Source organism: Azolla caroliniana, unplaced genomic scaffold (genome assembly GCF_043228905.1).
Source record: "Azolla caroliniana isolate FFs.n. ecotype wild unplaced genomic scaffold, voAzoCaro1.0.p SCAF_17, whole genome shotgun sequence".
NCBI classification, from domain to species: Eukaryota; Viridiplantae; Streptophyta; class Polypodiopsida; order Salviniales; family Salviniaceae; genus Azolla; species Azolla caroliniana.
Window position 1 is genome coordinate 7,996,037 of NW_028230452.1, and position 72,089 is coordinate 8,068,125.

Genomic DNA, 72,089 nt, shown 5'->3' on the forward strand with positions numbered 1-72,089 from the left:
GCGGAGGCCTTCGCCGGAAGGTCGATTTACTCAGTCGGTGATCTGTACTCGGGGTACGACCAGTTCCAGCTAGCCGTGGAGAGCAGAGACATTACGACGATGCGAACTCCCCTCGGCCTAGTGCGAATGTGTACCCTGCCACAAGGAGGGACCAACTTGGTGGCCCACATGGTGAATGCAATGAACAAGGTACTGAGGGATTGCATCCCGGACATCACCATGCCGTTTCTAGACGACATCCCTATCAAAGGGTGCCCGGTGGAAGAGAAGGACGAGACAGTCGGGCCAGACGGATGCCGGCGATTCGTGGCAACACACATCGGTGACTACGAGAAGGTGCTACAAAGGCTAGAGGATGCGAGGCTCACCTTCTCCGGGGAGAAATCGGCCTTCGGGCAATCGGAAATCCTGGTGGTCGGACACCTATGTGGACCATATGGTCGGAAGCCGTCTCCGGCAAAGGTAGAAGCCATTTCCGCGATGAAGACCGACTGTAGCTCGGTTACGGAAGTTCGGAGGTTCCTAGGGGCATGCTCATTCTACCACATATGGATCCCGCATTATGCCCACGTTGCGGAGCCGCTATACGGGTTGCTGAAGAAAGGGCGAAAATTCGAGTGGCGAGACGAGCACACGGAGTCGGTCCAGAAGCTGAAGGAAGCTCTTGCGGCAGCACCGGTGCTCCGGAAGGCTGTCTACGGGAAGGGTACCCCGGTATACATAACAGTGGATACGAGTCCGACCGGGATCGGATGGGTCGTCAACCAAGAGGACAAGAACGGCATTCGGTTCCCGATCCGATTCGGCGCGAAGGTTCTCAGTGAACGACAGCGAGGGTACGCCCAGGTTAAACGTGAACTCTAGGGTATCGTTTCGGCAGTAAAGGCCGACAAAGACTACTTGATCGGGACATAAGTGGTTATCAAGACGGATTGCCTGCCGATTCTCGGCATGGTTTCCGGATGCGCGACACCGGACCTGGCGATGCTCCGGTGGATAGCGTACATCAAGTCCCTGGACCCGGAAATACGGCACATTTCCGGAAAGGACAACGCCATGGCCGACATGCTTTCGAGGGCAAGGTTTGATGATGAGGGCGGCATGGTTTCGGAGGACGAAGAAGTCGGCGTGGACTTCTTCGAGGCAGCGTACGTAACGGCCGATGGGGTGAGCACTCCGGCACTTAACGACTTCGACGAGAGCAAGTACGACGGCGAGTGGCTCCAGATCGGTGGGTTTTTGAGGAAGATGACGCCGGATGCGTCATGGACGAGGGACGAGGCAAACCGGATCCGGAAGAAAGCATACCGATTCTTTCTCCGAGAGGGATACTTATGGAAGCACCCGAAGAAGAGGAACGGCGTCCCGCTCCGGGTGGTGGCGATGAAGGAAGAACAGGAGGAGCTGCTGACAGCCTACCACGACAGCCCTTGGGCTGGACACCGTGGAATGTGGGCCACGTTCGAGAAGATAAAGGGGAAGTACTGGTGGCCGGGACTGTACCGGGACGTGCATCAGTTCGTGACAACTTGCGAGAGCTGTCAGATGCACTCCATAGTCCGGCATCGGGACGAGCTTCACCCTACGTACCCTCTGACCATCCACTTCAAATGGATGGTAAATCTGGTGACGATGCCGATGGGCGTAGGACAGATGCGGTATCTGGTCCTGGCTCGGGAAGATCTGACGAACTAGGTGGAAGGCCGAGCCCTTCAGAACAAAACGACCGCGGCCGTATGTCGGTTCCTAATCGAGGACGTGATATGCCGGTACGGGTGCGTCAAGAAGATCATGGCTGATCGCGGGGAGTTGGACGCCGAAGAGGCCGAGGAACTGTTCGACCGGCTAGGAGTCAAGCTTTCGCTTACCACTGCGTATAATCCGGAGGCGAATGGGAAGGTGGAGCGCGGACACGGACCGATCGTCAAGGCGTTAGTTCGGGCATGCAGAGGTCAAGTCGGGAACTGGCCGCGGTTGTTGCTTTACGCGTTGTGGGCGGACCGAACTACGCACAGTTCGGTAACCGGATTCATGCCGGCAGAACTCATGTTTGGGCAGAAGCCGGTCATGCCGATGGAACGTACGATCTCCTCGTGGGCAACCGTGGACTCGAGAGACGAGATGAACTGGGAGGAGCTGCTGGCGGCCCGTATACGACAGCTCGAGCGAAGACCGGAGGACGTGGAGCAGGCTGCGAAAAAGCTTCGGGAAGCAAGGATGAGGAACAAAGCCCGGTTCGACCGAACGCACCGGCTCCGACTGAAGAAGATCGAGGAAGGCGACTAGGTGCTAGTCTATGACAGCAGCCTTGACAACCAGCACCGAGCGACACGGAAGTTCGCAAGAAGGTGGTTCGGGCCTTACGTGGTACAAAGCGCCAACGACAACGGGACGTACCATCTGGCGGAACTCGACGGTACGAGAATGGCGATACCGGTAGCGGGGAAGCGGATCAAAGCGTTCAAGAAGCGTCACGACGACGAGCCGGATCCGGTTGGCCTGGACCGCGACGACGAACGATCGGAAACCGAGGAAGAACCGACGGGCAGGGAATGAAGGCTGGACCGGTTTTCTCCGTCCCAACTCAATTTTGGCGCATGCTGGTGGATGCGCGGTTAGGTGGGGGCGGATGTCGTGAAGAAAACCGTCCACAAGCGGAATCGGTGCACAGGAGCGTAGGAACCGGCTCTTCTCGAATGTTGTCCATAGAAGATGCTAGGCGGGTAGATTTAGTGGGTAGGAAGTAAAGGGGAAACGGCTCCTTCCTTGCCTATAAAAAGGAGGGAGACGAGAAGGGAAAGGGATCGCGGAGAGTCGAGGACGAAGTGCTGTCGTTTTGCGTGCGAAGGCTTCTCTCTCTCTCTCTCTGGTTCGCAAACTCCATAGCTTCCTTCTATGCAGGTTTCGGGAGGCTCGCGCTGTCTAAGGAATGCCCGAGTGCTTCCGGCAGCACCTCCAACCTGCTCCTGTCTTTCTGTGCGTTTACGAACAGGCATCGGCATCTGTTCGCCGGCCTGTTCGGTTGTAACCGACTTCGTGGTTTTGTTGTCTTCGTGTTCTTGTTGTTTGTCTTTGTTAATACATACATACATTCGTGTCTTTCTGTGTCGCTGTCCCACTTGCGTCTTTGCGTCGAAGGGCCGTGTCCCTGTGGATCTACGCTCGCACGTAGAGGTTCTCTTCTCCTTCCTCTCTTGCTCTTTGGTACAGGACCCCCGAGGTTCCGCCTCATTCCACGCTTCCGCGAGGAATACCTCGACAACGCGAAGAGCGTAACGACTCGACATATTTAGTGAACCTGACATGACACAGGCAGCAAAGGAGTGAAGGATGAGGGGATCCAAGCTTGCTGAAGTTATGGCCGTAGTCGTCGACCGGCTAGTGAGCGCTCGCGAGGGAACGGGTGCCCTCGATAGGGCCATTGAGTCGATCGTCCGCACCATAGGTCGATTCGGTGGGAAGACCGCCACGAGCTACTTGGAGGCCTGACGGGCTGAAATGATCATGAGGGATATCTCGGTGGACAGGCCGTTGTCCGGATTCCCTCGGATGGTGATGCCGAGCATCCAGGCAGAGGTGGTCGAGGTGTTGGTCGGATGCCAGACATGGGAGGAGTTCGAGTTGTGCCTCCTCGAGATTGATGGGTTCAATGACTCGCTTCGAATGTTGAAGCGAGACTTCATGGCGTGGGTTGAGAGCCCTGGGAAGGGGAGGAACACGTCGGCGCTCCCTCCAGGAGTTCGAAAAACGGTTCGCACGGCTGTCAACGCTGGACCGGACCGTGCTCGACACAAGCCAGGTACTACTATTCATCAAGTCGGTGGACACCATGGACCGGGAGAAGGTGGGTCTCCTATTGGAAACGGATGAAGTGCTCATGGCAGACTGGGCCATGGTAAGGAGGGTCTGTTGTCGTTTTGACAAGCGGCGCGAGTGGAGCGACAAGGGCTCGTTGGCGGCAAGGCCGGTCCCAACGAGGGAGCTTGAGGAGCCAATGCCGGTACCGGCTAGGAAGGAAGAAACTCGGAGTTGGTTTGAGATGGGCTCAGCCCCGAGTGGAGTGGTCAAAGGTCCCTCCGCAGAGGCGGCCCTAAAAGAGTTGTCGCAGATAGTGCGAGATCTCCAAATGGCACAGGCCCGAAGGGACAACAACAAACAATCTCGTGACCGAAGACCGTCGGCGGGGCAGCGGTGCATGTGGTGCAACGCGGTCGGCCACATCCAGAAAGAATGCGCGGATTTCGCTGAGGCACTCAGGACCAACGTGGTGTACCTCTAGAACGGGCGGGTGCACGCGAGCGAGACCCAGAAATCCCTAGAGTTGATGGAAGAGGGCGCGGCAGAATGAAGCGGTTGATGGAAGAGGCCGCGGCACGACATGCAGAGGTCGTTAACTACTCGGCATCGGCGGTAATCCAGGTCGGGGATGATGAGGCCCGGAAAGCGAAGGACTCCGGATTTTCGCCACTGGTGCTAGAGGGTCTCTCCGGAGTACGACTGAAGAAGGAAGAGGCAGACCGCGCGGAACAGCAGAACCGGGAGGTCACCGGATGGGACGACCCGATGGAAGAAAAGACTGGCTTCGTGGCCCGTCCAAGAACTCGACAGGTGGTGGGGGTGTCGTAAGACGGCCCAGAATTGAACTTGTAGTATAAGGTTCCTAAAGGGATACATGAAACACCGGATGAAGATGCATGTGCGGAGGGAGGTCAAGACGAAATGCAACATCACTTATCTTACCAGTGATCATGTAAGGGCCAAAACGTTGGTAATCCAATTTACTGCAAGGTCGAGTGGTCTTGATGTTGTGTTGGAGAAGCCATACATGATCCCCAATGTGGAACTTTTTTGAGGAGTCTAGATGATGACGATCAGCAAGCCTCTTGTGTGTAAATTGAGCATCGTGCAAATTGTGGAGAATGTTAGCTTGAATTTCTTGGAGGGGACTAAGACGATCCTCGGCAGTAGGGTTGGTAGGAACTTCTGGATGCACATTCATCGTCCACCGAGGATGACAGCCCGTATTTGCGAAAAATGGGGAATATCCTATGGAAGAATGGGTTGAGTTGTTGTAAGCGAATTCCGCCAAGTGCAAAAAAGCAACCCAATCATCTTGTTGATAGTTGATGAAACAACGAAGATATTGTTCCAATGTCTGGTTGGTACGCTCTGTTTGGCCATTTGTTTCAGGATGATAGCCCGAAGAAAGCTTAACTGAAATGTGGAGAAGTTTGAACAGGTGCTTCCAAAACTTTGAGATGAATTGTGGACCACGATCACTAATAATATCATCCGGCAGACCATGATGCTTAAATACCTCCCGCATAACGAGATCAGCCGTCTCTTGACTAGTAATCGACTTTGTACATGGCAAGAAATGTGCCATTTTGGTAAATCGATCAACCACTGTGAGAATTGCATCAAAACCTTTTGAAACTGGGAGATCAGTAATGAAGTCCAAGGATATAGACTTCCAAGGTGTTTCCGGAATGGGAAGTGGTTGTAGTAAGCCATAGGGTCGGTGACGAGGATTCTTTGATCGACAACATATATCACAACTTCGAACATACTCCTCAACAAAATGACGAAGGCGAGGCCACCAATAGCGTCGAGAAATTAATTCTAGAGTCTTGTGAACTCCAAAATGACCAGCCATTGGTGAGTCATGGCAATGTTGCAAAACTTGTAGCCGTGGGGGACCATCAGGAACATACAATAAATTTTGTCGAAATAGAAAACCATCATGCCAATAGATGCCAATAGAACTTACAATAGTCATTATGAGGATTTTTCGACTATGAGCAAGAAGCACGATCCGGGACGATATGATCCAAAACATCCTTGGCGAAATCATCAGTGGCCATATGATCTCGAATGGAATCAAGAAGAGTGGAATTTTCAAGAGTTGTTATGGCGTTAACTACCATTAATCGTAATCGATTAGGATCCAAAAGGATTTGTTTTTGATGCTCAAATGCAGGTTCCCCTGGACGAAGTTCCATATAAGAGCGCTGAGAAAGAGCATCTGCTTTGCCTTGCTACATCCCAAGGTGATATATAATGATAAAGTCAAAGTGAGTCAAAAATTGCGCCCACCGGGCTTGTCGCCGACTCAAGACTCGAGCATTTTGGAAATAAGTCAGGTTCTTATGATCATTGTAGAAAATGATCTGCTGAGTAGAACCTTCTACGAAATGTCGCCATTGTTGAAACGAATCCACGATTGCAAGAAGCTCTTTGTCATGGATCTCGTAGTTGATCTCTGCAGCTTCAAACTTTCGTGAATGAAAGGCGACAGGGTGTAGTTGTCCATCATCTCCAGTCTACGAGAGGACACTCCCTAGTGCAAAATCGGATGCATCGGCTTCGAGGATGAAGCGTTTTGTTGGGTCGACATGTGCTAAGATAGGTGCCGTTGTAAATGCTCGTTTTAAGCTTTCGAATGCCTCGGCTGCATCTGAACTCCATATCAATGGTTGATCTTTATGTGTAAGCTGAGTAAGCGAAAGCACAACCTTGGAATAATCTTTAATAAATTTTCGATAAAAATTTGCAAACCCAAGAAAACATTGCACATCACGCACTGAAAGGGGCGTTTGCCACTCTAAAATTGCTTGTACCTTCATGGGGTCCATAGCAATACCATTTGACGATACAACATGCCCCAAAATTTCCACTTGATTCTGGCCGAAACTACACTTTTCTAATTTTGCGTAGAGACCATATTCTCGGAGTCGGCGTAGTACTTGACGAACATGTTCATCATGCTCCTCTTGGGTCTTTGAGTAGATTAAAATATCATCTAGGTAAACTATAGTGAAGATATCAAGAAAATCTCGAAAAATATCGTTCACCATATGTTGGAAAACAGCAGGTGCACTCCTGAGACCAAATGGCATCACTGTATACTCAAAATGTCCATAGCGAGTGCGGAAAGCTGTCTTCCATTCATCCCCCGGACGAATCCGAACTAGATTATATGCTCCGCGAAGGTCCAATTTCGTGAAATATTTTGCAACACTAAGACGTTCCAAAAGATTCGGGATTAATGGTAGAGCATATCTATTTCGGATAGTCACTTTGTTTAGCCCTCGATAATCCACGACCAACCGAAGAGTCCCATTCTTCTTCTTAACGAAGAAGATAGGTGCACCAGCAGGGGATCTATAATGCCGAATTAATCCGTTTGCCAGATTCTCATCAATATATTCCCGCAAAGTCTCTAGCTCTACAGGGGAGAGATTATAAATTGGGCCCCATGGAGGTTCTTTCCCTGGTTGTAAGTCAATAGGGCAGTCGTATGGCCGATGCTCCGGCAATGTATTGGCCTTCACCTTATCAAAGACATCTGAAAACTCCTTGTATTTCTCTGGTAGTTTAATATCCGCTTCACGTGAAGTGGATGATGGAGTTGCTATTATTGCAAAGACGAACATGGCCTCGTTCCCCCCTTCCTCCCGCAACTGTCGTAAAGAGATGGGCGATAACTCCGGAGATCTATTAGCACATGTAGGAGAGAGGGATGCGGGATTTGTGCTTTTTTCCCGGGTCTCCTCAATGTTCTTTTCATCCAATCAATCTTCGGGTTATGGAGTTCAAACCAGGGGAGACCTAGAACTATTGGGTGGTCCGGACTACGAATAATATTGAAAGAGATTATGCTTGCCAAATTGCCAAGAACTATCCTAATTGGCTCGGACTCCTCGACTATATCTCCTGATGTTATGGGACGTCCATCAATGACTCCTATGGCTACAAGGCTGGAAAGCTTATTCAAGAGGATGTTTTGTGACAAGGCAAATTCACGATCCATGAAACAAGAGTTGGCTCCAGAATCTAGAAGGGCAGAGGCTAGGACTCGATGACATGTAGATGTGGTAAGCTCGACTTGTGCTGAAAAAACTCGACTCACTTGATTTGATGAAATGGAACCACGACTAGGAACTAACTCTACATAGCTAGGATGGTCCAGCCAAATGGCTCCTATTTTGGCCGGACTTACTCGTTTAACACATCCTCTAATTGACTCAAGACATCGAATCTATTCTCATGACATGGACTATGAGGCTTATTTATGTTATTAGAAGTAATAATAGAACTCGAGGTAGGGTTTTCATGGGCACTTACTTGGTATACTTGACGCCTAGGTTTATGTGGACAATTTACAACTATATGTCCTGGACCGCCACAATACAGGCAGAGGCGATGCGCTCGACGTCGTTGCTTCTCAGCATCTGATAATGGCCCACGACGTTGTGTTGACTCTATTTCCATCGAAGTTGGGCCATCCCTTGTAATGGGTCTAGAAACGTGTGGAGGCGTTGCGACTACGGAAGCATAAATCTGCTCAGGTTGGCGGCGTAACATTTGTTGGCGCTCAGAACGTCGCTCAAATAGGCGATTATCACATCGCACAGCTCGACTAATGGCTTCTGTAAGTGACTTCGGATCTTCAGGGAAAGTAAGAAGAAGATCTTTGAACTCATTTCTCAAACCTTGACGGAATTGATCCATTAAAGCTGCCTCATCCCAAGGGATATCGCATGCCAAGCGACGGAACTCGGCTGCATAAGACAACGCGGGACGATCTCCTTGTCGGAGCCTTCGAATCTTGTTTATCGTTGTCCTAGTGTTGTCGGTGTCTCTGAAACTAGCTTGAAACTCTTTAACAAATGCCTTGAAATCCTCCAGCAATGGCGATTTCTTCTCGAGAAGTGGTGCGAACCATGCTAACGCTGTACCGCGTAACAAAGTTCCCACTAATCCCACACGAGCAGCATCAGTTGGATACCGATTGGGATGTAGCTGAATAACTAGACGAACTTGATTCAAAAAGCCTCGAAATAAAGACCTCGTACCATCAAACTTGGCAGGGAGGCTGATCTTTGGCTCTCTAGGGGAGTTCTGAGCCCCCGACGCTTGCTCTCGTAATGACAATATAGTCGCCTCAAGTTGATGAACCCGTTGTGATAACTCTTCATATTGTTGAGCTTTTTCGGCGCCCACGTGTTGTAGATCTCCAAGTAGCCTTTGATTCTCATGCTCTAATGCCACAAATTTATTCGTGAGCATGTCGAGCTCAGAAAGAACACGCATGTATTCTTGTTTGCTCACGGACTCCATAGCTTATGAGGGGAGAGGAGAAGGAAGAAGAGAACTTGTTAGGGTTTGTGGAAGACGAAGAGATGAAAGGAAAAAAATTGGTTCAAACTGTCAAGACTGAGAGAGAGAAAGAGAGAGAAAAAGAGATAGAGAGATAATTGAAAGAGAATTATTATATTGAAGCGTAAAATGGATTACAAAGAGTAGGCTACAAAATGGCGTTGAACCAATTTAGGTTTGGGATGGGTGGTAGATCCCTATTTATAAGTAATAGAGAACACTCTAGAATATTCTAGGTTATCCTAGAATGTAGAGTAATCTAGAAGATCTCTAGAGTATTCTAGAAGGTTCTAGTGGTATAGAACACTCTAGAATATTCTAGGTCATTCTAGAATGTAGAGTAATATAGAATATTCCTATGATATTAGATTTCATATTCTAGAGACTATACATATAAGAATATTAATACAATGGTTAAGGATTTGACATGTGTACAACAAGGTCGTGGGTTCAAATCCTTTCGAGTCATAATGTGAGTGTCATGATTCCTTTCGATGCATGATGTGACTGTTATCATGACAAAGGCCACTATGGAAACCCCTTTTCGGATCGGCGACGTCCAGGAGCCGGTGGTGGCATTGGTAGACCACGGTTCGAAGATCAACCTGATGTCCATGCACTTCTATAAAAAGGGGAAATGGCCGATCAACACAAAGCACTGGTTGAAGATATGTGCGGCGACGCGCGCTACAGAGGAGTTGCATGGTGCATGCCCGAATGTACGCGTGAAGATCGGCGACGTCGAGATAGATCAACATTTCTTCGTGCAGGAGACTTCCTCGCACCCGGTAATTCTCGGCAAACCGTACATTACGGCAGCACGCATGGAGACGAAAGTACTGGACAACGGTTCGGCGTATGCGCGCGTCAAGAGCCAATACGGTCGGCATTCCGTCCAATTCGTGACAATGCGACCCAATCACGAGCGAAACCGCGAGACCCTTGGCAGCGACAGCTGATGGGATTTTTAGAGAGGCCTATCAAGGCGTCGGGCCACGATAGTCCAAACACCCAAGAAGAACCCCACACATGTATTATAGGTAGGAATTTTTGGCTCTCCGAAAACGGAGGTTGTACGTTGACCGGCATCAGTAGCCAAGAGAGGAAGCGGGCGGAGAGACGTCTTAGGGTGTGTGGAGTCCTCTCCCCCGAAGAAGAAATTAGCGGCGCCATGGAGGTGGTCTCTTTTGACGACACCTTGGGCGAATTACGGAAGGTGGTCGGTGAAGGCCTTAGCGAAGACCGGACCGTTCTGGTTAGCTCGATGGGAATGTACGAAGTCATCGCGGACTTTGGGGAGAGGATCAGGTCGGATCGAACGGCCCGCGTGGATACGAAGTATAAGACTGTGGATAAAAGGGGTCGCGTCGGACCCAAGTTTACGGAATCCAGCCGGCATAGGGCACCGGTTCACCGACATAACGCTATGGGAGCTCAAGGTTGGTGGGGGTGGCTTTCTACTGCAGGAGGAGGACCGGTTTCGGAGGATGCTCAGAAGGCACGGGAAGGCCTTCGCATTCTCGCCGGAGGAGATCGGGTGTGTAGACCCGACAATCGTCGAGCCAATGGTGATCTTCACGGTACCACATGTGCCGTGGAATCTCAAACCGATTCTGGTACCCAGAGCTCACATCCCAAAGCTGATGGAGCTGCTGAAACAGAAGGTGGAGATGGGCATCCTCAAACCGTCGAGTGCCCCATATTCGAATCGGTGGTTTACAGTGCTGAAGAAGAACGGCACATTGCGCTTCATACAGGACCTGCAGCTAGTCAACAAGGTGACCATTCGAAACGCAGGTATCAGACTGACCATTGATGAGTTCGCGGAGGCCTTCGCGGGGAGGTCGATCTACTCGGTCGGGGATCTGTACTCAGGGTACGATCAGTTCCAACAAGTCGTAGAGAGCAGGGACATCACGACAATGCGGACTCCTCTTGGCTTCGTGCGGATGTGTACCCTACCGCAAGGAGGAACGAATTCGGTGGTGCACATGGTGAACGCAATGAACAAGGTGTTGAAGGACTGCATCTTGGACATCACTATGTTGTTCCGAAACGACCTACCGATAAAAGGGTGTCCGGTGGAGGATGCAGACGAAACGGTCGGGTCAGACAGATGTCGGAGGTTCGTCGTAAACCAGATCAACGACTGCGATAAGGTGTTGCAGAGACTCAAGGGCGCGCGGCTCACCTTCTCTGGAGAGAAATCATTGTTCGAGCAGACAGAGATCCTGGTAGTCGGACACCTGTGCAGGCCCTATGGCCGGAAACTGTCCCCGGCAAAGGTAGAAGCCATCTCCATGCTGAAGGAAGATTGTGGGTCGGTTACGGAAGTCCACTGATTCTTGGGTACGTGCACGTTCTACCACATCTGGATTCCGCACTACGCACATGTCGCGGAACCGCTCTACAGGCTATTGAAGAAAGGGCGTAGGTTCTAGTAGAGGATGGAGCACACGGAGTCGGTCCGAAGACTGAAGGAGGCGCTTGTTGCGGCACCTGCTCTCCGGAAAGCGATTTATGGCAAGGAAGTCCCCATCTACGTGACGGTGGACACGAGCCCGACCGGGATCGGGTGGGTGATCAGTCAGGAGGACAAGGACGGCATACAGTTCCCGATCTGGTTCAGGGCGAAGGTATTGAGCGAGCGGCAGCGAGGATACACCCAAGTTAAGTGCGAGCTATGGGGTATCATTTCGACAGTAAAGGCCGACAAAGACTATCTGATCGGGACGGAAGTAATCATTAAGACGGATTGCCTACCGATTCTCGGTATGGTTTCTGGATGCGCGATGCCAGACCTGGCAATGCTCCGGTGGATAGCGTACGTCAAGTCCCTGAATCCGGAAATGTGACGCATTTCCGGAAAGGACAACGCCATGGCCGACATGCTTTCGAGGGCGCGGTCCAGCGACGAGGACGACATGGTTTCGGAAGACGAAGAAGTCGGCGAGGACTTCTTCGGATTAGCTGGCGTGACAACTGGGACGGGGAGCACTCCGGCGCTTAACAAGTTCGACGAGAGTGAATACGACGGAGAGTGGCTCCAGATCAGGAGGTTCCTACGGACGATGACGCCGGACGCGGCGTGGACAAGAGAAGAGGCCTGCCAGGTGCGGAAGAAGGCATACCGGTTCTTCCTACGGGAAGGGCGCATATGGAAGCACCCGAAGAAGCGAAGTGGCACCCCACTCTGCGTAGTGACAAGGGAGGACGAGCAGAAAGCGCTGCTTATGGCGTACCATGAGAGTCCTTGGGCCGGACACCGCGGGACATGGGCCACATTCGAGAAGCTAAAGGGGAAGTACTGGTGGCCGGGACTATACCGGGATGCGCAACGGTTCGTAACGACTTGCGAAAGCTGTCAGATGCACTCCATAGTCCGACATCGAGACGAGCTTCACCCGACCTACCCTCCGATCGTCCACTTCAAGTGGATGGTGGATCTGGTGATGATGTTGATGGGGGTAGGGCAGATGCGATGTCTGGTGCTGGCTCGGGAGGACCTGACGAACCAGGTGGAAGGACAAGCATTGCAGAACAAAACGATCGCGGCCATGTGCCGGTTTCTAATCGAAGATGTGGTATGCCGGTACGGTGATAGGAATGCACCCTCCCTTTGCACAACACTCGGCCACAACCGAGTCTAAAATCAAACACAAAAAACGGGTAATGAACAGACGACACAGTGAAGAGAAGAGTACACAGAATGTTAACGTGGAAAAACCCAAACTAGGGAAAAAACCACGGCAGCCCACAGACTGCAAACTATCACTATATCAAAATGTACAATAGTAAAGGACCGAAGCAACGACCTCGAGCTTGCTATCTTCACCACAGGCGACGGTTACAACAGAGGCGAAAACCTCTTCCTCTCTCTCTCTCTCTCTCTCTCTCTCTCTCTCTCTCTCTCTCTCTCTCTCTCTCTCTCTATACACAGTTACGCGCTCTGCAGTCTTGCACCAACAAGAACAATCAACAATACATTAAGTTTGCCCTAAGTCATATTTATGACTTTTCGGCTATTTACAAATATAGCCCCGATGCACTCTCAGAAAACATATTTACGATTATGTCCCTTCATCCGGTGAGTACTTCTCACCGGGCCTTCACCATCCGGCTCTTGCCGGGTACTCGTCATCCGGTTCTCACCGGGTCTTCCGTTGCCGGGTACTCCAATCCCATCCGGAGGGACCGAGATCTTAACAAACTCCCCCTTCACTCCGGTATGGGATGTCTTACTAGTCCGATCCGCTTCTGACATGCATCCAGCTTGTCGGGTATCAGTACTTTGGTCAGTATATCTGACCCGTTCTCGGCCGTGCGGATCTTCGTTAGTGCGAACTCTCGATCTTCTACTCGCTCCCGGATCAAGTGATACCTACGCTGGATGTGCTTCATCCTAGAGTGGTACGTTGCGTTCTTAGCAAGGTGGATGGCACTTTGACTGTGCAATAGAGCCGGTATTCATCTTGCCAGATACCGAGCTCTCCGATGAAGTCTTTCATCCATAATATTTCCTTGCCAGCTTCCACAGCCGCCATGTACTCCGCCTCCGTGGTTGACAACGCAACTGTCTTCTACAGCCTCGACTGCCACAAAATAGCTCCCCCTGCATATGTCATTACATACCCGGATGTAGACCGGCTGGTATCCACATCAGCCGACATGTCTGAATCGGTAAAACCGTCAAGTTGAGGTTTACCGGAGCCAAATCAAAGACACATGTTCGAAGTGCCCTTCAAGTACCGGAGTATCCATTTGACCGCGTTCCAGTGCTCCTTTCCGGGATTGCTCATAAACCGGCTCACCACTCCGACTGCGTATCCTATATCTGGTCGGGTACACACCATTTCGTACATCAAGCTCCCGACGGTAGAGGCATATGGAACCTTCATCATATCAGCCTTCTCTACTTTTGTCTACAAGCTTTGCTTACCGGATAATCTGCAGTTTGTCGGGAGCGTCGATCCGACCGGTTTCGCTTCTAAGATGTTGAACCGCTGAAGCACCTTTGTCACGTATTTCTCCTATGACAGCCACAATTGCTTCGTTGGCCGGTTCCAGATGATATGCATCCCCAGCATCTGTCTTGCCGGACCCAAGTCTTTCATTATGAAAGTTCGGTTGAGAGCCTTCTTTAGCATCCATATTCTGGCTTGGTTCCATCCGACGATCAGCATGTCATCCACGTACAGAAGGAGTATCAGGAAGTCGCCTCCTTCGAATTTCTTCACAAACACGTAGTGATCGGCCTGCGTCTTGTGGTACCCTTGATCGGTCATGAAGGAGTCGAACTTCCGGTACCATTGTCGGGGAGCTTGCTTCAGTCCGTACAAGCTCTTCTTCAACCGGCAAACCAGGCACTCCTTTCCTTTCTCCACGAATCCTTTCGGTTGCTGCATGTAGATCTCCTCTTCAAGGTCACCGTGAAGGAATGTCTTCTTCATGTCCAGATGCTCTCTTTCGAGGTTCATGCTTGCTGCTATACTCCGCACCGTCCGGATGGAGGTCATCTTTACTACCGGGACAAATATCTCGTTGAAGTCCACGCCCTTCTTCTGTTGGAACCTCTTGACCACGATCTTGGCTTTGTATCTCGGGGGGTTGCCGGCATTTCCTGGTTTCAACTTGTACACCCACTTGTTTCGAAGTGCCCTCTTTCCTTTTGGCAACTCCACCAATTCATACATATGGTTCTCATGCAAGGAATCCATCTCATCCTGCATGGCACTTAACCATTTGCGGCTATGGGCGTCACTTTTAGCTTCCTCGAAGCTTTCTGGCTCCCCCTCATCGATCAGCAGCACATGCTCTGCATCCGGAAATCTCCGGGGGGGCCTTCTCTCTCTGAGAGGATATCTCCGTCTTTGGGCTTCGGTAACCGGCTCCTCCATTTGCTCTTCAACCGAAGAAGATCGAGGAAGGCGATTGGGTGCTAGTTTACGACAGCAGACTCGACAACTAGCACAAGGTGACCCGCAAATTCGCGAGGAGATGGTTCGGGCCCTTCACGGTGACGAGCACGAACGACAACGGCATGTACCATCTTGCGGAGCTCGACGGGACACGATTGGCGATGCCGATAGCCGGGAAGCGGATTAAAGCGTTCAAGAAGCGATACGAAGATGAGCCGGAACGGGGGAGCGATAACGACGACGATCAGTTCGGGGACGCCGATAGTTCGAAGAGCAACGAGTGAACGCGAGCCGGTTTTCTCCTGGTTCTGTCCCTCTCCGGCGCATACCAGTGTCGCGAAAATACGACGAGGATACGTGAACTTGAGGCAGGACCCCGGGGCCTCCGACCGGAAGATATCGAATTCGTATGATTATATTAAACAATTAATACAAGATGAGAAAGATTCACAAATTTCATTAACAAAGGAAAAGAAAGATTACAATCAATCTCAAGATTGAGATTACAAAAAGTTTAGCTAATGGAGATTTCTAGAGTAATAGATAAGAGGAAATTAAGATATGGATTCTATAGAAAATTAGGGTTTTTTAGCTTTAATAAGAGATTATGGTTTATGAGTTGAATAGCTTCCGTATGGAAAAATTTGGAATTATGAATGATAGATCTTCCGAAGAGAAAATTAGGGTTTTTGAGTCTTATGGCTTCCGTAGGGAAATTAGGGTTTATAAGCCTTATGGCTTCCTTAGGGAAATTAGGGTTTATGAGAGATATGGCTTCCCTAAGATAAGGGAGCTGAGAAGGAAAAGAAAATTAATGGAGAGAGAGTCTCAGAATAGTTTCTAGATTCAGGTTTTGCTTACCTGCCGGTTTCTGGATTCTAGTTTTGCATACCGTCCATATTCCGGTTTTGCTTACCGGCCGGTTTCCGGATTTGCATACCAGCTAGTTTCCGGATTTGCTTACCGGTTGGTTTCCGGTTTGCATACCGGCCGGTTTCCGGTTTTTGGGAACTTGGCCACCATCATCCATCAAGAGAAAGTGGCCAAAGTGCTCTTAGCACAAATGAAAAATGAGGGAGCTTAAGGTGCTTATATAGCTAGGTCCTCAAGTTTCCTATCTATGTGGAATAAATAATAGATCTATTTTCTCTATCTTCTCAAACATCCATCTTCTATAACATGCCATTAAGCTAATATAAAGTACTTTTTTTATTATTTTTTATTATTTTTTACATAGTGTGAGAAGATTCACACGACACTGGTGGATGCGCGGTTTGGTGGGGCTGGATGTCGTGAAGAAAACCAGCCAAAAGCGGAATCGGCGAAGCAGGGCGCATGAACCGACCCTACACTTTTCCACACCAATTAATACCTTGAGCATAACTAAGAGTAGGACGGTGGGTGCAAATAGACTAGATGTGACGCATTGAATGTCTTGGAAATCAAAGAGTATCTCTGTCCGAAAGGACAGAGAATAAATTGATGAAACGAGGGTGCAACGGCCTGCCTCGATGGCCTATAAAAGGGAAGGAAGAAGGCGGATGAAGGAATGGAGTTGAGGAGCGAGGACGAAGTGTTGTTGGACTGGGACCGAGCTCTCTCCTCCATCATTCGTCATTCTCTGCAGGATTTCAGACTGAGTTGCCTCTGCTTCGTGGACAACCCGTGTGCTTCCGGCAGAGGCTCCACAGTGCAGTCGGGGTTGTGTGCGTGCGTGAGCATTGTGTGTGTGGGTGTTCGCCTGAGTTGGGTCCGTTGCCGGCTTGCCGGTTGTAATCGTTATTGATTTTGTAATTAAAACTTTGTTCTCTCTCTCTTCCTCCCTCTGTGTTTCTGCAAGCTGCGCCCTCTCTCCCTTCGTTCTCACACTCCTTGGTTCAAGGCCCCTGCGGTTCCACCTCTTTCCACATGTGAAGAGCGTAACGACTCGACAACGTGACGAAGGTGCTTCAACAGTTCAACATGTCGGATGCGAAACCGGTCGGATCGACACTTCCGGCAAACTGCAAGCTATCCGGAAGACAAAGTCCGAGGACAAAGGCGGAGAAGAAGGATATGAAGAAAATATCATATGCCTCTACTGTCAGGAGCCTGATGTAAACGATGGTATGTACCCGGCCAGATATCGGATATCAGTCAGCGTGGTAAGCCGGTTCATGAGCAATCCTAGAAAAGAGCAATGCAACACGGTCAAGTGGATACTCTAGTACTTGAAAGGCACCTCAAGTATGTGCCTCTGATTCGGGTCCGGTAATCCCCAACTTGACGGATTCACGGATTTGGATATGTTGGTTGATGTGGATACCAACCGGTCTACATCCGGATATGTCATGACCTATGTAGGGGGACCTGTTTCATGGTTGTCGAGGCTACAGAAGACGGTTGCATTGTCAACCACGGAGGCAGAGTACATGGCAGTTGTAGAAGCCGGCAAGGAGATAATCTGGATGAAGGACTTCATCGGAGAGCTAGGAATCCAACAGGACGAATACCAGCTCTACTGCGATAGTCAAAGTACCATCCACCTTGCAAAGAACGCGGCATACCATTCCGAGACGAAACATATCCAACGAAGGTACCACTGGATCGCAGAGAGAGTTGAAGATCAAGAGTTCGTGCTGACGAAGATCCACACAGAGGAGAACGGGTCGGACATGCTGACCAAGGTCCTAACAATAGGCAAGTTGGACGTGTGCCGAAAGCGGATCGGGCTGACAAGATATCCCATGCCAGAGTGAAGGGGGAGATTGTTGGGAAATCGGTCTCTCCGGATGGGATCCGGTGCGAACTGGAAGAGATCCGGAAACCGGAGGAGACTCGGTGAGAACCGGAAGAGATCTGAAAACTAGAGGAGACCCGGTGAGAACCGGAAGAGAGAGCCGGTGAGAACCGGAAGAGAAGACATATCTGTAAATACGTTTTGAGTAAAAGCCTATTGAGGCTATATTTGTAAATAGCCCTAAGTTCATATAAGTATAAATATGACTTAGGGCAATCACTTTGTAAGTGATAAGGTTGTAGTCGTCATACTGTTGTAACTGTTGTACAGAAGAGAGCGACAGAGAGGGGGAGAGAGATACAGAGCGATACTCTGTTGTAATGGCCGGTTGGCGAAGAAACCGAGCTCAAGGTCGATGCCTACGAGTTTCTGATTGTACCCCTTGTCTTCATAATGATAGTTCAGAATCTGTGGGCTCCCGTGGTTTTTCCCTATTAGGGTTTTCCACGTAAACATCTTGTGTTCACTCTTTAGTTCTCATTTCTATGTTCTCCATTCTCATCGAAGTGTTCAAGACTCGGTTGTGGCCAAGCAATATTCCGTGTTTTTCTCATCACGTTGACCAACTCGATTGTCTCCGATTCGTCTTCAATACTGCCTTTGGCTATTTCAGCCCATGTCTTCCCGGCTTTCTTCTCACGGATTGCCCCCCTACGTTTGGTTGGCTTTGGCTTCGATTGGCTCCTTATCCGTTAGGCCTTCATATGATTCAGCTCATCCAAATCATTCCATTTGATCAAACAAGTTGTTTCCGATTTGTCTACACCGCTAATCGAATCGGTTATCTCCAATTTGTCTACAATACGGCCTTTGGCTATTTCAACCCATGTCTTCCCAGCTCTCTTCTCACTAGTTCTCCCCCTATGTTTGGCTCACTCATTGCACTCCCCCAACAGTCGGCTAGTCTTGCCTTAGCCGATTTTCTTCCAGGCGTTCTCTTGTCTAATTCAACTTCCTCAGTTGATTTGATTGTCTCATCGAGTTTCCCCTCGAGTCTCCTTTTAACTCCGAGTTCTTCAACTTCAACTTTGACTCTCCCCCTCAAGTTCGGCAAGTTGAGGTGTTATAGCTCAAGCATACCCGAGAATTGGTGCAACTTGTCAAGACCAAGAACGCGCTCACACGTGAAGTGGTAATGCATTTCGATGTGTTTCGTCCGAGTGTGGAAGATGGGTTTCTTCACAAGTTGGATACTACTGAGGTTGTCGCAATGAATCATCGTCAGATCAAACAACTCCACCCACAAATCCTTCAATAGCCTTTTAAGCCATATGGCTTTGCACATAGCGACATAAGCTCTTCTATATTCGGCCTCAGTGCTCGACAGTGCCACTGTTGGCTGCTTCTTGCTACACCACGCGACCACCGCGCTCCCTATGGAGAACGCATATCCCGATGTCAATCAGCAATCACCAACAATTCTGGCCCAATCGGCATCTATGTAGCCGACATGTTGTTCGGCTACACCTGCTCGATAAAACAACCCTTGATCCTTAGTGCCGCTCACATAACGTAATATCCGTTGTGTTCACTAAACGTGATCGGATGTCGGTTGTGACATGACTTGACTAATCAGGCCGACTAGAAAACTGATGTTGGCGGAGCAGGATGACTGAAGGTGTGAAAGGGAACAAGATGCCAAGCATAGGAAAAGTGGAGCCAGCTAAAAGCCAAATAAAGAGCGATTATAACGCCAATTAATTAATGTTGAAACAATTATAACTAACCATGCCCCTGAAATAGGAAGCAGTTTATATAAGAACGGTATGAATGAGAGAAAAGGGGGGATATATTTTTAGACGAGTAAGAGAGAGAGAGCACTTTTGTACCGATAGTCAATCGGTATTTGTATCAGAGTATATCATTAATATATTAGTCTTCTTGTTGGGAAACACCACGTGTTCCATTTGTGTCATAAGGTGTATGTGTAGTCGTGTACCCGTAATCGGTTGTGGCTGATTCAATGGGATACCTATTCCTGCATTCCTTGTAAAGCTCTAAGATCGGTCAGCATCTCCAAATGTCTACGGAACAGACGAGTTCAAGTATCCACAGAGAGAGTTATCTGAAAACCCTTGGGGGGCTAGAGTCACCTCCCTACCTCCCGTATCCGGCTAAGTGCACAATCGATGGGATGATCCAAAGTCCCTTTCCTCCTTCCTACCACAATTACCTTGATCCGGTTACTTGGAAGTAGTAACCGAGAGTGTGTTCCTCTAGAAGGGGAGGTAACACAATTTGGCACGCCAGATTTGAGACACGAGGACTATCTAGTCGTAGTAATGGTGCGCCACATGGGACTAAGCACTGGGACGGAGTCCCGACATGCAGAACAAGAAGAGATTCTGACCAAATCCGCACTCATTGAGCAATCTCTCCAAGAATCAGAAGACTAGTCAGCAACGCTTCCCGATCTAGTATCAACTAGCGGTAGTAGTTCCGAGGTCGAACACCCTGAAGACAACAGCCTACCTCGGGAGGTACCGAAGGACTAAGATATCAACACAATGTTGTACCCATATCCAAGATACAATGAAGAAGCCGATGCTGAGGTGCATGTCCGCACTTTCCTCACAACGTGGCAAGCTGACAACGTGTCCCAACATCAAAGTCATAGAAAATCAAAGGACAAGCAACAAAGTGGTATTCCCAACACAACTTTCAGGAGCTCAAGGACAAATTCATTCCTTTGGGAGCCCCTCCGAATGACCCTAGCGGTGCTCGATTTTTCACAAAACTCGATTGAACAAGTAATCGATTGCGTCTTAACAATGGATAGCGCTAGAATATCAACATCCTCTGATGGCATCACTACAACGTGATTTGCCAAAAGTCGAAGGAATCCGGTTCTGGCAGGCTGTGTAGTGCACAAAATGCTTGAATTCGAGACACTCAGTGATCAAGTGCACACTGCGAACGCATTGCCTCATCTCCCAGTTCCACGCGCACACACTGGAACGGTGTGAATACAACCTACTAAATCGAGCCACAACTCCGGACCTGTGCCAAATCGAGCCATGCAACGATCAAATGCGAAATGAGCGCCGATTCCACCAACTTTCGATTTAGGGATCAGGACTGACCCCACTATGACGAACACTTTTGACTGGCGGAAGACGAATACGGAGACTATAACTATGGATATGAACCAGCATGAGACTTTGTATCTACGTAACATACATCCGTATGCATGAGTTTAAGCGGCATCTTCTTCCTCATCGGGAGCCCAGATCGGAAGGAGGTTTTGTTTTGCTTGTCGGGTAAGCAATTGATGCACTTGTCAAGTTGCATGTTCTTCATCTCCGAAATGAGGTTATCTGTGGCAAGCGTCCACATCTCCTTCTCACTCATGTGGCATAGCCTTTTGTGCTACAATTCACCGGTTATGTCGGCTGCAACATTCACTTCTTCCCCGCATAATCGAGCATGCATCAAATACAATGTATTTGTCTTCCAGGCTTGGGCCACAATCAAGTTTCCCTTGCAGAACTTTAGAATGCCATTCCGGAAGCTACCCATGTAGCCTTCATCCTCTAGACGATTGGTTGATACCAGATTCAATCTTACCTCCGGAACGTGTCGCACATCCTTCAATACCAACCTGCATCTAGTTGATGTCATCAAACACACGTCTCCTATGCTGAAGATTAGGCATGGTCCTTCACAAGACTATGGTCTCCGATTGTGTATGATGAGAAGAATTTCAGGTCGGAGGTCAAGTGAAACAATGATCCGAATTCGACCACCCACGTCATTTCGTCCCTGACAAGGTTCACTTCGTTTTGCTCGCTAATAAGCAGCACTTCCTCCTCACTTGTTGCAATTGCAGAGGTGCCTTTCTGTCTGGAATCTTCTTCGGCTCTACATCGTCAACTCCCCCTTTCTCTTTCCAGAAGTGTTGACAATTCTTCTGGAATTACCCCGACTTCCTGCGATAAAATCATGTGGGCCTTCATCTCGACTTTGACCTCGTCCTCGACTTCTCCTGGTTCTGGGAACTTCTATTTCGGCCTCTTCCCCAGTTCATGTAACTTTTTGTGACTAAGGCCTTCGGGTCAGTTGCGGTCTCTCTATCCTTCTGGCAGGTTTCTTCATTTAACAAGCTCAACTTCATCATCTCTAGGGATAGATGTTTCCCTTATGGTCCGGCGTTGCCCAATGTGACAATCAGCATCTCCCAGCTATCTGGAAGGGATCTCAATAGCAATAATGTTAATACATCATCAACAAGAGGTACTTTCAAAGAGGTGGTTTGGTTGATTGGTCCTTGGAAGGCGTTCAAGTGCTCAACCATGCTTGAGCCATCCTGATACCTCAATGTCACTATCTTTCTAAAGACTGAGACTCTGTTTACGGCGTTCTTGTTCTCGAACATGAACCCGATCTTCTTCCACAGGACTTCAGCATCTATCTCCTCGTTGAAGTTGTTGTATAGACTCATGTTTATAAAACACCTTATGTATACCGCCGCTTTCATATACATGACTTCCCAAGTCGATGCATCAATCTTGTCAGGCTTGGTCTTGCCATACTGTACTCGCAACCATAAGTCTTTACATACAAGCATATCTCGCATCTTCGACTTCCACACTAAGTAGTTGGAGCCGGTCAACTTGAACATTCCACCAAAATGTTCGTCCATCTTGGTCTGATACCACTTTGTTGAGGATACTACCAGCCACGACTGGTTGATACACGTGCGTATGCGCATGCAAAGACTGGAACGACAAAAATGACAGAAGACAGAAAGATAAAAGAACTAAACACAGAGATGATGCAACGACCCAGTGACACAAGATGTTAACGTGGAAAACCTTGTAACAAGAAAAACCATGGGAGCCCACAGACTCCGAATTGTTCCACTATAAGAGGAGAGAATACAAGGAGACTCATAGGCAACAACCTTGAACTTGTCTTCCTCTAACTGACCGTTACACACACACCATCTCTCCTCCACTTTGCACAGTGATAAAGTCTAACTCTCTCTTTCTCTCACTCTACTACACACACTAGTTACAGTGCCAATCAACCACGCTATAATGATTTTCCCTTAAGTTTATTTATACTCATACACATTATACGTTATTTACAAATATAGCCTCGAGTCGGCTTCGACCAATTTATCGATCAATCTTCGGTGAGTCCCTCAAGTCGGTACTTAATCGACTACATCTGATCCGGCTCATGCTTTCCGATAGACACAGATTGTAAATGGACGAGAAAGATATGCTGAAATATTCACGCAAGAAAACATAAAATAGCAAAGTACACGGTATTTACGTGGAAACCCTAAAACGGGAAAGACCACGGGAACAGTTATTTCACTATATGAACAAAACGTGCATGAGAAAAAGGAACAAGTTACAACTATTTGTAGCTCAGAGAATACCCAACTTAGAACTATGTCGCCGCTCACTCACGCGCTCTCTAACCACTCTATCTTAGTCTTTATTACGCTCTCTTTGGAGACTCTACACAATGCTCTGTTATGTTCTGCACATAATGTTTTCCCTAGCTTTTCATATTTATAGAGAAAAGGAAGTAAGTCATTATTATTATTATTATTATTATTATTATTAACAACGATAGTTTAATCAGTCGACTAATTGACTCTTGCGTCGATTATCCAATAGACCCGACTTGTTGAACGTCTCTTTGGCCTAGATCATCCATCCAATACAGTCAACTGATCAAGTTGTTGAGTGCACAAGCTCAACCGGATCCAAATAAGCTGAATAAGCTGGAGCCGGATTGGTATCAGGAACAGAGAGCCGGATCGGTATCCGGAACCAAGAGTCGGATCGGAGAGACAGATCAAATTGTAACTGATATGCCGTTAGAGAGGCCTACAAGTTTAGCCTAGTACATAGGCATATTCCTTCAAGTTAGTGCCAGTCACGCGTATGAGCATTGAAGTACTTGTTAGTACTTTCGTATGTACATAGAGTTATTATTTTGAATTGATTCTATGTTATTCTGCTCTCTCTGTCTCTCTTGGGTATTCTCTATTCTGAGGCTTCCATTAAACTTGTGCTTAATCTCTCTGTTACTATACAATGAAGCCGGTTTCGTCTATAAGCTTCCGCACGCTACTCTCTACATGGTCTCAGAAGTGCATATTAGTCATCTACTCTCATGATCAGAAGGGGTACAAGTGCTACAAGCCCTAGACAAAGACAGTCCGAGTAAGCCGAGATGTCGAGTTCGACGAATCGGCATCCTAGTACTCTCTGCTGACTCCGACCCCCGATTCCAGAAGATGAGCCTAGTGAGCCCGAAATTATCTGAGAAGAAGAAGAAGAAGAAGGATTCGGTACTCTAGATGAGAGTCTGCTCTCATTCCGGCTTAGCGGGCCAAATGAAGAGTTGAGTCGGAAGGACCGGCAAGATGATGAGGTGGCGAGCAGTGAAGATTCGGTTGTGCTCTCCCCGCATAAGGAACCAAGGAGACGATTCACATGCAAAGAGAAGGGGAAGAAGAAGATGTCGGAGTATGACACCGATAGAGAAGAATCGGATCGAAGCGAGACCCACTCCGGAAAGAATGAAGACGGGCCTCCGGGAACGAAGTCTAAGCTAGCCAAGAGGGCCTCCGGGAACGAAATCGGCTAACGAGAAGTTGCGTCGATCACCCTCCAGAAAAACCCTATAAAATGGTATGGGTATAATGAGTACATGGCGCATCACTATGCATACATGAAGAAAGTGGTGGAAGTGTGTGAGTAATAGTGCTACGCAGAAGCAGCAAAAGACGTACAATGGCGTGCCGCTATGGAGGAAGAGATGCAGGCACTTGATGCCAACAACACATGGGACCTGGTTGACCCTCCCCGACATTGCAAACCGATCGGTTGCAAGTGGGTGTACAAGGTAAAGTATAATGTTGACGGTTCGGTCAACCGGTACAAGGCCCGATTAGTGGCGAAAGTATATTCGTAGACCCACGGAATCGACTACGACGAGACCTTCGCCCGATAGCGAAGATGACGACGGTTCGTGTGGTGTTGGCGATTGTTGCGGCAAGGGGATGGCATCTTCACCAAATGGACATGAAGAATGTGTTTCTTCAACGAGATCTTGAAGAACAGGTCTACATGATCCAACCCCTCGGATTTCAGTCGAATATGAATAAGTCAGTAGTGTGTAGACTCAAAAAGTCCCTTTACGGCCGAAAGCAAGCTGCCCGTGCTTGGAATTCGAAGATCACGCACCGGTTGCGTAAGATAGGGTTTGCGGCCTCAAAGTAGCACTCTTCACTATTCCTCCAAAAAGGTCCGGACGGTCCGGAGTGTATCTTGCTATATGTAGATGATCTAGTCATCACCGGACCCGACCTCGCTAAAATCGGTCGAGTGAAGTCCCAGTTGTCGGACGCATTCCAAATGAAGAACTTGGGGGACCTTCATTCTTTCCTTGGGATTGAAGTGATCCATACCCCCAATGGCATATTTCTCTCCCAACGACACTGTGTTGAATATGTTGTACAAGTTCGGCATGATGGATTACCGACCAATCTTGACAACCCTGCACCGGAACCTCAACCTTCGTCTCGACTCCGGACCGGCCTGCAGTGAGACACGATTCCGACAAATGTCGGAAGCCTTATTTATTTAACAATCACCCAACCCGACATTAGTTATCCGGTCGGAGAGATTAGTGCATTCGTGCAGAAGCCAACCATGTGATAGGATCTCGGTCCCTCTGGATCGGATGATGAAGGCCCGATGAGAACCAGATGATGCAAACCCGGTGAGAACCGGATGATGAGTACCCGGTAAGGAAGACCTGGTGAGAACCGGATGACGTAGGTCCGGTGAGAACCTCTCACCGGATGATGGGACATATATGTAAATATGTTTCTGTTAGCCCATTGAGGCTATATTTGTAAATAGCCCGAAAGTCATATTAGTATAAATATGACCTAGGACAAACTGCAAGGGTATCATTGTGCTGTCATTATTTTTGTATAGAGTTATTGGTGTAATAGTTGTATAGAGTGTAACAGAGAGAGAGAGAGAGAGAGAGAGAGAGAGACCTTGAACAGTCTCTGTTGTAACCACCTATTGGCAAAGATTGAGAGCACGAGGTCGTTGCCTCTGTGACTTATTACTGTTGTACTCTTCTTACATAGTGATAGTTTGGAGTCTGTGGGCTCTCGTGGTTTTTCCCCATTTCGGGTTTTCCACGAAAACATAATGCGTACTTTCCCTCTCTCATATTGTTTGTGTGTATACGTGTACTTCTCCCTATTCCCATCTTTCTGTGGTTGATCCTAAGACTCAGTTGTGGCTGAGCAATATTCCGCATATTCTCTTCAATCTAGTATCAGAGCAAAACGACACAAAAAAATGGAAGATTCGTTGGGAGGCATGTTCAAGCTCACCGGCTCCAACTACTCAATGTGGAAGTCGAAGATGAGGGACATGCTCGTGGTTAAAGATCTTTGGTTGTCGGTTCAGTTCGGGGACAAGAGACCAGACAAGATCAACGCCACAGTGTGGGAGGTGATGCACATGAAGACAACAGCATACATCCAGTGCTTCATCAACATGAGCCTGTACAACAACTTCAATGAAGAGAGCAAGGCTCATGAACTCTGGGAGAAGATCGACATCATGTTCCAAAACAAGAATGTCGTTAATCGGGTTTCGGTATTTCGGAAGCTAGTGAGGCTCCGGTACCAAGACGGCTCCAGTATGGCGGAGCAAATGAATGCCTTCCAGGGGCTAATACACCAGGCAACATCGTTGAAAGTACCTTTGGCCGATGAGGTACTAGCACCGCTCCTGCTCGTTTCCCTCCCAGATAGCTGGGAGGCGTTAGTTGTCACTTTGGGGTACGCCGGGCCAGAAGGAAAACAGTTATCCCTAGCAAGAGTCAAGTCGAGCTTGCTAGATGAGGAGGCGCGTCGGAAAGACAAGGATACGAGCTCCGACTCCAAAGTGCTCCTTACCGAATCGGAACGCGGAAGACAAACGAACTGGAGTTCCCAGAACCGGGAAAAGTCGGGGACACGGTCAAAGTCAAGGGGAAGGCTCACTTGCCTCTACTGTGGGAAGCCGGGGCACTTCCAAAAGAACTGTCGGTATTTCCAGAAAGACAAGGAAACCGACAGCACCGATTCGAGGCGGTCACCCAAACGGAACGGTAAAGACCGGAGGGGACCGGAGGGGACCGGACTGGAAGGGAACGACGGCAATCACGGCAGGTGAAGAAGAGTTGATCCTCATCACCGAGTAGAGTGAGTTGAACCTTGCCGGCGACGAGACAACGTGGGTTGTCGATTCCGGAGCGTCGTTCCACCTGACCCCGGACCAGAAATGCTTCTCCTCCTACACAGCCGGTGAGCACAGTTGTGTCCAGATGGGGAATGAAGGTACATGCCGAATTCTCGACATAGGAGACGTGTGGTTGACAACACCAACCAGATGCAAGTTGTTGCTGAAGGATGTTCGACACGTTTCGGAGGTTCCACTGAACCTAATATCAGTTGGTCGGCTAGACGATGAAGGTTACGCGGGTAGCATCCGAAATGGAGTCATGAAGTTCAGCAAAGGAAGCCTAATAGTGGCTCAGGCCCGAAAAGTCAACACTTTGTACCTAATGAATGCCCGGTTAAGCCGAGAAGAAGTGAACGTGGCATCCGACACTGCCGGTGAGCTGTGGCACAAGAGACTGTGTCACATGAGTGAGAAAGGGATGAGGAGGCTTGTCGATGACAATGTCATTCCGGTGAAGGACGTGCATCTTGAGAGATGCACCGACTGCCTGGACGGTAAGCAAAACCGGATCTCCTTCCGATCAAGGCCACCGATGAGATGGAATGCACCACTGGAGCTGGTGCATACCGATGTGTGTCAAGTGGACAGAAAGTCACATGCTGGATCACAGAACTTCGTGACATTCATAGACAACCACAGCTGAAAGTTGTGGGTCTCGCCGTTGAAGAAGGACCAGGTGTTATCTGTCTTCAAGAAGCTCCATGCGAGAGTGGAAAGAGAAACTGGCTGGAAGCTGAATGCGGTTCGAGCAGATAACGGAGGAGAATACCAGGGGCAATTCGAGGAGTATTGCCGCTCAAAGGGAATCTGGCTCGAATTTACCGTGCCGAAGACGCCGGAACTAAACGGGCAGGCCGAGAGGATGAACCGGACCAAGCCGAGAGGATGAAACGGGCAGGCCGAGAGGAGGAACTAATGGAGAGGGTCTAGAGTATGCTAGCACATGCTAAGCTACCCAAGACGTTTTGGGTTGAGGAGTTGTCAACAGCGACGTATGTGATAAACAGATAACCCTCAGTGCCCTTGGACAGAGACACACCGTAGAGAGTATGGACCTGTAAGGAAGTGTCTTACTAGCACCTGAAGGTATTCGGGTGTCTCGCTTACGTGCATGTGGCAAAGTACCGGAGAGCAAAGTTGGATCCAAAGACCCGGCCTTGCATATTCCTCGGATACGGCGATGATAAGTTCGGCTACCGAGTGTGGAACCCTGTTGACAAGAAGGTGTTCCGGAGTCGAGATATTATCTTCATGGAGGACAAGACCCTTGCCGACTGGGAGTCGAAGAAGAAGATAATGAACTCTGAGTCGACCGGTAAGGATCGGATCGATGAGATTCGGACCTACCCGACTAAGAGCCGGTTGACACTCGAAGAACCGGTCGGTTACGGTGAGGATACTGAACCGGCAGAAGAAGGAGAGGAAGCTGAAACCGGAACCGGACAAGTCAAGATATGGATGTTTAAGAAGGCCCTGAACCGAACCTTCTTAATGAAAGACTTGGGTCCAGCAAGACAAATACTGGGGATGCATATCATCCGGGACCAGTCAACAAAGCAATTGTGGCTGTCACAAGAGAAGTACGTGACAAAGGTGCTTCAGCGGTTCAACATGTCATATGCGAAACCGGTCGGATCGACACTCCCTGCAAACTGCAAGTTATCCGATAAGCAAAGCCCAAAGACGAAGGCAGAGAAGGCGGATATGATGAAGATACCATATCCCTCTCTCATATTGTTTGTGTGTATACGTGTTCTTCTCCCTATTCCCATCTTTCTGTGGTTGATCCTAAGACTCGGTTGTGGCCGAGCAATATTCTGCATATTCTCTTCACCATGAAGCACCTTCAGTGTGTGCACCGAATACTGAGGTATGTTAGTGGCACTAAGGACCGGGGGCTTTTATGCTGACATGGTATAACCGAAAAGCTAGTCGGATATACGGATGCCGACTGGGCCGGTGATGCGTCGGATCGTCAGTCCACTTCCAGTTACATGTTCTCTCTAGGTAGCGCAGTTGTTGCATGGAGCAGCAAAAAGCAGCCAACAGTGGCTCTTTCAAGCACTGAGGCTAAGTATCGGGACGCTACCGTCGCCACCTGTGAAGCCATCTAGCTTTGACGGTTGTTGCAAGACCTCTTGATTGAAGTACCAACTCTTATCCCGATCTATTGTGACAACATTAGTAGCACGCAGCTAGCCAAGAACCCTGTGTTCCATGCTGGGACGAAGCACATAGAAGTGCATTATCATTTTGTGCGCAAGAGGGTCCCCAGCGGTAAAGTAGGACTCTGGTATGTCCGGACGAATCGGCAGGTTGCCGACATCTTCACGAAGGCCCTCGGAACCGACAAGTTGCAACATTTCTCGGCGATGCTTGGTCTTCAGCATCTCGACATGCCACACTTGAGGGGGGGAACCAGTATTGGTACGGGGAGAACCGGAAAAAAAACCAGAAAAACACCCAAAGAGAAGGAAACAACCGAAGCAGGGGGAGACAAGAAGAAAAAGGAAGCCAAGTCGACTGAAGAAGTTGGCACATCCGATAAAGTCAGAACAAGCGGCGATGACAGAAGAGTCAAGAAGGACAAAGCTGACTGGAGGAAGAAGGCCAAAACCTAGACATGGTCTGACGTGGTGAAGGGCATGAAGGTTGAAGATGAATTGGAGACAGCCAATTCGGAGAAGAGCTAGAACAAATCGTGGGCACTCGATTTGGAAGAGGTGTTTGATTCAGAGGATCTGAATCAACTGAAGGCCAGCGCAAGTCGACATCGACACAGAGGAACCTCAGAGTCACAATAATGAAGGAGTTGAGATGGACCTTATGAGTAGACAAGCTTATCGAGAGGGTCGAGGTGCACGGGACCAAACAGGTCATGGAGAGCGAAACCGGACTGTTCAAGGAGCGCGAACAAGGCAAGAAGACGCTAGAAGAAGCCGACTACAAGGTTCGGCAGACACTAACTCAGCAATTCGACCTCAAGTTGAGCTTGAGGGGAAGTTTTGAGCGGACAAGAGTAGGAGGGACAAATTCCTAACACTTTCTTCCCATCCAGAGGGACCTATTTTCTAACATTTTGTTATTAAGATTTGATGGTATTCGTTGTGTGATCACCTAGTGGGTATTGGATACACCTCCATAATTCACAAAGGTGATATAGAACACACATTCAAGAATTTTTCCAACAACCGCTAAATACAATGAAACGTTCCAAGTGATTGCTCCAACTTTAGGATGTAGGAACTTTTACATACTCTTCACAAGCGTGATATAGAACATACATCCAAGAATTCTTCCAACAACCGCTAAATACAATGAAACGTTCCAAGTGATTGCTCCAACTTTCGGATGCAAGAATTTTTACATACTCTTCACAAGGGTGATATAGAACACATCCAAGAATTCTTCCAACAACCACTAAATACAATGAAACATTCCCAGTGATTGCTCCAACTTTAGGATGCAAGAACTTTCACATACCCTAATATTCTATATGCAATAGAATTTAAGTAACAACAATAGGGTTGTGTGAAAGTGAGGCTTACATTCTAACACAAGGTAACTCACATTTGGAACCATACATAAGCCACCTACAATCACTTTATCCCCCCTCTGAATTTGTTCTTGCATTATGAAATTTTTTCGTAATTTCATGGAGTTCTCTTATGTTTTCCTTATATCTACCTATTGTGACTTATATCTACCTATTAATCAGGCATCAATGACTATTTTTCTCATCTCTAACTTGTCCAAGTTGATTTTGAATCTAAAAAAAATGATGATGATATGCATCGATTAGTAACACCTGCTTTGCCCACAAGAGGACTTCATTGGGTGAGTTTTAAGGGGATTGATTATTTTGTTTGTTCACAATTATTCGATCAATCAATCCCCTTAAAAGGAATGTAAGGCAATATGTGTTTCTCCTAACGAACAATGAATGAAAAGATACCACCTACAATACATTTAGCTCCCTTTGAGTTGGTTCTAGCACAAGAAAATGTTTTCATAATGTCAATATTGCGGAGTTCTCTAAGGTTTCCCTCATGAATATTGTGACTTATATCTACGTATTCTCATATCTAACTTGCCAAGGTTTCTTTTTGCATCTAAAAAATTTGATGATGATAACTGTGAACAAGACATGTAAGGCAATATGCATTTCTCCTAACAAACAATGAATGGAAAGGTACCTTCTTCACATATCTATACTAACTATAGTCGAGTTACCTACTATATTACATATGCCTAAGCACTTGATTTATTTCTCTATTTAGTTAGTGATTTTTTCACTATGCATCCATATATTCTTTTAAATCAAAATCATTATGTGGAGGGGCAAATTGTACTCCACTAATCAATTAATCGATGTAATTGACATGCTGTGTCTTCTCAATGATATTTATTGCTTCTAATCATATATGCATACTAATTAAAATACATAATCGATAATAATAATAAATAAAGAAGTCATCAAGTAAAAATGCAATTGGTTATGTCTGTCAAACATGCATGTGTTTGGTAACTGTAAAAGTGAAGTCTTATTTGAAGGTTGATAAAAGCTCTCACAAGTTATTATTACTGTTTTATTTGGCTTATTATTGTTTTCAATATTGTAAGAGTCTTGCTTTTAGTTACTAGCATCAATGCCCCATGTTGTCAGGCACACTCTAGTAGGACCTAATGGAAATGTTGAAATGATTATGGTGTGAGGAACACACAATCATTGTTATATACAAGTGAAAAAATGAGGTGAAACAAAAAGTAATGATAAACCATCTCTTTTTAACATGGCCAAAATTGCCTAGGTTGAGGATATCTTTCCTTGAAACTATTAGGTGTGAAACTGTCCAAACCTTTGAGGGCCATTGCCTATATGGTGGACCAAAAAGGGTATTGGCATTGAAAAGTAGCATTCGGTCAAAGATCATTTATGCAATGGAAAAATGAGAATTAATTAGCACGGCCATTTGGATTCAGCTCATATCCTTTGCTGAAAAACTTCTCCTTGTAGGGTATGATCATTATCGAGCTCTTTTGATTTGCTACTTTTTCTCAGGTGTTGATCCCAGAAAGCTCTAATGATAAGGTGTAATGCCATTAGCCTAATAGTGGAAACAAGTGTTCCATCATCCTTCTTGAAGAAGGCAAATAAGGCAAAATGATCATCTTTATTTTAAAACCTCAACTTGAGCATGCGTATACCTGATATACTGATGTAATTATATTCGGATCAATGTAGTCACTAATGGGAAGTTTGGAAGTGTCCATTTGCTGGATTGTTTGATATGCCTGCAATTCGCAGGAAACATGTTTGTAACTAACATAAATTTGTCGCACCATCACTTTACTGTAGTTCTATACACAGGACACTCACAAGACTGAAATTGCCTTCTTTGTAATAGAACTCAATAAGCAATGCATAAAGATCCCCAACACGAAGAGCTGCCTCCTGTGCATCAAGCAAACAAGAAGAAAACAGAATATCCATCAATGTAAGGCAAATAAATCTGTTATGAAAGGATTGTAGTTCACCTGCTGATCTTTTCTTTGGGAGCTTAAGTCTGTGAGAAGCTGAGTGCATGCAGATATCATTCCATTTGGATCAATCTTCACCATTCGACGTGCCTGAAATATTTTCATATAATCACAAATATGTGGTATAAACTTTTGGGACATGGTTTTCATCATTTTCAAATAATTTACCATATCTTGAGGATATGCAATCATTATCCTAAGAATAGTAGCTAATTATCTATAAATCGTTAAGAATAGTTGTAATTAACTACTGCACCAAATCTGGCTATACAGTGCCAAAATTAAAATTTGACATAAACTTTATCATATCAAACTATTTGAATTTTGGAGTATATATACCATATTTAAATGATGCTCCAAGAAAGTATTTTCACCTCAACAAAGCGCTCAACTTCTTCTATCCTCTTTTTCAAGGAATACATTTTTCCATCCCTCCGTGGACTCTGCACTTTTGACAGAAATTTCCGTGCTTCTTTCATGGCAGCTAGAGCCTAAATTTGACGAAAAGAAAATAGATTGGGTAAATAACAAAAATACAAATGAAGATTATTTCATGCAAAGCTATTTGAATGATGCAAAAATAACATCAAATCCAAACAATTATGGAGGTAAAGAGTAAGACCTTCTCATAATCTCGAAAGCCATCTATCTCAATTTGCGCACAAGCTTCATAAAAGGAAGCTAGCAGTTCCATTTCAGCCGCCTTTGTATACATCTTTAAGGAAAAAATAGAACTGTCATTTTCTGAAGGAAATAAATGTGATTAATAGCATGAAAAACACATACTTGGACAATTTTCTTCATGATGTTTGCATCGTTATGCCAGTTAAGTGTTTGCAAGTAGCTGGCAGCAAGGACATAAAGTTGCTTCTGCCTGAAAAAATCCGAATATAGCAAATGTTGACGGTCAGAAAGATCACCATAAGTGCCTCTCATATTTGAATAAAGATAACGATTCATAAATTACCTCGACACATTTGCATACATAAGGATCTTATCAGTATCCCCTGATTTCATCAACACCTGGAGAAACTTCATTGTTAGTTTGAATTAAAACCATCACAAACTTCTGTACGATATTACAGTTAGAAGTCACTATAACAGTGTAATGATTAGAAAATATTCTTTGCCTATTAGGTTAATTTAGGAACTTTATTTTTATTCCAAATTGTGCATGCCAGTATTCCAGTTCATATATGCTCACAGACTTTATTATATTATTTTCAAAAGTTCAAACATCAGATTCATAAATTATTTTATAGCTTCATTTATTTCCATGAAAAAGACATACTCACTTTCATAGCTTTCACTTTATCCCCAGCTTGTGTGTACGTTTTACATGCGAGATGGAATGATCCCTGTGCTTCACAAAATTGAGCAAGTGCTGTCAATAAATGTTTTGAATCTTCCAAGTTCTCTTCAGATATTTGCTTCGAAAAGAGCTCCATCATCTTATCTGTAATTTGGACACTCTCACTGATGCACTATATCAAAGAAGTGTAGAAAATATGATTAGGTGAATGTATTAAGGAGTGATTTCAAGAATATATTTGTGTTTATAACTCAATGCTCAAGAGGTATATACATCAGATAAAAACCATATAGTAGATATTTGACACCAGAAAAGAAATAGTTGATAGGTATATCAGTCACATTGCCTTTTTGGTTTATACATTTCTAGATTTAATGCTCAAGAGATAAGTCCTTCTGGTTACCTAAATTCAAGTTCAGAATCTGCACCCTCATGGAGAGTGCACACTATGTACAGCAAAGAAAAGCTGAAGAAATCTACTCATTTGATAAGGGGCCAAAGTATAACCTGTTATCAGATTAAATCTCTTCCAGTTTTCTTGCTTCTGTTCTCACCTGGAGCTCATGGCCCCTCCATATCTATAGTGTGCACTCCATCTGTTGAAATTGCATCCTATGATTGAACATTGTATATCAGCCAAATTCTTCTATGATTATACACTGTAATAGCATCAATTAGGAAGAGTCCAATAAGGGTTGGAATAAGTGTGTGACAGAGATACCTTTCAGTCTAAGTAGGTTGTGAGGATGTGTAAAGATGTATAGAGGACAAGATCTCATTGCTTGGGAGCCAGCGGTGATAATAAAGATTGTATGTATACATAGTGATGCGTAACCACTCCATCTCCAATAGGGTTTGTAAAGATGAAAGTTCATATTATGAACCTATCAGACACTTCAATTCACTTCTTCCCCTTTTTCATTTTAATCCAGTTGAATTCATTTAGCTACTTTTTGGAAATCAGGTGTTGTGATTATTACAATGTGATCTCTTTCCTTGTAAAATGACACTGTTGTCTGGTAAGAGGAAATGCTATGAAATATGTCTTGAATCTTTGAGGTTTCACTTTATTATGAACAACTTATTTCAATTGTCTTATTTTGGCCGGACCTGTTTAGTGATAAGCATTAAATGATTGTCTCTCTTAAAAAGTTGCATTGTCGAAGCAACAAGTTGCAGTATAGCTATAGAGAACTAGGGGCTTACCAAATCAAATGCTCGTCGGTGTTGACCCGCTGCAATGAGAAGAAGAATAGCCTTTTCAAATTGTTTGTGTAACAATAAGCAGTCTGCACACCTGCAGATGGAAGCCATTCTAGTATTTGTCATAAATGTTAATCAACATTTCCTATTCAATGGAATCTGTAACTTATTTAAGAGAGTAAATGATGCTACTTCACCTCTAAATGCTTACCATGAACTATAAAACATCACATTGTTATATTCTTTATGATATATAATTATTCCATTTCTTTTCCTTCTCTCTTCTTTATAGCTAGCAATATTTATGGATTAGATTACCATTATAACTCCACTTTCATGTCTCATACATAGATTACTATTAATAAATCTAAGAAGAGACATCCCAATCAAGGAATATTGATCTCAGCTGAGTTCTGATGGTCAAAAGGATGTGTAAAGGACTTCCAAGTAGGTCACCTACTTTCTTATCGAGACATTGTACGTGGCAGTCCATTCTGCAGAAGCTAAATAAAGGAATCACTATTCACAGATTGTATTCAGGGATTTCATTTAATAGGTATTATAGGCTGCCATATTGCATCCACTCATGGCTTGTACGTTCAAAAAACTCTCCATGTATTATAGATTACCATTTTATATCCATCCATTATTTGTACATTTAAAAGACTTGGCATGGGTATATTGATTGTACTACTATATTTCTCCCACCAATGACTTTTACATTTAAAAGATTCATCATGAGCAAGAAAAGAACATCTGATCTTACCGTGCAAGTAATGATGGATCAGTCTCTTCATTAAGGTTTTCTGCAATAGCTCTTAATGCACCAAACAATTTACAGTGAACACAAACATCAATTGCTTTCTCCAGATCACCACCCTAAATGGAATTGTTTTGTATCCATTGCTCTATTCAGAATTCATTTTCAGATATCTCAAGAACAAATATAAAAGAATTGAACTTGCTTTGACCTTTTGATACAGTAAAACAGCCTCCTCAAACAATTCTTTATCTTCAAAATATTTTGCTGATATGAGCATTGTTTTCTTTGTTCCCTGTCATCAGCTATGTATAATGAGACTAAATTTCAAAAAGAGGGTTCACCAATGTAAAGCACATATAGCAATATTATGATAAATCCCTTATTAAACTGCCTCACACACAATCTACCTCCCATGGTATCTCAGGAAGTTTTACTGATTTATTTATCTTTATATTTTGGTTTGTTCTCTCAAGATGAGACAATTTTCAAAGGCAATCTCTTGTTCTCACTGGCTTTTTTGGCTTACAAAGAGACGTTATATATCTTTCTTTATGTGTCTTCATTTGTGTTTTTGTAGTTTCCATTGTGTATTGATTCTCCAATAGCTCTTTTACTGCCCTTGACATATGTATTCTCTTGATTCAATCGCCCATAAGCTAAAATACATCTCCAATGAGTGTAATCCAAAGTGTCCACAGTTTAGAAAAACGGGAGGGATCTGACAGTTCCAATGAGTGTAATTCTCTCAAGATGAGACAATTTTCAAAAGCAATCTCTTGTTCTCACTGGCTTTTCTGGCTTACAAAGAGACGTTATATATCTTTCTTTATGTGTCTTCATTTGTGTTTTTGTAGTTTCCATTGTGTATTGATTCTCCAATAGCTCTTTTACTGCCCTTGACATATGTATTCTCTTGATTCAATCGCCCATAAGCTAAAATACATCTCCGATGAGTGTAATCCAAAGTGTCCACAGTTTAGAAAAACGGGAGGGATCTGACAGTATGCCTTTGAGATGGCATATACGGGCTTGACAATGTCAATGACAATTGCGCTTGTAACCCAAACCTTGTAGATAATTTGTATCTATCGTGCTGACTCATTGGTTTCTAAAAGTTCTGCATCTAAGGGCTGAATGTCCATGACATGGCTCCAATATCATCAGTGCCCGTTATGCATATAATACAGTATCAGCTAACTAGCTCACAAAAGTCTCTATCTATCATCTGTTCAATCAGCACTTAAGTTCTGACTTAAGTTCTACCATGAGAGCACGTCGGTAGATGCCTTGAGTGTCATTTGTTATCTATTTTTAATGTAGCCGACTCATTGGTTTCTGAAAGTTCTGCATCTTATGGGCTGAATGTCCATGACATGGCTCCATTATCATCAGTGCCCATTATGCAAATAATACAGTATCAGCTAACTAGCTTGCACAAGTCTCTGTCTATCATCTGTTCCAATCACCACTTAAGTTCTACCTTGAGAGCGCATCGGTGGATACTAGAAGTGATCACTGATTGAACTACTATTTGGTATAACTGAATTATCTTCCTAGTTCTTTCTACTCGAACCTATAATTCATCATTACCTGATGCACCCTCTTTTCTTATACACTCACCTCTTGCATGACATGATCTGTAAATCTTCTTGATTCCAAGACACTATCCTTAGTATATTCACAAGAGAAGCTACAGTCAGCGGTGCTTTTTGTCCAAGTTTGCAACACTCATTCCTCTCTACCTCATAAAAAGCAATTTATAACACTTACTTGGTAGTAAAAAATAGATGACTCGTTTTTCAGCTGAAAACTGAATAAATAAACACAAACAACAAGCATTTACTATATTCTACCTGAAGTGCTAGAGACAGCTGCTCCTTGTCAATTCCATGTTTCATAGCAAGATGGGCTGCAGAATCACTCTTTCCAGCCTTGGCAAATAGCTTCATAGCTCGTTGAATGTTTCCTAGTTTTTCATACTTAAAAATCCAACTTCAAAGCTTATGTTTATGCTTATTTTGATAGAAATTCATTTCCTGTTTCCTGTATTACTAGAGGTACCTGTTGCCCAAGCTGAAAAGTGGCAGCTGGGTCAGAAGTTTCTGCCACAATGCTCTCTGCTGTACCCATATCACCAAGGAAGACATAGAGCCTTACCACAGATGAGGCATCACCAGCCTGATTAGTAATAACAGCATGATAGGATACATTGAGCTAGAGATAAACATGCAAAATTAGATGATGCATTCTTTTTCTGCCTATATTTACTGTTTACTTATCTACATGTATGGTTGTTGAATATATTTAAATAAATATAATTCATGTTCTTTCTTTCGTTGTACTATTATAGTTTACCTCACTTGAGAACCAACTCTATCAACAAAATAGTGGAAGTTTAATATGCAAACAAAAATCTAAGTGTCCATTAATTTCAACCATCCATCACTCTGTTCTAATTTTCTGTTTTTCATGAGAATGGAATCAACCTTTGTCATTTGCATGGTGTACAATGTAGAAAAAGGACAGTTTCTTGCAGCTCATAGAGCTGTCTCAACACTCATCACTACAAATATGATCACAAAAATCTGAAACAATTACTTTACAAACTTGATCAGACAGAAACAGAGGATGACTTCCTTTGAGTCAAAATGTTACTTCAACAGTAACATAATGTACGGCAATCTCACGGAACAGAAATATTGACTGATGCCATTATGCACAATGCCAGAGGCATCCTCAGTGAAGCATTATCTGCCACTACCTAGAATGTAAAAACTACTAGTCAACTCTCTTGTGAGTGATTTTTAAAAAGCTACATTCCCTAGTAATTTTTCAATTGCGTTGATAATGTCATTTCATTGAAGAACAAGATGCTGGCAAATGTAGGTTTTTAAAATCAGGTTGTATCTTCAACATTAAGCCGTAATAGCTCATATAATTCTTGACTCAAAATTCCTTAATGGAGAATTCTTTCTAAAGTTTTTCAGCCATGTCCTTTTGTTAATATTAAAGAAAGTGAATACAAGCACAGACAATAACAAATTCTGAAGAAAATGCATGTGCTTTATTGTTGCAGGAAGCAAAATGGCCGTAATCTGAGATAGTGGATAGATTCCTTGTGATTTTCCTCTAAAGGGGCATACCAATTTATAATGGTCAATAGCATCTTGTAACAAATTTTTAGCTTCGCAATAATTTGCCCACCATCTGTGTAAATAAGGGTCTTTTTTTTCATCCATGTACTTCTTTAAATCATCAACTCTTCCTATGGAATAAAGCATGCGAGGAACTTCATATCTGAAATACGATTGACACACAAAGGCATGAAAATGATCATGGAACCAAATTATTTAATAGAACACAGCATAAAACACAATAAATAACAATCAAGATTTGAATGTTCAGAAAAAGACGGCCCATTTCCTACCAGTTTTGAGGAAAATATTTCAAGGAACTTGTTTGCACACTAACAATGCATGATCATGTTATTATAGTTATTCAGAAATTGTTACCTATGAGTATTTGATGATTCATAGTGGCCTATTGCCTTTTGAACATCACCAATAGCCTCCAAATGCTTAGCATAGGTATGGTGAATATTCTTCAAGTTTAGAGAATCATATTTGGATGCTATTTCTATTGCTTTCTCCCAGTTTCCACAAGTCTAAATCCATCAATAAAACAAAGTTGAGGACTAGTTAGATAAATTCCTCAAGCCTACAATAACTCTATTAATATAGTTTTTTCAAAATGAGAAACAGTGAATTGTGAACCTGACTTCAAATGAAAGGAATTGAGCATATAGTGCAACAAATGAAACTTCTTTATGTGCAATACGTAACAGCTATCAAACAATACTGTAGGTGGCTGATGGCAACATATGTAAAGTATTCTAGACCAAAAGCTCAATTATTCCTTACCTAGTGAATTGAATCATTCGCCACAACCCACAATATAGTTGAGGATTCCAGAAATGCATTGTTCTCACAGGCCGAACATCTACCATGATTACATATATTTCGTAGAAGTTAATTAGAACCGACCTATGAGATACTATAATTGGTATTTCTCCTAAGCTTGTACAGACATCTTCCTATGGTGAACAATACACAGGAACAATTTTTTCTTGGAGGCAAAAGAGATAGTATCAGCCATGAAAACTTCATCTTGCTGGTAGCACTTTCTAGGAATCTATGGCCGAAAGGCTAGAATGAACTAACCCTTAGTTGATCTCTTCTAATAGTTCCAGAACTAGGCTACCCTCTAGGATAGTCTCAGTATATCCAATGGTAACTCAAGAATTTGATACTCTTAAGATATGCATCCGCTGTCAGCGTTTCAGAGATATTCACCTTCAAGATTCAATCCTAATTGCTACAATCAAGTCTACATCATATTGATCATTTATTGCATTTTTGTGCATTTCCTAAACGTTTGTAGTCAAGTATGGTATCATCTCGCATAAAACAGGCTCACGACATTCAAATGCTTGGAGAGTCATTACTGAAATTACTTGACAATAATTGTATGCAAACTACTCCTAGTAAATTCTTGCAAAAACTACACCTCAAAAATATTTATACTAAACATAATCTGCAAACTACACCTGGTAAAGCCTTGCAAGAAGATCATAGTGTTTGCACTTAATATATAGTCTCTCTGCATCTTCTACGCAGCCGAGCTGTATTGCAACCATAGCAGCTTTTGTTTCTGTGTCTTGCAAGTTTGGCTGTAGCATTTCCCCATATAATTATAAGCTCATTTTGGAAATCTGTAGTTAAGAGAAGAAAAGGTATTTCTGGAATATGACTTACATATCCACAATTCTTATTATTGATTGCTGAAACAGCATATGCCCGACCCATCTGTGAAAAGCAGGATATAGCTGTATCTAGAAGCTCATGTTTCATACAGTAATAAGCCATTTTCTTCAATGTCAAGAGGTCATTCATAGATTCAATAAACCTGTACACTTCCATCATACGTCCAGCCAAGATTGAATAGCTAAAGTTCAATAAGTCATGATGAGTCCTTCCATCAGCATTCTCCTGCAAAGTTGGGCTACTAATCATTTCTCTAAGCACAAAAGGATGAATATCATGAAGGGAAATTAAGACAGTGTTATTACCATGCTAGCAAGAATTCCCATTGGTATCCTTTTGATTATCGGAGCTTTTGGTACATGATTTTCATCAGAATTGAACTTCTCAAACAGGTATAAATAAGGTTCATGTTTACCTAGAAGATAAAATTTATCATCCTCTATATCTTTCTGTCCAAAGTCATAAAACATTTGTATACACACGTTAGATAATCAAGTTTTGAATCTCCCTTTCTCCTCCCTCTCTTGTTTTAGAAGAAACAAAACTACAAGTTTGCTCAACGGATTCTAGTGTATATGATAACATCTCTTTGTTTCTTCCACGGAGGGGGTCTGGAGTATATTATAATTCTCCTTTACTTACACTTTTTGTTTTCTTTTTAGTTCTTAATTCTTTTCTACACACAAATGACAAGACTACCATAAACCATAAGCCTAAATCAAAAGGCTACTACTCACACAAAGATAGGCAACTTAAATCCCTTACCATCAATACAACTAAAATTCTATGCCATGTTGGTGCAACTAGAATGTTACATCAAGCTAGGAGGTATATCTAATTCTTCTTTGATACATTTTTTTTATTTTTTGCTTTTGTTGATTTCTTACTATTAACCCTAAACCCAGTGAAAAGTGGCCAAAATCCTTTACCATCACTGAAACTATACTGCAATGCCATGTTGGTGCTACTGGTAATGCTATATCGTGCTAGGAAGCATATGATAATTCTCCTTGACTTGAATTCTTTGGGATTTTAATCTTAATTCTTTTCTACCGGCACATAACACGACTACTATACACCCAAACCCAAAGAAAAAAACTACTCAGCCAAGTAAAAGCCACTTAAATCCCGTACCATCAATTAAATTTACCTTCTCTTGTTTGATAATTCCCTTTATATGGTCTACGAAAAATGTCATGACACCTGATTCAGCACCCAATCCATTCTTCCCATTATCGATCTATTTAGTCACAAAAGTTACAATATTTAGCAGATATATTTGAACACATTCCGTAGTATTGCACACCAAATATCTGTAAACTTAACTTTTGAGTATAGTATTTAATCCACATATTCTTACAGGTGTAACTTGGCAAGCAAGCTGCTGGAATTCTTCACTATCCCAGCAATGAGTTACAAGCATTTTCCCTTCTGATCTATTCAAAGTAAATGTACCATTTAAGTTTACAGAGTATAAATTGAAGGATCCTTAAACAAAGTTTATAACATTACCCATAATATTTAAGATGCAGCAAACCTGAAGTCAATATGATAAAATTTGTCAAGAGCTGAATCATAAATGTAAAGTGTGGAATCCAAAATCTCTCTGGTTTTCCTTCTAACCATGAAACTCACTTTGCTACCATTGTAGTTGCACTTAATTGAGCATATGCTGCATGGATCCTTGGTTACAAGTGAAACCTTTCAAACACGAAGTAGAGTATAAATAAAAAGTTTCAGATCACATTTATCTTGTCAAATGAAATTTTAGAAAGGCTTACTTTTCTTCCCATGTCAGATAAAAAGGTTTTCATAAAACCATCATCAAATTTCCACATCTGAATATATCCATTTTCAGTAGCCTGGCAAGAAAAGACACCCAATTTGAACACTTCCCATTACATTCTTCACCTACGCAGCAAAGCCATTAGTAAAGCTTCTACATCTATCTGTGTAGGAAATGTGTTTGTATTTATTCTCAGAAGTGCTTATATTTAAGTTTCTAAAGCAAGCGTTAACCAGGGCTAATAAAGTATCTCCTACCACAACAAGGAAACCTTCACAAACATCGAGACCGACCACATTTCCCTGAGGCTCATTCAGCTCCAATTTGTCCTTTGGAGACCCCTACATATTCAAAACTGAAGATTACATAGAAACTTGAAGTATAATGAATTTACGTGCTATTCCGTATGCAGTAATCATCTAAATGAACTACCTGAAAGTCAAGGACTTCAATTGTTATGCCTTGGGCTCTGATGATGAAGTTTCTATGCAACACAAGATATTCACTAGTAGAAAAAGGAAATGAACTTTCCAAATGATGGCCTGAAGCATGTCCACACATAAGACAAGCTTTAGGAATCTGTTAGGGTAGGAACAGAGTTTATATAACTGTTACAATGAATTTATAAACTTCCAATTTTCTGAGTGGATGAATGGATACAGAGCATAACTCTTGGACCTGTGTTGAATACTAATCTAAGTCTATGAAATCCATGGTAATCATCATTTAATTCAAAATTTGACCATTCTTTCTCGTAGTTCAATAATCAATGACATTCAGAATACTGAAACACTTCAATATGGTGATTCACTACAGCATGTTATTGAGAACCCATAGCTATGTCAACAGTCAAACTGAACAGTTTTTCAGATAAGGGTAGGCTGTTGCTTATACTGCTAAAAGTAGAGCACATTGCCAAGTGCTGGGTCACCAGCAACATCACACATGCTCTCCATTCCAGAAATGCAATATTTCTTTTTCTTTTTGAAATATTCAGTACAAAAAATCTTCAGAAATGCCTTGTTGCCTACTTCTAAGGGAACTACAAAACATAGTATACACAATGGCATTAGTCAAGAAAGCAATGTCATTGAAAGATACAATACTAAAATAAATCCAGTAATGATGCTGAAACCGAAGCCGAAATCAACAAAGAAGCAAAAAACTCCATCAAATCAGCTTATGTGAATTGGGGTTTAGACAAATCCTGGTACGTGTATTTTCTTATCCTGTTGGTGGCTCACAGCTAATAATAGATCACGGTTTTACATTTATTGGCATTGACATTTGGTTTTTTCATCATTGTTTTCCCTTTCACTATGTGCAATCACAAAAAGGCATGATTTCATAAATGTAGGATAGATTAGCAGTCTGCCAATCTTGCCTTTTAAGATTCTTGCCAAAGAAAGTTAAGCATAGTTAGTTCACTTAGAAATGATATTTTTTTGATGAAAAAAAGTGTATAAAGCCTTCATTTACAGCTGGGAAATTCTGTTACGGGGGTAAATTATCAAGAACTTAAGGTTTTCTCAATATCCTCAAAGGTTAGAATGAAAAAATGTGATTTTCAGCAAACTTAGAGTTGAGCATGAGAATTTCGTCTTCGCTGTGTGAATTTATACGTTTATGTATTAAATAACGAAAAATATAGAAGAAAAAGAAATGCAATACCTGAATCGTGGAGCTGAAAAAGCTCTGCTTTGGTCTCAGACCACATCAACAAGCGAGCGTCCCAGATATCCATTCCGATAATGGGAGAGCTAGAATAGAGAACCTGAACAGACTACATATGGAAGAGAAGAAAACTATAATGAAGTTACGAGAAACAGAGAGTTGTCTCCAGGGATTCAAAGACGCTGAAACGTAAGAGATGAAGAGGGGGAAGTTTATACATACCGAGGAGATCAGAGAGTATACAGCTGCCGAGGTGTGGGAGAGCTGAACGATAGCAGAGCGCTGGCGGCATTTGAACAGAGGGGTGAGCGTGGCCATGGCCATGGTGATCGCCGAAGCTGCGACTGTGAAGAGGATCGATCGATGGATCGATCGTGGAAGAAGCTTTCCCTCTTCTTTCTGTCTTTCCTTCCTTCCTTCCTTCAACTAACTGTGAAGATCGTTGGGTTTTTGAGGAAATTACAGAACTAGCCCTCCATTGTGTGGAAACTACATTGTTATACCCTCAACCCCCACCCAAAGTTCTTGGGGGGAGCCGAGAAAAGGAAAGAAAAACTCTACATTTTGCTTTGGGTTGGGGTGGTACTGGTCACTATGAACACATGCCTGCCTCTCTATCATTTTCTTCACACCTCCACCCTTGCCACAAACACTACTACACAACTCAACCCATTTCACATGCACACTCCAATGTGTCGACACGCCATCATGCCCCCCAAATCTGCTCAGATGCAAACAAATAATAATAATGCAACAATTTATGCCGAGCGAATCGTTTTCTGTTCATATCGTTGTACATCCACAATGCATAGCACTAATTCGTCCACACTCAGACCAAGAAAAACGAGTTAACCACGTAAGTACCTATGATTGAGTCTATGTTGATTCTCCAATTACATCATCCAGCACTCCCTTGTAAGTTGTAGCTATTTACCATCCCATGGTGATAAACTCGATCTTCATTCTCTAACTACATCATCTAGCACTCCCTTGCAACCCTTGTAGTTATTTACCATCCAGTAGGTGTGAACTCCTTAGTGAACTAAATGTTAATGTTATACGTGTAATTCCAGCCAATTTTACAACCATTTGGTTGGAAAATCCATAATACGCTCAACTTGTACCTTGTATTGGTTCCATTTCACTGGGTCGTGTTAGTAGATTTGTTTCGGCATGAGTCACACTTAGTACATCTAATTGCCATTCAACCCTTGCCTCTACACTCTTAGATTCAAGAGCCAAGTCGTGTTTTGCAGATCAAGATTTTGTGTTAGAAAAACATATTCACTTGCACAAACAAACTTCCCCTTCCCGGTTATTATTAGGGTTGGTTTCATTTGGAGAATCTTTAATCATTCTCATAGAGAGCTAGATCACTTGATTGCTTGTATGGTCACAAACATTATTTGGTTTGGATTCATTTCAAAACACTTTGATCATCTTGAAGGAGATGCTTGAAGGAGGTACACATCATATAAGATACTTTGGATTACCTCAAATTCCTACCCAAGTGTTTTTTTATCTCTTCTAAAATTTTGACGTATACATTCAAGTGTAGTCGTAAAGCTTGTATACATTCAAGGTTGTAATTTCATATCCCAAGCAATGGGTTCAATAATATACTCATATTGTAATAACTAAAAGTCATTCTTGATTGAGATCATGAACATATGATTTGCACAAAATATTGGATATCCTTAAGAGTGTGAACTAAAAGTCACTCTTGTTTGAGATCAAGAACATATGATTTGCTTTTAAAAAAATGGGCTTGTGACATTGGCATCAACATTTATATGCAATGCAAGGTGTGAGAATAATATTACTGCCTTACAAAAGGCAATCGGCCTTTAAAATAACAATCAAAGAAAGCTTTGACCCATTATTTGTGTTGTTTTCTCACTACATGATTTCTCATTAATGGAGGAAAGATGAAGAGTGTGAACAAAAATTAGTAGCATGGAGTTTACGTAGATGCACAAAATATTGGATATCCTTAAGATTAAGTAGCTATGTTTCCAAGAGCAATTGAACCGATTTGTTGGTAGATTTTCAACGCTAGAGGAATTTAATTGTCGCGTGCTTGATAACAACTTTATATTGAACGTGGTGATGACCATATCCTTGTGTGTTCATTCAATGGCAAAACTCTTGCATAAAACCTTCATGGAACTTGGTGAGTTTCGCAATGATATCTGGCATTTTATTTTCTTGCGGCAAAATTGTGGTTCTGAAGTGCCAAGTCCCAGGTAGCTGAAAAACACACAACCAATTGAAAGAAGTAAGTTATCAAGATAATGTTATGAAAGAAAGATTGATGGGATACACGTCCTAATACATACCCAAGTCTAATGCATATATTACATGACATGCTTAAAATGTTAACTTCCTATTGAAAGGTTAACCCTCCACCAGGTGTGATAATAGGACTAACCATCAATGCCTAGGCAAGAAGAGCGATGGAAACCCAACAATTTTAATGTCACTAGGGATGGGATCGCTAAAAAGATTGTCGGTAAATTTCCGTTGGTTTCACTAGGGTTTCCACTAGGAATCAGCAATGATTCGGTTTCAGCTTAACTGGTTTGGTTTGGACAAGGCCAAACCAATTAAGCCTTAACCGGTTTGGGAGTTTCCAAACTTGAACCGAACCGAACAGTTTGAATCGAACTATACCGATCCCAATACCAGTTAAGCCTCAACTGGTTCCAAATTGATTAAGCCTTAACCAATTTGGGAACCAGTTTGGCCAAACCGGTTCAATTCGGCTTGAGCCTTGCCAAACCGAGCTCAAATCGCTTAAGGAAGCTCCCCAGCCTGAACTGAAACCATACCACCAAACCGTTCAAAAATGGTTTAACGGCTAGGTTCAGGCTTGAGCTGATCCGTTGCCGACTCCTAGTTTCCACGATGTGAACTTTGCCTCTTGCTTCACCATGCACAAATATACAGTTTCTACAAGCCTCCGGCACTTCCCAAAGTTCTCTCTTGGGTTTCTGTTGCAATAATTCAGCATATTCTATGGGGAAAGTTCATCCATCCACCCCACACATTTGTCTTCCAAACATGTCAAAAAAGTAGAAGGCAGCCTTTTTCTTTACTTTAATTCCAAGCAGCTCTCTACTGTGATCCCTTACCTGACGAAAGCCTGAGCCCGGTACCATCACAATGCCAGTGGCATCAAGCACTCGCCGACAATAGTACGTATCAGGTGCAGTTCCAGCATCTCTCGCAGCTTTGATCACGGCATCAGGCAGTTGGATCTGAGGGAAGAGATACATGGCACCTTCCGCCTCATTGCATGTTATACCTTCCAGCTTGTTCAAGGCTTCCACAAGCATCTGTGGCATGGGAAAATGGTTCCTTGGGGATATAGAGGACTCATAAAGAAATGTAGCATTGTTAGAATAGTTGAAGGGTTCAGCATCTCACCTTAGCTCTTCGGGCTAGGGATGAAAGTATTCCATCTCGTTCTCCGATATATGATTCGTAAGAAGCATCACCAACCTGTGTTTTAAAGAGCATTCACAAAAAAATGGGGTCAGTGTTAAGTAAGTATTTCTCTGTTTGGAGACACGGCAAGAACATCATTACATAGATATTGATGATATCAAGATAAAAGTTTCACTTGGATTTGTCCTTGAATGCATATGTGAATAACATAAAGTTGTAGCAGCATAATTTTTTCACTCACTCAATTGCCAGTTAATGAGGAGTTTCCCTCATTATTGAAATCCTCTACAGAATATATCTGTGACTCTGTGTATATGCATGCATGTATGTATATAATCTCTCTATGTTTGTATACGTATGCATATGCATAGCCATATATATAATCTAGTTTAATAGATTCCAATAAATATTCACCTTGGGAGGGTTCATCACAAGACTCATCAATATTTGACCGGAGATGTTGGAACAAAGATTGATTGATGCCATTTTGTATATCTGGCCTTTAACATCTGCATCTAAACCACTCACTTCCATGTAACCACCCCTGCGCCCGCACTCACCATAAAAACCTGATTTCATTTTTTCATACTTGGGATTAATGTGAAAGCTTTCAATATGATCTTAAAAAGATATATGTGGGCATTAAAATGTATGAATAGACATTTAGAAAACCAGCAACCTTTTGAGGTAGAGTGAAAAGACACCAAACTGAAATTCTCCTCAGTATAGCCCATGTCTCTAGTTATCTTCTTGAAAGATGTGAATTTCTTGTCACTTGCATAAACATTCTCTTGATACACCTGCATGTGAGCCAGTTTCATGTCAATATATAAAAGAAATATGTCAATAGACTATCCAAACTATACAAAGGACTTCTTTCCAGTATTTAGAAAAACTGCTATAATATGAGCAGGAAATCCATGTTTTCTGATCATATGTGCATTATCTATGTATCGAAGGAAATATTTCAATAAACTATAAATTTGTATGTATACACCCATTTTACAATATCGTTATGTATTTTTGTATAAATACACCAGTGTTTTGTCATTACATACATTTGTGTGTAAATACACCTGTGTTTTGTCATAACATACATTTGTGTATGCATCCACCATGAGTTTTCCCCCATTTTACAATATCATTATACATTTGTGTATAAATACCCCCATGTTTTGTCCTAACATACATTTGTGTATGCATCCACCATGACTTATCACATATACTTGAATATATATTTTCTGATTCTCCATTAGTTGAAAATTTATTCAAAACCTCCAAAATCCACAAGAAAAGAGGAAATGGGAACCGCACCTCATCCGCCAATAAAAGAAGATGGTTAGCTTTGCAGAATTCCACAACCTTTCGTTGGTTGTCCTCTGAAAGCACCTGAAAAACAACACATTCCCAGATTGCATTTTGTAAACTATTTAATGATAAAACATATTTCTTAGAATCAGTTCAATCATTTAGGGCAAAGAAATACCTGGCCAGTGGGATTTCCCGGATTGATAACAACTAGAGCTCTCACATTGATCCCTGCATTGATAGCCTCTTCCAGCCGTGAACTCAATTCAGAGATCTCTAGTCCCCAACCTTTGCTTTCATCCAAATAGTATGGCACCTGTTATGGATAACATTTCTGCATTATGAGAAATACTTAATCCTATACCCGAGATAATATCAGAAGTTTCTGTGGTACCTGTTATGCTTTAAATAATTACTCAACCGTATAAACAAGCCAAATATTATAAGTAAATTTTTATCTCATCAAAATCTTTGTGATTCCATAAAACTGTAAGTACTTCTGATGGCAAGATAGAAGGTTACTTTTGAAACGATCCAAGTTTTTAATTGACAGAAAGTTTTACTTACCAGGGTTCCACCATGGAGAGCAATAGATGCAGAATACAAGGGATATTGTGGGATAGGACACATGATGCCATCTTTCTCAGAGCGTATTGTTAGTCGCATCATCATGTGAACCTACAGAAATGAATACATGATTTTGAAGTGTAGGAAATGTTAGTTAGAAAGTCCTTTTACTGTACTTTAAAGTTACTGATATGATGAGAAAGACAAAAAATCCACAAACCCCAGGACTGGCTCCATCTGTAAGAAATAGGTCTTCTGGATCTGACGGGTATCCATCACGTCGCTCAATCCCTTCCGCGATAGCAATTCTTACTGCTTTTATACCCTGTCAAATGTTGATATTCCAAACAATTGCAGAAGAATTAAATAAGCAATGTTGACAATGAATAGATCAGAAACATCTAGAAGGAAAAGGTAGCACAAAGAGTGGTACTTTCAAGCATTAATTTCACATGCACAAATACATTTTACATTCACATTGCCACAGGCATTCATAACAGTAATCTGAAGAGAGACTATAATAAATAGTAAGCTTAAAGTGCAGTTTCATATACCTTGCTGTGGCTATAAGCTCCAGTGGCCCTTCCTGGTATGCTGCTAACAATGGCCTCAGCCCTTGCAATTGAATCAGGACTAGGAGCAGAAAAAACACACATCTTAAAAGGCTATCTCTCAAGTTTTTTCTTGTTCAAACTAAATGTTTTGCATATATACCTGAAGAGTAGACGTGTCTCATCTTTATTCAGCAATGCAGGATGGTCACACAGAGCTAACACCTGACAATCCCAATGCTTAATTAATGAGCCGCAAAACCTTTCCATTTGAATAAATGAGAGAAACTATACCACTGCATTTTCCTTTATTCTCTCTACTCCATCAGGTTTCCAATATTTCCCCAAATGCCCTTGGTCTATCCCTCTCAAGGAAATGTACTATTCAAGTAACCATATCATCAAATTATCCTCCCTTCCTCAATTACATGAGTTAGTTTCTTAGTTCTATGATATATTTGACCAATTCTCTGGTCAAATTACTAGTTGGAACATGTGGAGACATAGTTAGGGGACATAAAAAACAGCTTGTGGTGACTAATCAATATAACATCGTCAGGAATGAACAATGATTAAATCTAGCAATAGTCTGATTAGATAATAGAAAAAGCTAGAAATACAATAGAGACAGAGACATGCATACCTCTCTAAAGAATGTGATTTGCTGCTGACCAAGAGATTGAGGGTTTCCAATATTGCAATAAATTAACTGGTTTCCAAGTAAAAATTAAACAGCACCCAATGTCATTATGACACTTATAACAAACATTCATAATTTCCTCTCTTCACGAAATCAGCATTCAAAGGAGATAATGAATGGGAGTACCTCATTGAATGGAAGGGAGGACGGGTCGGTCTGTAGTATTTGTTGTAATTTCTATTAGATACAAAAAACCAAACATCACAAACTTAGCACTACTTCAAGTATCATCAGACATTATATATATATATATATGCATGATCTATATACAGATGTTTATCTCTCTTTCTTTGTTTATCACTTCACTTAGGGAAAGCAAATTTCACGCTTCTGTATACTATGTTAGCTTTCTAAATTTGCATCAATCTATGTGGAGAACTCCAAAGCATTAAGCTGAACTCATGCATTTCTCTCATTCAATGATCCAAAAATTGAGAGAAGAAATAAACCTCTGCATGTGCAATGATCTCTCCACGAACAGCATATTGGCAATCAAGGACCTGTTCATCAATAGCATTTAATCTCATCTTCTAAATCAACACAAGAACCTTAACCGTTACTATTTTTGAGCATTAAAACATTCTAGACTTTCTGATAGAATATTCAGTGAACCCAAGAAACATTTTGAAGGCCTAGACTTGTATAATAATATAATAAATCAATATTTTTTATTACGAGAAGAAGAATTCCTGATAACCATGCCAACAAATTGATCCTTCCTATCAGAGAGCTTATTAACCTCTCCATCATATTCATGAATTGAATTGAATCGCAGCTACAACTTCATGTTGAATTAATTATAAAGTCATTACACATTATTGATTCTTTGTATATTCTTCTTGCACACTTTGGGTGATTTCATCTAGAGATGACGATGCAAAAAATTAACCAAAAACAAATTTAATATTTCATCATATGCAATACAAACATACTTTGGGGTTGATTGTATCCAAAGTAATAATGGTGTCTGTGGTTGAACCCATTAGTAGCAGCAAAACAAAATCTAGCTACACTGATAAATAGTAAGACCTTATATAACTATCACAAGTTTTTTTTTCCTCCCTTTGAGATGTTTTTGATGAGAGAGAACACTCTTGCAGAGTAGCAACGATGGGCAATTGTAGAAGAGCAGATACATACACATAGACATACGTCTATATAAATAATCACTTCATGGTAGGCTCTATATATGTAACTGTACTAACTATAAATATGAGAAAGAATCTGACCCTTTCCCTTCTCTCTCCCCATTCAATATTTTGTCTCTTGAAATCTTGGGGGCCTTTCTGGACCCTGCAGAGACCCAACAAAAATAAAAAAATAAAAATAAAAAGAGAAAGAGAAAACAAAAGTTTATTCTTATATAACGTTTCCCGCAAGTAACAGAGAATTCTTATTCTATTCTACTAAAAAGCGTGTTGTGTACCATGGTTCCTCATCTCTCTCTCTCTCTCTCTCTCTTTAAGACAGGGGCAGGGGCAGGGGCAGGGGGCAGGCTACCTCTGAGCCCCTGCTCCCCATGTAGAGCCTCATCATATTCTTCTTCTTCTTCTTCTTCTCTCAAATGTTGGATAAATACTTGTAAGTTGTGTACATATGTACGTACATTCTTCTCACCCATTTTCCGGGCATTCCGTTTTACTCGCGATGTCCGAGCTTCCCGGACATTCCATTTTATGGGCGATGTCTGAGCTTCCCAGACATTCCGTTTCATGGGCGATGACCAAGCTTCCCGGACACTCCGTTTCATGGGCAATGTCCAAGCTTCCCGGACATTTCGTTTTATGGGCAATGTCCGAACATCCCAAACATTCCGTTTTATGGGCAATGTCTGAGCCTCCTGGACATTCCGTTTTACACGTGGGGGATTCCTTCTTCTCTTCCTCCTCCCCCGTAGATAGATACATCATGCATCGCCTTTATTCCCTCTCGGATCAGAGCCTATGTTCCCCGAGTTCTGCTTTTGGCTCGACCCCTCGTAGCATCTGTGCCTTTGTCTTTTCTTTCAATCCTCGAAAGGTCACGACCCACTCATAATTTATACCAAGGCTTTGCACATCGGATTTCGATTCCCCACCTTCGTCTTCTTCTTTTTGTTCTTTTCTTTTTGCCCTCCTTGTCTCTTGCCTCTTCAATGCTTCTCTTACTTTTTGGACCCACTCAAAGGGTATAGTGATGCCCACTAGGCCATGTAGCTATAGTTCTCTTCCAATTTGGAAAATTACAAATCTAGCATTGTCCTTTTTCCCTTTGATTTTCTAGTTACACCTCCATAGACATATACGATATAGTGTTGGGTCCATCTTCATGACAAACTTTGAAATGTGTTTCTCTTGTAGCTATGTCAAGGATACTTTAACAAGCAGAGTTCAAGGGATTGGAGTTTCATGCCATCTAGGACAGAAGCATATTTTATAGACGGGTTTCTAATATGGTGGAGTGGTTCTACTCTACACCGAAGTATTTATTTAAGCCAGTGGTTAGACTTTAGAAAACAAAGTATCATTACTGAAAGGTACATCTAGTATATATAGCCTTAGGGCGTTTTCTACTAGTGTAGTAAATTAGTATCATTTTTCAGAAAAAAAAGAAAAAAGAAAAAAAATCTACATCAAGGATACTCATTATCTTGGCAAGCATCTACGAGTCTCTTGGCCATTATATGGAGGCCACTTCACCTCGACAAAAACTCCCTCTTTCTTTAGGCGTGCTTCAAGGGCACATCCATTGTGCAACTCAACTTAATTTTCCTAGTAGAAAATAAGAACTTCGTTTTCGTAGTGGAAAATAAGAACATCATTTTAGTATTTAGTTTGACTAACCATCGCATAAAGTTTTCTTGGTGTAATGATTTCAATCATTTATTTGAATTCATGATCTTTTCTCCACGAAAGTTCCTCTTTCCTCATCCACCCATCAATTCAATCGTCTATTGATTTGTTCATCTCTCTCTCTCTCTCATCATCTTCGATTCAATTATTAATATCCTTTATTGATATTCCTAACTTCCTAGACCATATGTAATATGTATATTGAACCTTTTACAAGACGTGTATAATGTGTCATTATCATATGCATAACTATCCACACCTTCACATGTGCATGCGTGAATCCTTGTTTCACCTTGGTCGAGCAAGTGTTTCTCGCAATCATGCTTTCGATCTTAAATTGTTTCAATAGATGGCACATTATGTTGATGGATGAACACATGTTCCATCGTTGTCTAGAGAGTAATGATATATATAATATCTATGTATAAATTTTGTTGGCTTGATCCAAAAATATTTATACATTTTTTTGTGAGAAAGTTGTATCTCTTTCATCTCTTTGATAATCTAATTTATTGATAGTCAAACTCTATACATGTACAAACAAATCACCTTTGTGTGACTTTCCACTTGCGTTTCCTTTTTGTCTTGTTACCTATATTAAGCTATCCCCTTCGATGGCAACAAAAGTGTGTGTGTGTGTAGCAATGGGCACGGTTTCGGCTCAAACCGAACCGAACCGTTAAGCCATGGTTTTAACTTATAACGGTTTATTGGTTCCAAAAAAAATTAATGGTTTGGTTTGGTTTGGATTTTCAATAAACCATTCGGTTTCGGTTCTAAAACTTAGGTTTTTGGTTAACTTTTTTTTTACCTTAATAGTTTATTGATTTAATAAATTTAACTTAAATGTTTGTTTAATTTAATGTATTTTTGTTTATTTAGATGTTTAATTAGTTTGACTTAAGTGGTTATGTTTAAATTTTTTATTAAATGGTTCGGTTCGGTTTCAACTTTTCCCTAAACGGTTTGGTTTAAAATGGTTTGGTTTAAACTTTTTCTTAAATGGTTTGGTTTAAATATTGAGAATTCATAAATGGTTTGGTTTGGTTTTTTTTTTAATAAACGGTTTAGTTTCGGTTCGGTTCGGTTTCTTTGCCTAGAAACTGAACCGTGCCCATTGCTATGTGTGTGTGTGTGTGTGTGTGTTTACATTCTTTCATTTTATTTATCCTCTCTCTTCATTCTCTTTCCTCTTCTCAGCATGACTTAAGGTTAGTTTCATACTCACCTATTAATATGTGGGCTACAAAGGAGGTACTTTCACACTTGCCAAAGTTCATCCAAAAATAAGCGTACAAATCTAGATTCTTTTTACGAGGATTACTTTCATGCAATATAACTTTCACTTTTAGGACAGGAGGAGGGCTCAATTTTGTTTCCAATGGGCCCAAAAGTAAACATACTTTACGGCTCTAGGTATGCAGTGGCACATGTATCATTGCTTGTCATGAAGCTTGAATAAGGAGGCAATGGTATTGCTTTCCTTTTCATTGCATGAGTGTGGATTATTTCTAGCTATCAGTGGAAGGCAGATGATGTTGGGGTTGTAACCAATAACGAGATAAAAGGATAGAAGAGAATTAAAATAGACATGAGAAATAAGAAGAGAATGTAGTGAAATTGACGAGAAGAACAAGATTACAAGAATATGTCGAAGACTAGCGTATCATCACTTGTCATGAAGCTTGAATAAGGAGGCAATGGTATTGCTTTCCTTTTCATTGCATGAGTGTGGATTATTTCTAGCTATCAATGGAAGGCAGATGCTGTTGGGGTTGTAACCAATAACACGATAAAATGATAGAAGAGAATTAAAATAGACAAGAGAAATAAGAAGAGAATGTAGTGAAAATGACGAGAAGAACAAGATTACAAGAATATGTCGAAGACTAGCGTTGAACCGGAATCGTTAATCAATGACTAAAGAAACTACTTATATACCATGGTTGGACCAATACACACTACTATAGAACAAGGATGGGATTGCTAACATCATCACTTCTATATTGTTGTTGTGCGATGTAGTTAGGGATGGGATATTTGGCCTCACATTGCGAGGCAAATAATGTGGCGCTATTATGTTTATTGAAGTGTCACATAACGATGCCTTGCAACAACTAATATATATATACATGCATACATACATAGGAAAGCTCTCCTGTATTTGATGATCTTTTGTTATTTTATGCTCTCGATGTATTTTCCAACTCCCTTACATTCTTCCACTCGTGCTCACATTCACAATGAAAATGTCAGTAAGACAACAAAATTTGGTCAAATAAAAATTTCATTAATAAGTGTCAAGACTAAAAAAAATACACAGGCTCTCCATATATTTACAATAGCCATAAAGGAAAAAAAATGGAGATGATCTCCACTAATGTGATGATTCCTCATCGATTATAATTATCTTCTCTAGTGTTCCGCAGATCCTTGGTTGGATATAGAACATTGTTGTCGATCCATTTGTCTCATTCAACCTTAGAGACGTCTTTGATCCATTGATATCTTGAAATGTAAAAGTATAAGAGTCAAATTTGTAATTAGGAGAAGCGTGAAATGATAGTTATTAGACCATTCTAAAATGAAGAGTTTTGCAAAATGCACTTACCACAAATTTAGTTGAGGATAACTGGTTATCAAAAATTTATAGCCTTTGTATGTGGCTATTTTTTACTTTTCTATCACTGGTGACCCCACCCATAATCTTTCATCTACAAAAGTAAAGATGAATTAGGACTACTTAAAAAGCTATGCTTTCACGAAGAAAATTCCAAAACACAAATTTAGACTTATGAAATGGGCATTAAGTCCTTTTATGCTACCTCTTCCCAAGTGGGAATCATGGTCCATGCATAAACGAACTACAAGGACGTCCTATTATATGACATGAACTCACCAAATTAATGATACAAAGGATCTAGCTGATAATATAGACGAAACTAAACCGGGTAACTTGATAAAAAATCGAGGAGACATACATTTTGTTTTGGGGATTACACATGTAAATGCACTTCTTTATAAAATGGGCCCAAGTGATCTTCTAAATAGACGGCGACCTCGTGTTGCGCGAGCAAGCTCAACTTGGGCCGGATCGGCTGAAGAAGTCGGGAGCCGGATCGGATAGAGACCGATCGGCGAGAGCCAGAAGGCCCTTGGAAAGATATTCCACGAAGGAATATAGTTGGGAGTTAGTGTAGGAGCTCATTTATGAATATTCAAGTAATGACGGTACTTGTGCTAGTCCTTTTAAGGACTCATATAAAGGTGCTCTCTGAGCACATTAGATGTACAAAACAGAGCGTATTATTTTGAAATCAAGTTTTTGTTATTTGTCTGTCTGTCTCTCTCTCACACACTACTCGGTGTATTCCATTCTCTACGTTTTCCATTGCTATCCGGCTGGGCCGGTTGTGGTCCGTGTTTAGCTTCCGCATTGTAATCTTTACATGGTATTAGAGCACGAGGGTTAGAACATCCTTTGCTACCGACAAGAACATTCAAACACAGAGCCAAGGAAGTTTTCTTTTTTTTCGAAAAACAGAAGAGAAATGGATAGAGGAATGACTAGCTCGCTTCCGATAGAGAAGCTCGACAGAAGCAACTACGCATCTTGGTCGTACAAGATGTAGTAGTACTTGCTCGGACATGGATACTAGAGTTATGTCGACGGAGCTAATGATGTAGAACCGGATGTGACACACAGGGACTTTCCGGCTTGGGAACAAGTGGCAAGCAAGGTAATGTACTACTTCGCGTCTAGTTTTGGCGACTAGGTTTTGAGCTACATTCGGGACGCCAAAACGCCAAAGGATGCTTGGGGAAATCTAAAGAAGATTTTCACCGCGAGCACCACATCCAAAAAGCTTCAATTCAGACAGAAGTTGAGCAATGTTCGAGAAAGAGACATGTCGGTGGCTGACTACACCTCCAAGGTCAAGGATATATGTGACTTCTTGCCTCCGTCAACGCGAACGTCGAGGAGGACGAAATGGTGCAGGTTTGCTTCGGAGGGTTGGCATCAAAGTTCAGATAATTCCGAACGGTGGTCTGCACGAGGGAGAATACGCCTTTGTTTTTCGAGCTACAATCGATGTTGCTCATAGAAGAAAACCACTCGGGTGCGTCGACGAGTATGCACACTGATAGCAAGATGTTGTACACAGAGGAAGATAGGCCCCCCTGGTCGTGGTGGACGAGGCGGATCGACATTCAATGGAGGTGGCTGACAGGAGCAAAACCGAAGGCATAATCAAAATTTCGACAACCATTCCGGACCCTCCGGAAACAGGAGGAGTCAAGGCTGTGCCGGAAACCGGCAAGCAAAGGCCAAAATGGAATGCTGGTATTGTGCTTGGAAGGGCCATAGAGAGAGTTAGTGTTGGAAGAAGCACTCCGATTCGGACAAACCTCGATCAAGCAGGATTGACCCGGACAAGCGTCAAAGATCACACTACGCCGAAGGCTCAGGAGGAGCCGGAAATGGATCGGGCCCAACCTTTGTGATAAAAGACAAGGCTAATTCAATGAAGACAAGCACCTTGAAACTGAATGAGGCATGGTATGTTCATTCCGGAGCGTCGAACCATATGACAAGCCACGAAGAGTGGTTCTCTTACTTGGAGAAATCGGAAAAACCGGGGGTCATCGAAACCAGTGACGATACCCTACATACCATCGAACATGTCGGTGAAGTTCCCTTAAACCACATTGGACAGAAGGGGAAGCTGATGAATGTTCTGCACGTCCCGACAATCACAAAGAATCTGGTGTCAGTTGGATAGATTGTTGACCAAGGGATGCAGAATCCAAGAAGAGGGCAAAGTCATTTGAAAAGAATAATGTGCGGAAGCTTGTAGACAAACCGGCTCAACCGGATTACAACAATAAAACAGAGAATGAAAGTTTAATGGAAGCTTAAGAATCGAGAATACATAGGAGAGACAGAGAGATCAGAAAGCATAAACTCAATTCAAAATAATAACACTCTATGTACATATAATGTGCTAAGTGAGCACTTTTATACAAGTCCTTAAAAGGACTGACAGAAGTACTAACAAGCACTTCAATGCTCATACGAGCGACTAACACTGACTCCAAGGAATCTGCATATGTACTAGGCTAGATTCATAGGCCTCTAACATCCTACCAATTACAATCAGGTCCGTCTCTCCGATCGGGCTCTTGGTTCCGGATACGATCCAGACACCGATCCTATTCTTCGTTCTAGACTTGAATCCGGCTCTGGCTTATTTAGCCGATCCGGATCCGGTTGAGCTTGTCCACTCAACACTCCCCATCAAGCTCAACTTGAGGTCGGATCGTAGTGTCAATGTTAGTGGTAATCGGTCCTCTCCTCCGGCTCCCCATGACGTCCCCCCGCCTTGCTCGCACTCCTTGACTTGTTCGGTCCCATTTTCCACGACCCGTCCGGTGTTGCGCCTCTCGACCTTCTCGGTCGGTTTGTTTGCTCATAAGGCCCTTCTCAGCTCCTTCGTTGTTGTGACTTTGGCGCTTCTCTACCCGTTGGTTCCTCCGTGTCGGTGTCAATTTCAGTTGCCTCCTCGTCTGTTTGGTCTTCAGTTGATCCAGCTCCTCCGAATCGAACTCGTCTTCAAAATCGGCTGCCTCCGATTCATTCCAACTCTTGTCCAAATTGGTTGTCTCCAATTCGTCCTCAATCATCAAAACCTTCATGACCTTAGACCATGTCCGTGTCTTGGTCTTCTCGACTTTTCCTCCCTTTTTTGTGGTTGGCTTCGGCTTCGACTCTCCATTCCGGTGGCTCCCCCTACGTCCGATCTCGGCTTCTTCAGCCATCCTGTGTACTCCGACTTCTTCAATCGGGGCGAAATCGAAATTGGTTTCCGACTCAGCTTTTGGTCGTCTTCCTCATTCCTCCCCATCAAGTTCGGCATATCGAGGTACTACATTCCCAGTGCACCAGAAAATTGCCGCAACTTGTCTAAGCCGAGGGGTTTGGTGAAGATATCAACCACCTACTGATCCGTCGTAACATACTAGTTCCACTTTATTGGAGAGAACACGCTCGCAGACAAAATGATAGTGCACCTTGACGTGCTTAGTTCAGGCGTGAAAGACGATGTTCTTTGCCAACTGGATGCTGCTAAGGTTGTCGCAATAGATTGTCATCGAATCAGACACCTCCACTAGCAGATCCTTTAGGAGCCTCTTGAGCCATATGGCTTCGCATGTTGCGACAACCGCTCCTCGGTACTAAGCCTCCGTGCTCGACAATGCTATTGTCGGTTTCTTTTTACTGCTCCAGGCGACCACGACGCTTCCAAGTGAAAACACATATCTGGATGTAGACCTACGATCGCCGGCATTTCTAGCCCAATCGGCATCCATGTAGCCGACAAGTTGTCTGATATATACCAACCCCCTGTCCTTGGTATTATAGATCTTGGTACTAACGTAAGCTTAAGATAAGGATAATGAAAAGATAGAAAGGAGAAAGAGAAAGAAGGGTGCCGATCCACCCGACCACCCCCGAGCGAAGGGATCGAGACGGACTCGAGCCTCGATCGGCGTCCCATACCACCGCCGTGGCGTCGAGTCGTACCTCGTGCTGGCGCGCTCGCTACAAGAGTTGACCCACCACATGAGCAGAGTCTCGATGTAGTCAAAAGATCATCAAATGAGGGTAGCTAGGCCTCTTATTTATAGCGATACCCAAGGCCCCCAGGCAAGTTCACACTTGACCTAATGGGTTGTCTCAATCCCGAGGATTAAAAGTAATCCTCCCCTTCTTTACACTCTCATTTAACCCTCACACTTATCCACGTGTATAGAATACTACGGTAAATTCTTACCACGGGATATTATATGGTCATGCCCGTAACATACTCCCCCTCTTTAAAACATTGCACTCTTGCAATGGAAAGTTAGGGAAGTTAGTTTTAAGAGTATTTTCGCGTTCCCATGTGGCATCTTTTATTGATTTATCCATCCATTTTATTTTGAATTCTCGGATTTCTTTAGTACGTAATTTTTTTGTTTTAAAATCGAGAATTCTTTCTGGTACATGTGGTTTAGAAGATAATTCTTCAGAAGTAACCAGAGTTTCAGTCGTAACTGTATTGTTGCCAGAACCTAGAAGTTCTTTTAGACGACTCACATGAAAGACTGGATGAATTCCGACACCATCGGGAAGAGCGAGACGATAGGCTGATGACCCAATGCGTTTGAGGACTGTAAAAGGTCCACAAAACCGTGGGGCTAACTTAGCGCACTTACCCGTAGACAGTGTCTTAGAATTGTGAGGTACACGTAAAAATACCTTCTGTCCAGGGTTGAATACACGAGGTTGCCTATGATGATCGGCATAAAAACACGCTCTATCTTGAGCTGTTTTTATATTATCTCGTGCAATATGCAACATATCTTGCATATCCCGAAGAAAGTTTTGCGTACTTCGCAACTCATCATGATGTATAGTAACATCAATCGGGGCTCGTGGCTGAAAACCATACATCAACATAAAAGGACTATATCCCGTCGACGTATGCTTGGAGCTGTTATAAGCAAACTCCAAAATTGGGAGATAACGTTCCCATTTTGTTGGTTTTGCACCAACGTATGCTCGAAGCATGTCCGCAATAATTTGATTTACTCGTTCTGTCTGTCCATCGGATTGAGGATGATCCGTGGAGCTCATGCTCAACGTAGTTTCTAACTTCTTAAAGACTTGTGTCCAGAAGTCACTAGTAAACTTTGGATCTTGATCACTCACGATATCCATCGGTAACCCATAAAAACGAAACAATTCGTCAACGAATTGGTAAGCCAATTCAGGAGCTGTTACCGTGGTTTTAGTAGCAATAAATCTGGCCATTTTAGTTAGTCGATCAACGACAACCCAGATGGCATCATGACCTTTTTGGGTGCGAGGAAGGCTAACAATAAAATCCATGGATATACTTTCCCACTTATTATTGGGAATGTCCAAGGGATGTAAAAGTCCTGCGGCTTTAAGTCGCTCGGCTTTGTTAACTTGACACTGGTGACATTTAGTCACATAGCTATGTATGTCAGGACGCATCTTAGGCCAATAAAATTGAGTGGAGATGAGAACGAGTGTACGATGTATTCCAGGGTGCCCTGCGGAGGGTGCATCATGGCATTAAAAAAGAATCCGCTTTTTGACCTCGGGTAAATGTGGAACACAAACCTTCCCATTACGGTAGAGCAAACCGTTAGCAATGTGGAAGTATTCCTTCGAGGATGTGGTGGTGTCTGTTCCAGACTCAACTCTTGCCCAGTATTTTGCGAAATAACTGTCATCAGGATACTTTCCTCGAAGGTGATCATAAAGATCTGATGATATTTCAGTGAAGCTAAGCGTGTTAACTTCACGGATGCGACTTAGTGCATCAGCGACAATGTTCATGGAACCTTTACGATATCGTATGGAAAAATCAAAGTCCTGGATGAGATCAGCCCATCGTGCCTTACGACCTTTCAGGTCTTGTTGGTCACAAAAATATTTCAAGGACTCGTGGTCCGTAGTTACCACAAAGTGATTTCCATAAAGATAATGGCGCCATGTTTTGAGCGCATGTATAACTGCAAATAATTCCTTTTCTTGAATGGTATACCGACATTGAGCAGAATCAAGTTTCTTACTCTCGAATGCTATTGGTTTACCATCTTGATACAAGACAGCACCTATAGCATAATCGCTTGCATCGGTTTCAACCTCAAAAGGTTTTGAAGGATCAGGTAAAAGAAGTGAAGGAGCCTTGCAAACCAGGTCCTTGAGTTCCTTAAAGGCAAGGTCTAGTGTAGCATTCCACACAATAGGTTTTGTAGACTTACGCGTTTGACCTTTTAAAAGATCAGTAAACGGCGTCGTCAATTGGGAGTAATTACGAAGAGACTTTCGCAAAAACCCCACAAAACCAAGGAATGATCGAACTTCTCGAATATTCCGAAGAGTGGGCCAAAGCTTGATTTTCTCAATGCGAGAAGGATCAATTTCAACTCCTCGTTCGGTTATGAGATGTCCTAGATAAGTAATTGATTTCTTGAAGAACTCACATTTTGAGATCTTCGCATAAAACTGTTTGTCACGCAATGTTTGTAAAACAAAGCGGACATGTCTAGCATGTTCTTGTAATGTACGGCTATAAACTAAAATATCATCCAGGAAAATAACGACAAATTTTCCAAGTTGTTCTCGGAAAATGTCATTCATTTCTTGTTGAAAAGTAGCCGGAGCATTGGTCAAACCAAAAGGCATAACCAAAAACTCGTAATGGCCATAGCGCGTACGAAATGCCGTTTTAGGAACATCGTCCTCACTTATTCGTATTTGATGGTAGCCAGTACGGAGATCAAGTTTTGTAAAATACCGAGCTCCCTGGAGACGGTCAATTAGATCGTCAGCCCGGGGCAATGGATACGAATTCTTGATTGTCACTTTATTCAAGCGCCGGTAATTAATACACATACGCCATGTGCCCTCTTTCTTTTTAACCAAGAGAACTGGTGCACCCCATGGAGATTTACTATAACGTATATAACCCATTCGTAAATAGTCCTTGAGTTGCTTAGATACCTCATCTTCTTCGGATCGACTTAAGCGATACGGAGGTATACTTATTGGTGCAACACTAGGTACAATATCTATACGATGGTCTATATTACGTTTAGGGGGTAACCCATCAGGTAGTTCACTTGGAAAAACATCATGAAAATCATTTAAGATTTCATCAAGTTGTTGTTGTTCAAAATATGTTAATTGAATCGGGACATTATCGATATTGTAAACGTGAATGTCCGGATCAAGTACACAATAAAATAACGTAGAACAAGACAACTCGAATATTGATGGACACGAGGAAACAATCGAGAGGGATTGTTTTTTTACACATTGAATAAAATGCGTACAATCGTTCAATACAAAAGAAATGGAATGACGAACCCAATCAATAAATAAAGAAGAGTTTTTATTATAAAACCAGGGATAACCCAGTATTACATCGGTGGTACAAAGATTCATTACATGGAAGTCTACTTCCTCTATATAAGTATCAATAGAAATTCCTAATGAATGAATCGCCCCGTTGATGTATTGTACTCTTCCATCAGCCAAGTGCACCGTGTAGGTGTGATCACTTACGGTGGGTTGGATTCCCCATATCTGAACCAAACGATCATTCACAAAATTGTGTGAGCTTCCCGAATCAAATAAAAATTGTACGGGAGATCCATTGATATACCCGTTTGCACGTAGTAAATCATTGGGACCCAATACATAGTGAGGGAAAGAACATTGACAATTACTTAAATGATGTGTATAGACCTGAAGGACATTAGGAATCTGACCTTTATGGTCTGCAGCTTTAGCTTTGTTGTCGTGCTCTTTCCGTTGGAGCTTTCGACATTGATCTTTTGTATGACCCTTCTTTTTGCAGAATACACAAAAAGGATGTTGTCGCTTACAATCGCGATCCAGGAATTCGTTGGGTGTCTTGCGTTTCCCAACAAATTGCAACTGCTTAGTCCCGGGCGCTTCGTTGGGTTTGTTATGGTCCTTCTTCGAAGTGCGTTGATAGCGAAGAACTATCTCAACGGCCTCTTCGAAGGATTTTGGATCCTTATCGTGCACTATCCAGTGATAGTCCGAATTGGGGATGCCATTGACAAAACAAGCTATCAACCAATTGTCCCCTTCTAGACCCGATTTTTGGATTTGGGTTCTAGCATGGTGAACATAGTCTTCTAGCGAGGAAAATTTCATGCTAGAGAGGTTCATTAAAGCTTGTGCTGCCTCGGTTCGAGAGGGAGGTTGTAGAAATTGGCCCTTAAAAACCGTGACAAAATCTGTCCAGGTATCGGGCAATTTCCCCATAGTACGGAGGCCACGCCACCAGGCGGCGGCCTTACCCCCGAGTTCTCGGCCGACATATGCAATCTTCGTACTATCTGGCGTGGGATAGAGCTCAAAATGAGACTCCCATCGTCCCAGCCATGTGAAGATTGCTTCTTCGGTTCTTTCCTTTTTGTCTCCCGTAAATGGCTTAACGACAAATGATGGTTCACCTTGTCGCTCATCAGGTCTATTAGTCTCACGGTGTAGACTAATGACACGTGCCTCAAGAGCACTCTGAGATTGCCGAAGTTCGGTCATCTGTTGAGCGGTGAAACTAAGGTATTGGGTTATTTGTGCCAAATACATCTCAGTGGACATTTGTCCAGGAGGATTCCCTTGAGTTCCTTCCGCTTGAGCGGATGACATCGGGTCGTTAATTTGAGCCATTAAAGATTATTTCTGGAAAAGAAATAGGATAAGGTCAGAGATATAGTCATAACATCTTGTCGTGATGTAAACATATCATGGGCGAGCATTAATCGATATCATTATCTCACGTCAATACCCCTCTAGACGTATGAGATGAGGTTCAAGATCAGGTTACTATGGTAACACAAAGGTGTTTTAAAAACCATGGGGGTGACAAATAAATGTCTTTCCCTGATCTCTATATCGATTTTTTCATGGTGGCTCCCCGAGGCTCAACCATGTATGTTCGCGTCATGAATAGTTTATACACGAAAAAAAATGTTAACAATAAACTATGTTTCGGTGCCCACATAAGTGGTTTCGGCTCTTTAAGTCCTATTACGAGGACCCCGAGGTGCACTTAGACCTTAAGTCTAAACATGTGTTATAGTCATATGTATCAAGGATGTTGTATGGTCTTGGTCATATTTGAACTCGAGACCTCGAGAACAAATACATTAAACACTTGAGCCAACCAAGTAAGTTGCTCTTCTCGAATGCTTAATGTTTGATGCGTATAAGAGATATGCGAGGCAATTGATCATATATGTTTTTTTAAAAGAACATATATGTCAAGGGTCCTTATTGCGCCCTCATTTACCAAAACTATGTTGGTACGTTACCTAACCTCAAGTCTCGTAATTACGATGGCATACGCCAAAGTGCAACCTAATGGTCAAGCCAAATGAGCCCTCGTTTCGTAGTAGGCTCACGTGGGCCATCACATGGTCACGTCATTACGAATGCCTCTCGTAAGAACGAGCTCATGGTGGCATCGTATCCATGTAACGAGGGAGGGATGTTGGATACGTGCGTCATTGGAGCGACCTCACTTGAAGTGGGTCAAGCCCTACGTACTCAACATCATTTTGGCTATTCGCGTTTCTTTACGTAACGAAATCGAGGTCGTCAACGGGGTTATCAACAATAAAAAAAATGTTGAAAAAGGGATGGTGACAACACCATTCTCACAAAAATGTGAGGACGGCCACCAACATCCTTTTCCCGATAAGGACAACTTTCGATATAATCACGTAATAACGAATATACACATATGTTTACTTATCACATATATACGATCAAATACGTATATATGTGACCACATATGCCTATATTAAACATATCGTTATAGTAAATAGCCACAAATGATGTGATCGAGATACGTAATCGAGGTATATACCTCTACGCACACGAAACATCCACAAATAAGAGATCATCGTAATACGCAATGGAGGTATTGACCTCTTACGCATACGAGACCAAACACATATCGTTTACAACAAATCAAGGTATTAAACTCATACGCAAACGTAAAATATGTTCGTGAACGTAATACGTAATTGAGGTATTAACCTCGTACGCATACGACACTCATCACATATTATTAATATGTCAAACGAGGTATTGACCTCGTGCACATATGTAAACGTTTTAGATAATCAATTAAAGACCACTACAACATCATTGACTTAATGAAAAAAATTACATATAAACTAAACACATGATTAGATGGGAGAAGAGAGAATAGAAAGAAAAATTATGGAAAGAGTTACCGAAGTTCTTTGTTGATCGTTGTCTGGATCAAGGCCAACCGCACAACGATCGATCAGCATCAATCAAAAGACAAATGAAAAACAAAGAAACATTAGTACAAAAATCTGATACCAAATATTATAGATCTTGGTACTAACGTAAGCTTAAGATAAGGATAATGAAAAGATAGAAAGGAGAAAGAGAAAGAAGGGTGCCGATCCACCCGACCACCCCCGAGCGAAGGGATCGAGATGGACTCGAGCCTCGATCGGCGTCCCATACCACCGCCGTGGCGTCGAGTCGTACCTGGTGCTGGCGCACTCGCTACAAGAGTTGACCCACCACACGAGCAGAGTCTCGATGTAGTCAAAAGATCATCAAATGAGGGTAGCTAGGCCTCTTATTTATAGCGATACCCAAGGCCCCCAGGCAAGTTCACACTTGACCTAATGGGTTGTCTCAATCCCGAGGATTAAAAGTAATCCTCCCCTTCTTTACACTCTCATTTAACCCTCACACTTATCCACGTGTATAGAATACTACGGTAAATTCTTACCACGGGATATTATATGGTCATGCCCGTAACACTTGGTGCCGCTAACGTATCTCAGGATTTGGTGCGCGCACTAAATGTGCTCCACGGTCGGATGCACGATAAATTGACTTATCAATCCGACCGGATAACTGAGGTCTGGCCCGGTGATTGTCAGATAGATAAGGCTTCTATTAGAGACATGAACTAATGTAAGCATTAGATAAGGATAGAATATAGATAGATAGATAGAAAGGAGAGAGAGAAAGAAGGGTGCCGATCCACCCGACCACTCCCGAGTGAAGGGATCGAGACGGACTCGAGCCTCGATTGGCGTCCCATACCACCGCCATGGCGTCGAGTCGTACTTGGTGCTGGCGTGCTCGCTACAAGAGTTGACCCACCACAAGACAGAGTCTCGACGTAGGTAAAAAGATGATCAAATGAGGGTAGTTAGGCCTCTTATTTATAGCGATACCCAAGGCCCCCAGGAAAGTTCACACTTGGCCTAATGGGTTGTCTCAATCCCGAGGATTAAAAGTAATCCTCCCCTTCTTTACACTCTCGTTTAACCCTCACACTTATCCACGTGTATAGAATACTACGGTAAATTCTCACCACGGGATATTATATGGTCATGGCCGTAACAGCTTCCGACAATTTGTCGGAACCTTTTCGGGTCGCATGCCATTCCAGAGTCAAGGAAAATCTTCACATTCTGGTCTAGAGGAGTCGAGACGAATTTGCATTCTGTCATACCGAATTTGACGAGTATACTCAACACATAGTGGCGTTGACTGATCAATAGGCCTTTCGAGGTGCGCATCACTTCGATTCCAAGGAAGTAATGAAGGTCTCCTAGATCCTTCATCTCAAATGATGACGTGAGCTGGGATTTGACGTGGTTGATTTCGTCCAGGTCAGCGCCGGGGATGACAAGATCATCTACATAGAGCAGTATGCTCACCGGCCCGTTTTGACCTCACCAGATAAAAAGTGAACAGTCTGATTTCAACGGAGCAAACCCCATCCGATGCAATCGTTGCGTGATCTTCATGTTCCAGGCACACGGGGCTTGCTTGAGTTCATAGAGGGACTTCTTGAGTCGGCACACCGCCAATGTATTCACTCCGGACTGAAATTCGGGGGGCTGAACCATGAACACTTGTTCCTCAAAATCACCTTGCAGGAATGCGTTTTTCACATCCATTTGATGTAGATGCCACCCATTCGCCGCTACCATCACAAGTAGGACACAGATGGTCGCCATCTTTGCGACCGGCACGAACATTTCATTGTAGTCGATGCCGTGCTATTGTGCGTAGCCCTTTGCCACTAACCGGGCCTTGTACCGGTTGATGGAGCCATTAGTGTTGTATTTGACCTTGTATACCCAATGTTAACCAATCAGCTTCACTCCTTTCGGCACGTCCACCAAATCCCACGTCTCGTTTTCCGTGAGTGCGTGCATCTCTTCCTCCATAGCGGCACACAAATTTGCGTCTTTTGCTGCTTCTGCGTAGCTCTCCGACGCATACACGGTTGCCACCTTCACCATGTACACATAATGATGCACCATATACTCATTGTATCCGTACCTTTTCACGGGTTTTTTCTGGCGGGTGAATTGGTGCAATTCTTGATTCGCCGATTTCGCAGCCCTGTTGGCCAACCTGGACTTCTCTTCCAAAGATCCGTCGATGTTTTGTCCGGAGTTGGATCTGCTCCGATCCGACTCATCTCTGTCGGTGTCATACTTCAGCATCTTCTTCTTCCCCTTTTCTTTGCGTGTGAATTGTCTCCTTGGTTACTTGCGCGGGGAGAGCACGACCGAGTCGTCACTACTCGCCAACTCATCATCCAGTTGACCACTCTGGCTCAACCAGTCCGGATTCGGTCCACTTATCCGTAGAGAAGTCAGACTATTCGGTTGTTAGGATTTTGTGACACTTCTCTCTGTTCCGGATGCCACCAGATCATCAACAACAATCGGTTTAGGCTCGGGTTCGGGTGGAGAGAACTACCAAGATGCCGATTCATCAAAAACGACATCTCGGCTGACTCAGACCGTTTTCTGTTACGGGCATGACCATATAATATCCCGTGGTGAGAATTGTCGTAGTATTCTATACACGTGGATAAGTGTGAGGGTTAAACAAAGAGTCTAAAGAAGGGGAGGATTACTTTTAATCCTCGGGATTGAGACAACCCATGAGGCCAAGTGTGAACATGGCTGGGGGCCTTGAGAATTACTATAAATAAGAGGCCTAGCTACCCTCATTTGGGCATGCATTGACTACGTCGAGACTCTGTCCGTGAGTGGAACGACTCTTGTAGCAAGCGCGCTATCGTCCAGGTACGACTCGACGCCAAGGCGGTGGTATGGGACGCCGATCGAGGCTCGAGTCCGTCTCGATCCCTTCGCTCGGGGGTGGTCGGGTGGATCGGCACCCTTCTTTCTCTCTTTTCTCTCTATTCTTTCTAGATCTATCATTGATATATCCTTATTTTATGCTTACTTTAGTACCTAATCTCTAATATTTGGTATCAGAGCCTATGTACTAACGTTTCTTTTGGTTTTCTTTTTGTCTTCGCGTGGGATGGCGATTGATCGTTGTGCGGTCGCCTTCATGCAGACAAGGATTAGCGAAAGAACTTCGGTAAATTTTCCTTAATTTTTTATCTAATTTTTCTTCTCCCTTCTATACATGTGTATACTTAATATGTAGTTTTTTTTTTCATATATTCAATGATGTTGACGTGGTATTTAATTGGTTATCTTAAACGTTTACATATGTCCACGAGGTCAATACCTCGTTTGACATATAAATCATATGTGATGAGTGTCGTATGCGTACGAGGTTACTACCTCAATTGCGTATTACGTTCACGAACATATGTTACGTTCGCATACGAGGTCAATACCTCGATTCGTTCGAAATGATATGCGTTGGATTTACTATGCGTAAGAGGTCAATACCTCAATTGCGAATTACGCTTAACCTTATTTTCGGATGTTTCGTGTGCGTAGAGGTATATGCCTCGATTACGTATCCCGAATACATCATTGTTGGCTATATAAAAAAAACGATTCATTTAGTATACGCATATGTGGTCACTTATATACGTCTCTGATCGTATATATGTGATATATTGACATATGTGTATATTTTAGATTACGTGATTCATATCAAATGTTTTCCTAATTGGGGAGAGGATTTTGGTGGTCGTCCTCACATTTTTGTGAGAATGGCGTTGTCACCATCCCTTTTATCAACAATTTTTATTGTTGAAATTCCCGTTGGTCACTTTGATCTTTCGTTACGTAACGAACCTCGTATAGCCAAAATGATGTTGAATACGTCGGGCTTGATCCACATCAAGTAGGGTCGCTCTAATGACACACGTATCCAACATCTCCCCTCGTTACATGGATACGATGCCACCATGAGCTCGTTCTTACGAGCGCCATTCGTAATGACGTGACCATGTGATGGGCCACATGAGCCTACGAAGACACAAGGGCTCATTCGGCTTGACCATTAGGTTACACTTTGGCATATGCCATTGTACTTACGAGGCTTGAGGGTAGGTAGCGTACAACCATAGTGGGTAATAAATGAGGGAGAAATAAGGCCACTTGACCTATATGTTTCTTTTAAAAAAAACATATAGGGGCAAATGCCTCACATATCTCGAATACGCCTCAAACATTAAACATTCAAGACGCGCAATCTACTTGGTTGGCTCAAGTGTTTAATGTATTTGTCCTCGAGGTCTCGAGTTCAAATATGACCAACACCATACAACATCGTTGATACATATGACTATAATACATGTTTAGACTTTAGGTCTAAGTGCACTTCGGGGTCCTCGTAATAGGACTTAAAGAGCCGAAACCACATATGTGGGCACAGAAACATAGTTATTGTTAACATTTTTTTCGTGTATAAACTATTCATGACGCGAACATACATGGTTGAGCCTCGGGGAGCCGCCATGAAAAAAATCGATATAGAGATCAGGGAAAGGCATTCATTTGTCACCCCCATGGTTTTTAAAACACCTCTGTGTTACCATAGTAACCTGATCTTGAACCTCATCTCATACGTCTAGAGGGGTATTGACGTGAGATCATGATATCGATTAATGTTTGCCCATGATATGTTTACACCACGACAAGATGTTATGACTATTTGTCTGACCTTATCTTATTTCTTTGCCAGAAATAATCATTCAATGGCTCAGAATAACGACCCGATGCCCTCCGCTCAAGCGGAAAGAACTCAAGGAAATCCTCCTGGGACAATGTCCATTGAGGCGTATATTTTACAAGTACAACATTTCCTTAGTTCAACCGCGCAGCAGTTGACCCAATTTCGGCAATCTCAAAGTGCTCTCGAGGCACGAGTCATTAGTCTCCAAAATGAGATTAATAGACCTGATGAGCGTCAGGGTGAACCATCATTTGTCGTAAAGCCATTTACGGGAGATAAAAAGGAAAGAACCGAAGAAGCAATCTGCACGTGGCTGGGCCGATGGGAGTCTCATTTTGAGCTCTATCCCACGCCAGATAGTACGAAGATTGCATATGTCGGCCGAGAACTAGGGGGTAAGGCCGCCGCTTGGTGGCGTGGGCTCCGAACTTTGGGGAGATTGCCCGAGACCTGGACAGACTTTGTCACAGTTTTCAAGGGTCAATTTCTAGCACCTCCCTCTCGAACCGAGGCAGCACAAGCTTTAATGAACCTCTCTAGCAGGAAGTTTTCCTCGCTAGAAGATTATGTCCACCATGCTAGAACCCAAATCCAAAAATCGGGTCTAGAAGGGGACAATTGGTTAATAGCTTGTTTTGTCAATGGCATCCCCAATTCGGACTATCACTGGATAGTGCACGATAAGGATCCAAAATCCTTCGAAGAGGCTGTTGAGATAGTTCTTCGCTATCAACGCACTTCGAAGAAGGACCATAACAAACCCAACGAAGCGCCCGGGACTAAGCAGTTGCAATTTGTTGGGAAACGCAAGACACCCAACGAATTCACGGATCGCAATTATAAGCGACAA

General features: G+C 43.1%; 2 protein-coding genes across 6 annotated transcripts; both read right to left on the reverse strand.

The window, feature by feature from the left end:
* Positions 1 to 31,698: 31,698 nt before the first annotated feature.
* On the reverse strand, positions 31,699 to 44,601 carry LOC147853057 (uncharacterized). Of its 5 annotated transcripts, XM_087333538.1 has the most exons (27): positions 44,465 to 44,601; positions 44,240 to 44,351; positions 43,001 to 43,110; positions 42,826 to 42,909; positions 42,564 to 42,644; positions 42,320 to 42,483; positions 42,143 to 42,218; positions 41,933 to 42,022; positions 41,088 to 41,231; positions 40,774 to 41,007; positions 40,566 to 40,688; positions 39,472 to 39,623; positions 39,103 to 39,256; positions 38,021 to 38,137; positions 37,813 to 37,938; positions 36,168 to 36,251; positions 35,963 to 36,075; positions 35,200 to 35,290; positions 33,977 to 34,165; positions 33,649 to 33,704; positions 33,468 to 33,555; positions 33,304 to 33,396; positions 33,056 to 33,172; positions 32,679 to 32,771; positions 32,521 to 32,595; positions 32,349 to 32,435; positions 31,699 to 32,248 (listed from the first exon to the last, which is right to left on the reverse strand). In XM_087333538.1, the coding sequence occupies exons 1-27, from the start codon at positions 44,564 to 44,566 to the stop codon at positions 32,222 to 32,224; spliced, it is 2,982 nt and encodes a 993-aa protein (XP_087189664.1). In that variant the 5' UTR covers positions 44,567 to 44,601; the 3' UTR covers positions 31,699 to 32,221. The 5 variants fall into 5 exon arrangements, 4 of the variants coding, with proteins under 4 accessions (XP_087189664.1, XP_087189666.1, XP_087189667.1 ...); XM_087333540.1 differs by lacking the exons at positions 39,103 to 39,256; positions 39,472 to 39,623; XR_015531326.1 differs by lacking the exons at positions 31,699 to 32,248; positions 32,349 to 32,435 and having other exon boundaries at positions 32,562 to 32,595; positions 33,021 to 33,172.
* A 1,494-nt stretch (positions 44,602 to 46,095) lies between these two features.
* Positions 46,096 to 51,969, reverse strand: LOC147853058 (alanine aminotransferase 1, mitochondrial-like). The gene is made up of 15 exons (XM_087333005.1): positions 51,751 to 51,969; positions 51,268 to 51,318; positions 50,945 to 50,995; positions 50,762 to 50,827; positions 50,282 to 50,343; positions 50,122 to 50,200; positions 49,788 to 49,892; positions 49,568 to 49,678; positions 49,179 to 49,316; positions 49,007 to 49,081; positions 48,372 to 48,492; positions 48,107 to 48,261; positions 47,672 to 47,746; positions 47,377 to 47,580; positions 46,096 to 46,492 (listed from the first exon to the last, which is right to left on the reverse strand). Exons 1-15 carry the CDS (start codon positions 51,799 to 51,801, stop codon positions 46,376 to 46,378), a joined length of 1,461 nt encoding a protein of 486 aa, XP_087189131.1. The 5' UTR covers positions 51,802 to 51,969; the 3' UTR covers positions 46,096 to 46,375.
* Positions 51,970 to 72,089: the final 20,120 nt, after the last annotated feature.

What these genes read in the sequence shown, in the direction of transcription:
- LOC147853058 (XM_087333005.1), bottom strand. Translation starts at nt 51,801, where the DNA reads ATGGGTTCAACCACAGACACCATTATTACTTTGGATACAATCAACCCC. An exon ending in GAGCTTATAGCCACAGCAAG is followed by an intron (nt 49,893 to 50,121) that starts GTATATGAAACT and finishes AACATTTGACAG; the next exon opens with GGTATAAAAGCAGTAAGAAT. An exon ending in TTGTGATGAACCCTCCCAAG is followed by an intron (nt 47,747 to 48,106) that starts GTGAATATTTAT and finishes TTTAAAACACAG; the next exon opens with GTTGGTGATGCTTCTTACGA.
- LOC147853057 (XM_087333538.1), bottom strand. Translation starts at nt 44,566, where the DNA reads ATGGCCATGGCCACGCTCACCCCTCTGTTCAAATGCCGCCAGCGCTCT. An exon ending in ATAAAGTGAAAGCTATGAAA is followed by an intron (nt 33,705 to 33,976) that starts GTGAGTATGTCT and finishes AAGTTTCTCCAG; the next exon opens with GTGTTGATGAAATCAGGGGA. An exon ending in AAGTTGAGCGCTTTGTTGAG is followed by an intron (nt 32,772 to 33,055) that starts GTGAAAATACTT and finishes AAAATATTTCAG; the next exon opens with GCACGTCGAATGGTGAAGAT.